This window comes from Caloenas nicobarica, chromosome 1, assembly GCF_036013445.1.
Source record: "Caloenas nicobarica isolate bCalNic1 chromosome 1, bCalNic1.hap1, whole genome shotgun sequence".
NCBI classification, from domain to species: domain Eukaryota; kingdom Metazoa; phylum Chordata; class Aves; order Columbiformes; family Columbidae; genus Caloenas; species Caloenas nicobarica.
Window position 1 is genome coordinate 209,014,009 of NC_088245.1, and position 72,089 is coordinate 209,086,097.

At 40.8% G+C, this 72,089-nt stretch overlaps 2 protein-coding genes across 2 annotated transcripts in view; one reads left to right on the plus strand and one right to left on the minus strand.

Annotated features, from left to right (window-relative positions):
* Window positions 1–2,748: 2,748 nt before the first annotated feature.
* On the minus strand, window positions 2,749–45,613 carry SYTL2 (synaptotagmin like 2). The gene is made up of 19 exons (XM_065627351.1): window positions 45,442–45,613; window positions 33,365–33,513; window positions 30,628–30,760; window positions 24,906–24,978; window positions 24,221–24,320; window positions 22,294–23,175; window positions 21,476–21,547; window positions 15,858–15,959; window positions 14,870–14,923; window positions 13,569–13,616; window positions 12,351–12,445; window positions 10,036–10,155; window positions 8,870–9,039; window positions 8,184–8,286; window positions 7,900–8,070; window positions 6,755–6,833; window positions 5,790–5,889; window positions 5,089–5,294; window positions 2,749–3,909 (listed from the first exon to the last, which is right to left on the minus strand). The coding sequence occupies exons 1-19, from the start codon at window positions 45,540–45,542 to the stop codon at window positions 3,764–3,766; spliced, it is 2,904 nt and encodes a 967-aa protein (XP_065483423.1). The 5' UTR covers window positions 45,543–45,613; the 3' UTR covers window positions 2,749–3,763.
* A 25,201-nt stretch (window positions 45,614–70,814) lies between these two features.
* CCDC83 (coiled-coil domain containing 83) overlaps window positions 70,815–72,089 on the plus strand; it is an 18,382-nt gene continuing 17,107 nt past the window's right edge. Inside the window, exon 1 of the mRNA XM_065658498.1 lies at window positions 70,815–70,900. Within this exon, the coding sequence (XP_065514570.1) occupies window positions 70,815–70,900 (86 nt within the window). The remainder of the gene's footprint in view (window positions 70,901–72,089) is intronic.

Below are 72,089 nucleotides of genomic sequence, written 5' to 3' on the forward strand. Positions count from 1 at the left end.
GGGTTTCTGTCTCGTGGAGATAAGAAGCTGGATCCAGTCAGCCCAGGGCTCATGTCTTCGTCTGGCAGTGTGGCTGAAAGAGCCGGGAGGCTTTTTTAACAAACACACACTGCTGACACTCCTGAAGCACCCAGATTTGGGAAAGGAAAGAGGATTTCCACAAGTCTGACGAATGCCTCTGTCTTGGCTTGTGCCAGAGGAGATCCTAAGGGCAGGCTCTGACCTTCTCAGAACATGCTGAAGGTCCACTTACCAAATCTGGGTATTTATTCCTGCTGAATAAAGTTGCAAGTTGTTTAGGGCAAGGGCAGTTAATGAAAATAGGATAGAAAAGGAAAAAAATTAATGCAGCTAGAAGGAAAAAGTTGGTGCATGTGTTTTTGACTCCACTGGAATAGGACACGAAGCAAAGAGGAGCGAGCGATGTGGGCAAAGGATATGAAGCGGACAAGGCAAGTACTGGATCTTTCAAAATGGGTAAAATCAGAGGGATGTGAGTCCATAGAATCATAGAATGGAAAAGGATTTCATAGAATAGTTGCCGCAGCAGGTCAGGTTTGCAGCCTTCCTTGTAGAAATGGGAGGTAGAAACAGGAATGGGAGATTGCAGAACACAGAATATGAGAGCTGGGATTTCAAAGCACCTGGTTTGTCGGAAGTAAAAATGGTGTTATTTGGAACACATACAGGCACATATGCATTTATGCGTACCCAAAAAAACCCACCCAATCTGGGCTAAAGCCAAAGATGAGCTGGTAAAGTGAAAGAAAAAAAAAAAAGCGGGGAAGCCTTGTGTTTCTCCCCTTTATTTCTCTTTATGTATAAAGACATTCTAGGAGCATGGCTGCTTCGTCATAACAGTGAACCGGAATTAAGAATCAAAGTATAGCTATTAATTTATCAAACTGCCCCTTAGTAACTAACTACACATGTTTAAAGTTGGTTATAGATGACTAAAACCTTTCCTTTTGCACAGCAAAGAAACTACTTTCTTGAAACTTATTGCCCTAATCAGCTTCATACACTTGCCTTTCTCTATCAACGTATTATCGATCTGGAACATACTACTGTAGAGAGGAATGACTATGAATTTTCTGGAAAGCTGTATTTATTATGTGAACCACATTCAAAGGAATATCAAAAAAATACCAATAATTTTTTAAAAAAGTACATTTTGCATGACTTCAGTTAGATATTTTCAGTTCAGAATTCCTGCTGGTTTACATGATTAGATGTAGCCATTACCTTTCAAGCACCTTTTAATAAATCAACACAATATCCTTTAGCAGGAGCTGAAATTGCACTGTTTCTACTCTACAATTAAATCCTACAGTATGCATGGGGTAATCAAAGTACTTTTTCCCCTAATAAAGCAGGTTGGTTTGTCATCTTCCCTTCTGAAGTTCATCCCACCAGGACAGCTTTGACTTTTATTGGGTATGACAACAGTAAAACAGTAAAAAGATAAAGATTTTCAGCAGAGCTTTAGCAGCTGTGTTTAAGTTAAAGATCTACAGCTTGGTTTAGACTCCCTGGCAGACTAACAATAAGAAAAATAACTTTAAAATATCTGGTGTTAAGTGCTACTATACTTCTCAAAGGCAGCGCTGTGAGTGCCTCTGCTGGCCTCCTGTAAATATGGAAGCACAAGGACGACTCCCTTTGTCTGTAGTGACAACTGTCCTTATAGTTTATGATAGTTTACCTATAATAGTGTCCAGGTATTAAAAAGGTATTAAAAATTAGGAAGGAGTACTGAATTTTTGTGCTAAAGGGCCCCTATTGTTACTTGGCTCAGTTTCTTGGTTAAGCTAGATGAGTACATAATACCGCTGTGTCATATTAGTTAATCACACTAATTACAAGCGCAGCGCACAAGCAAATGCTCATGTTCAGGTAGCTTTTTGAAATTGAAACGGAGTTTTGATCTGTTTAGTGCAGCGGTAAGCAGTGTCTCTTGAGATAATGACAAAATGCTGTGTCTGGCTGTAGGGTGGTTCAAGAGCAGTGAGACACATGATGTTCTACTTGACCAAAAGACAAGGAGATCGACATTGTCACAAAACATTTTGATGGTAGGCAAGTTTAACTACCAAAATTTCATACAGTATAGAACACAGCAGATTAGATGACACTTGCCTGCAAACCCTTTTAGGAGTGGCTATTTAAGAATACCCTGCCATATAACTACAAATCGCTTGTTCTGAAGCGGAGTACACACGTTGTTCCCTAGTCATACAAGAACAATGTTCTGTATATATCTGGCAAAGTGCAATCTGTACCAGCTGCCAGTCTCATCCAGAACACCCTAAGCAATAAGATACCCTGACTGACAACTCCTTTTGGCTTTTGTAAACTCCACAGACTGCCTGGGTGATGAGAGAAAAAGCAGGTTCCCCGGCAGTTTGAATAGCAGCGTCCGTTCCTTTTTCCATTCACAGTGTGTAATAAATACCAAGTAGCATTTAAATTTCTGTGCTTAAATGAAGCAACTGAGTTGGAGCTGTGAAGAGCCCCCTTCTCCTGTCTATTCTACCTGAGGTGCAAGATTTCACCAGCTTTTAGACCTACACGGTTGGAGCAAACACATGTGCCATGATTTTCAGAAACATTTTCGGTCTGCATTTTGTTATATTGATGAATTGGTAACATAAACCACTGGGTTTTAATAAACATTGAATTCCTATTTAGCTTTAATAGACTGCTTTTATTTAAAAAAAAAGTAATACACTTTGTATTTTATGCATTTATCTTTCTGTAGTAGCGTGCATTTCTGCAAGTGCCACATTCCAGTCCTGTTCCCTGTGCTGCAAAGCTAAACCAAGGCCAGAATCCCAGCATTCTCCTAATGGTGGCGCTGAATCACAGAGAAATTACTTTTTGCAAATAAACCAAGCTAATAGATACAGGTGAGTACACTTTACAGAATAAATACCCAACAAACATATTTGCCATCACTAAAATTGGCAGGTTTAGATCCTTTAGAGTAGCATTTGAATAAAAAAAAAAAAGGTAAAAGTTAGACCTCTATGCTGCCAGCATTTAAGAGTAAGGTTTGTGTACTAGCAAGACTATTAATGCTTATATTAGTAAACTTTGGATAACCCTGATTCTTTATAGTACATTGGAACTAACAGTCCTCTGCCCCTTGCAGAATACAACACCGACAGTACCGCTTCTTGAATGCTGCATTCATCATAGAAGTGACTTTCATATCCTAGAAAAGTACAAGTACAGATAACGGAACTTTAAAAAAAAAAAAATAATCTTCATGTTCATCTTCCTCACTGAAGAGATCTGACATGGCCTAATGAGGATACAGACACGTATTAATGAGCATGAACAAAATGCAACCTTATTAATAACACTTCATGTGCAATCCTAGAAGTGTACAGAAAGAGTTGATTTTATTTTTTTCCTGGTAATTTAGATTATTTAAGGCATCAGCAACACTTCAGCAACACAAGCATCCAGGTGTCATAGCTACCTCTACCACTGAATTCTCTAAGTGCCTCCTTTCTTGAAGTCTTTCTCAGTGAATAAGAATAAAAGAATCCCTTAAATTTACATAATAGTCTGCAGGCAGAAGTTTAATTTGAAATACAAAGTGAAATACGGAGTGACACTTGACAACACAAAACCAGAACAGCAATGGAGCAGAGACTGTACAAAAAGCTACTGTGTTCCTCTTCCAAGTTTCACCCCCACACCTTTAATTTCATTCCCAAGGTTTCTTTTTGACACTAGCAATTAAAAAGCCACCTTATTTCGTCAATTTTGCAACCATTAGCATCCTGAGAGGTAGCGTGTCTTCTATCCATGTGTTTGGCGAGTTCATCATCTTCTCCCAAAGGGCAGTTTCATCAGAAGTAGAATCCATCCAGTCTACTGTAGTTCCATAGCTTTTACCTAGAAAAATGACAATTTTAAGAGAAACATCGATCACTTAATATGCTGCAGAGTTGACAGTAGATAACCACATTTGCCTGTCTTCTAAACCAGCTTCACCTCCTCAGGTGGCTGACCTAATACTTTGAAGATCCCGTTCTACATTTTTACACTTGAACAATTCTATCAAATACGATTACCAACAGATTCACATGGAAGCTTTGTCATCTTCCTCCACACATTTTTTCCTTGTTATCCTTTTTTTCACAGTCCCAAGGAGAAAGATGTACAGGTGATTAACATCCAAGAGAGTTTAAGAATAAAACAGGACACTGATTTTGTACTGAAATACAACTTTGGGTACTCTAAAATTCAAACTGAGATCTACTATCCTAATTTGTATTTTAGATTATTCTGGTGAACCCTGCAAGAAGTTAAATTTGGAAAAGTAATTTTTTTTCTTCTTGTATTTGCTTGAAAAGACTCCAAACACATCTTCCAGGGGTGGAGTCACCACCCCTGGAGGTGTTTAAAAGGTGTTTAGACGAGGTTCTTAGGGACATGGTTTAGTGGTAAAGTTAGGTTAGGTTATGGTTGGACTCGATGATCCTGAGGGTCTCTTCCAACTGAAGTGATTCTATGATTCCCCTCAGACCAGAGAGGACAATGAAAGAGACAAATATAATGATAAGGAAAACATACAGTTCTTCTATCTGCACATCTTATATTGTCTTTATGCTAAAAACTTGTTTGCATTTTTAAGTTTTCCTATCCAATGTCTTCAAATCTTACTATGCGTTCCTGACCTATGCTTTTATCTCCACCCAGTACCATCTTTACACCACGTACCTAGTTTTTTTGCATGTGTAAGTCTGTAAGATGTTATCAAGATTTTGGGTGCAGGAATAGCATATTCTTGTACGTGAAATGGTAGCAGATACAATGTACAGGCAGACAAGGGTTTATTTCTAATATTTTACCTTGTCAGTCATCCTAACCCACCTAACACTACTGTTATTTACATGGCAGGATCTGTGCTGAAGAATAGGTAAGTTACTGAATAAAACCCTTCAGTAAATGAATAACTGAAAGGCTGTTCAGTGATCTTTACAGAAAGAGAAGAAATGCAAAGGAAGGGGGGGGGGAAAATGAAAGACCGTATTTTGTAAATTAAGGATTAGTGTGTTAATTATCCAGTACCTGTTCCAAGGCCTATCCTGAGACCTCCCAGAAAGTGGTTGGCCAGTTTGTTGTGGTCCCAGACTGTGAGTTCTACGCAGGCTTCTCTCAAATCTTCTGGTCTAAAGCCATCGTAGACCATGGTGTGGTTGAATACCGGATTTGTGGTTTTTGCCACTGTTCTTGTTTTCTGGCGACTTTTTCTGCTTGTATCTGGAAGAATGGTACTTCGGAAAGAGAAAGCGTTGTCAGTTTGCACTAGCACAGCATCACCTGCATTAAAGATACTGAATAGACAAAAAACTACTGATTACACCATCCTTTCAATGTTAGAATGTGACTGAAGATGCTTTAGTATCATAGAGATGAAGTCAAAGGTCATATTCTCAGTCCCAAGAAATACTGGCAGCGTGTACCCACCCTTGTGCTTCAGAGGATGGAGGGGAAGGGGAAGTCAGGTGGGGACAAGGCACAAAAGAGTTTATTTGCTGTATTGTCACTAATGACGCCGAAACCTTTTTGTTGCCGCTAGAGATTTCCCAACCATCTTACTATTCTCGTCTCTTTACGTTTTTAGTCTGTTTGTGGAAAGGGAGAAGGAAGAAATACAACCATGCTTCTCACTTCTGTCTCCTGCCATGATTTGCTAAGCTAAACCATGCTCTTGCAGACAGTAGCATTTTAAGGCCACTGCGTGTGATAACTTCAACCACAGTTCTTACCACTTAACAAAAGAGTTGAGCCTGTTGCCTCTCAGGAGGGGAAGGTCACGGCATTCCTTTACCCAGATGTGGACCTCACCAGTAGATAGAGCCTTCTTTCCTGTAAAAATAAACGGAACAATGCATCTGATTAAGCCTTGTAGATCCCTTCCAAAGGTAATTTCTATGATGCAGCAGTTCCTGCCCATTTCCAGAGGTGATATTCAGCCTAGACTCTCATTATCTCACATCTTAATTCGACATCCCTCTTGATGCTGAAATCTTTATCCTATCAAAGTACCGCAAGATCACATCGTGTCTGGATTCCTACAGTGACTTTTGTTCTGTTACAGCTAAACAAATAGGTGCTACTGGTCTGCTCTTTCCAAGCCTCCTAGATAAAGAGATCAGCTTATCTTCAGTCTATGTGATGTTTGCATTTATTGCCACTTGTACCTTCAAATAAGCTCTTTTGTGCTCTTAATATATTTGATTCTTATTGACTGACTGGACTGAAGACCTGACCTGGCTTCACTGTCAGAGCAGCCAGTTATCAGTTGCCAGACAAGATTAAACCAACAGATCATACTGCTATAAATTGCTGCATTCTCAATACTTATTGCTGTTTTCTACTTTGCTTGAATTTAGTGTGTTGACACTGTCTATTTAGCATGTCACAGTACCTGCCTGATGATTTATAATCCCTAAAAATGCTGGTGAGAAAACAGAATTTTGTTATACATACAGACTGCATTACAAATCCAAGATTATAATAATGAGGTCATTTCTTCTGTAGTAACATTAAGAACAACAACAAGAGATCCTAAAGTGATCTTTGGATCTTAAACAGACTTAATCCTCTAGGGGAAAAAAAAAAATCTACTGTTATGTTAAACCAAGGTGTCTGCATTGGCTGAAAAACATTAAACAACCTTTTTGTTTAAAAAAAAAAAAAAAGAGAAACAAACCAAAGCAGCAACACATACCTCCAACAGGGCGTGGGACATACTGGAGAGCTAGTTTCATCTCCCCTCTGTTTTCTAGTTCAAGAGCCATTGTTGAAGTCTAAAATTTAAGAAGGAAAAAAAGAAAAACAAACCACACCAAACACCAAACTCAAACCTTGCAGTTCATGCACAGAGTTTTATGATGCAAAGTTTTCCACTTCTACATGAAGCAACTTTTTTTTTTCTTGTTTCCCTATCCATTAGTCTTCCCTCACTTTACAGGACATGAGATTTTAGGGCAAATTTAACCACTTGACAGAACCTCAGATATAAAGCTCTTACACTAAAGCAGAAAATAAGACCCAGGAGAGGCCAAAATGCTTTGAGGGGGTGTCTTTTCCACTCTTGCGCACTTAAAACTAGAACATAGGCTCTTTCAAACAGGAAACTTACTCTTTGTGCAACAGAAAGTGTACTTTAATAAACTCTTTTCTGGTGGAATGTTTTGATCAAAAATCAGCCTCAACAAGATTCATCTTGCAAAAAGGCACAAGAATATGTCACTTCTTCATAGAGAGTCATGGACCATCCATAGATGGAACCTGGCACCTGTTAACATTTGGTTACATTTATTTATCCAGAGCAGTTTTTAAATCGCTTGAATTATCCTACCATGGTATTCTGGTTTTGTTCTACAAATCACAAATCTTTGGAATGAGCTCATTTTGGAATCAACTACTGAAGTAACCTCAAGGGAAAAAAAAAAAAAAGCAAGCTTAGATTTTGGTTGAAACCCATTAGCAAGAGGCATCCAAACACTGAAGTCATCTTTATATCTGACATTAAAATGTTGCTGCACTTACTCCATATTCTCAGTAGGTTTACATCATTCAGGGAACATTTGTCTTCAGGTATCTGTCGCAGCAAGATGACATGAGTGAAAAATACCTTGAAATTCCTACTCTTTGGACTATGAGAAAGTTTTCCCTACTATAAGAGCGAGCTACCTAGTAGACTAATAGAAGCCTCAGAACTGTATGTTCCATTTACCACTAAAGAGGTAGTTATGATTATAATCAACACAAAAACCACAGAACGCACAAGACCAGGCCTAAATAAATGACTTGGATTTGCACTTACACAGCGGAAAATACAAACCAGCTAATCTGCCCTTGGCAACTTACCCTTGGCTTGAGTGGAAACCAGTTGATCTGCTTGTTGGATTTATCGTTCCAGTCCCAGGTTCCTAAATCCAGCTCCACTTCACCAAGGAAGCTGTTCCTCCCAAAGGTGTCGTTATGCCAGACAGAGATATTAAGGCTTTGGTTCTTTAGGAGACTCTTCTCAATTTTATACTGCCAGGAGGAAGAAATGAGGAAAAGAATAAAGTTAAAACAATCGTAAAAGTTACGGTTCCTTATACTTCATGTGTACAGTATTTCACTTCTGGAAATAGTTTGATAAATACCCGCAGTATTTCGTTATAGACTGGATTAAAAGTTTTCTTTTTCACAGAGGTCTTCCGTTTGCCCAGCTTGTATTTCTCTGGAAGCAGGTAGGTCTTTACATACCTAAAATTTAAACAGGCTGGTAAGAAGAGCAAGGAAACACTCCTTCCAACTTCCCTTACAAAATACACAAGTATTTGCTTATAAAATAAAAGAAATCCACTTAACTAGCCATTATGTTTTTCAGCTCATTATATTTAAGAGCAGTAATGGTAAAGTATAATAATAGTTCCCAAAGTGGGACATTAACCTCCTTCTACTGGGGTGAAATCTGTCGAAGTGTCTCCTCAACACATACAAATACAGAATATTTAACTATAGTATGCCTAGATATCATATTTATAGGCTCTAATCCTATTGAAACCTTATCAAAGCAGGATTTACCATCTGGAAAGTTGAATTTTAAAAGAGAATTTCATATTCTTAAAAGTTTGAGCCTCCCATGTTAATATACATACCAATTTATAGTGGCAATTCTACATCCAGTTCAGAGTGGAAAACCACGTAAAGCATGTTATAGCCTCTTCATTTATTTATTGGGTTGTTTACTCCAACAGGTTACAGAGATTGGAAAAAACCATCAGTTTTCATTTTCACATTAAAAGAAAAACTTCCATTAGGAACTAAATATATTCCCTGTACTTACGGGTCTGAACGCTGTCGCTTTACATCTGCCACTGCCAAGTCTCTACATTGGCAAATAAAAACGTGGAGCTCGTTCAGCTGTTCTACGTAATCAATAGCAAACTGAATGTTCCCCTTCACATCGACATTGCCAAAGTCTGCACTATAGATGCTCATTAAGCTTCCACTCACCTGTATCACACAATAAGAGAAAAATTGGTGTGATTTTTGCATTTCACCAGATGAGGGTAAAAGTTATGTTTGGAATTCAGACAACTAAAAAGAAAAAAAAAATCAACTGTGTCCTTTTAGATGTAATGTCCATTGCATTATTATTAAACAAGGTTCTCAGCAAGCAGATTAGCAAAATAAAGTTATTTGTAAATCAACGGTGTTAGGCCAAGTTTTCTACAAAAAACTGGAATGTCTTTATTGCATTGAGATGGAAGAAATGAGATGACAGGATGCTGTAGATCCGGATATTGCACGTAATCAGATCTTTGAAATTTTACTTCTATATCTCTTCAGCTGATCTTCCTTGCAGAAAGCAGAGCCTAAGAGCTTAGGAGAACAGGCCTTCTGAAAATACCAACAAAAAAAATCAGCGATAAAGCCTGCGGTTGAATTAGGTGCCTAAACAAAACATACTTGAAAAATCAAACCCTTCGCAGGTAGAAAGAGAAGGATGTACACATTTTATTTTTAATCTCAATACCTTTCCCAAAAAAATTCTCCTTTTCCCAATAAGTCTGCATAAATTAATGACTCTTGGTTAGCTAGTTCACTGACTTAATTATGCACCTCACATACAAATACTCTTTCTTTCACTTATTTCTCCCCCACCCCCTTTCTCCTTTTCTAAATATTTGTTCTATATAAATCAATCCCTACTTTCAGCTACAAATGTGAGCTCCTAGGGTAAAACACATCTCTTTGTTCAGCATTTACACAGAATGCTGCACAGTGGAGTCCCGAACAGACTCCAATATATTCTTAGAAAATGAGAAAAGTAAAACCAATTTTATTTGATTTGTTTTGTTAGGCAATTCCATGCAAAGGTTCACATAACAGAGACAGAAAGGAGGAGACAGAGATGCCAAGGGAGGAAAGGTAAGAGGTATATTGAAACAATACCAAAGAGATTAGCGAAAGCAAAGTGCCATTAAAACAAGGCTTTGGTTTACATACAGAGGACAAGGAGGCCATGCCAGAAGAGCCACTAAGATTGGTTAGAGAGCTGGGACTCTTCTTGATCCTGCGAAGGGAAGAACTGCTTTCTGATGCTGTATCTGTGTCTCTGTCATCGCTCTACGAAAACATCACAGAAAAACTCTGCGTAGGTTCTTTATAGTCACAAGGAACATCAAACAACAACAAACAGAATTTTAATGCAGATTGGGACTCAGTGAATACCTGAATTTAAATCCCCTTGTAGTGCAACATGAGTAATTAATATTTCTTAAATTAGGCCATGAACTTAAAAAAAAAAGTTGAAAGGGAATTTTTCTGATAGAAAGCCTACACTGAAATTTTTTTAAAGCAGTAATGCAACCAGGTTTTTTTGTTTGGTTTTAAATCTCAGATAGCAATGAAAAAGTACAAAGTTAGCTTTATTGGGGCAATTAACACCTTTCTTGCAAGAGCAAAAGCAGTTTTGGTTTACTTGGTCGTTATCAGGTTATGTGCTTACAGCCCCATTCCATCCTCACTGTACTAAAGAATCGATGCTTTATTTCCCACGTGTGCTTTGGCATCTTCTTCTGCGAAGCTGTCAGAGAAACCATCACCTCCCTGGTGTGTTCCACCGCGAACAATTCACACAGCTTCCCCCTTCCTTTCTGTGGTTTTGAACTGCTGTCACAGATCTGCTACTAACAGATGCAAAACCAGTAAACAACAATTTCTACACATATTAAGAAAACAAATATTTATAGAAATAAATATCTAGCTTATAAGCATTTTGAAGAAGTCTTTATAAAGATCCATTGATTGTAGCTTCCCTGGCTATGTCTATAGTGCCAGGATTGTTCTCCAATTCAGAAGCCAAAGGTAGGGGCTGACTAATGTCCATCCTACCTGGGGCAAAGCTCCTTGAGAGAAAAACTGGTTTGGGAGAGAGATATTTGGGACTGTCCAAAATAAATCTAGGGAGTGAAGTAGCCACTAAGTAGTGTGAAAAATCAGTCCTGCTACATGGACTCTTTGAAAGACAGTAATATCCCCAGCCCTCTTGTAGAGGAAGGCGATAAAGTTCCCTAAGACCATTTTTGCTGCTCTCCACACAACATGTCAGCAGGAGAGACACAGGATTGAACCCATTCTGCTTTCAACCCTCTCCTTAATCTACTCAAAGCTTGCTCCCTGGACAGGAACAGTCAGAGCTCTTCTCGGGGAGGTTTGTGGAATGTCTGGAAGTTGAGAGACAAAGATTAAGCACAGAGGTGACTGTGTGCCTCCAGAACACACTACGTGTGTTGGTTTGGTTTTTGTGGGGTTCCGTTTGTTTTTTTAAAGTGAATTCCAAATGTTAAATAAGAATATTGTCACTATTCACAAGTAGAGAACCCTTAATTTTTTAGGCTGTTATCTCTTTTAAGCAGAAGGAAAAGACACGGATACTCTTAAGATATAGATTTCTTTGTATTTCTTCTTTAATTAGAAAGTATGTTATTATCAGAATTCATGATTCTAAAAATAATTCCAGCACTGAGCTAACACATAGAAATGAGTGTTAATACCACCATGACTACATGGTGTCTACAATGCTTATTTCTAGCCTGTTATTTCTACCAGATTTATGTTATCTCTTCATTAATTTTGTGCTTTGTATTGGCTAGATGGTACATCAGTGATGACAAACTCCAGGGCAGAACCAGCACATGATATACATACGTACTGTTTTTACAGATATACATTCTGTGAGCTTGATAACTCAAGACAGTATTAAGACTAACCATAATTTTAAATATAAATTTGCAGGGGGAGAATGAACAGATTTAGGTGCTGATGATTTCTTAGAATATAAATATGAACCATCCCCAAACACTTTCTACTGTGACCAGACTGACCACAGTAGATCTACTGTGATCACAGACTGATCCTTTGGCTTTCAAGCATTCATCAGACTGTTTCATTCAGAACGCACAGGAATAAGCTTTTTAATTGGCTGAAGGTAAAAAAGACCTGTTAGTTTAAGGACAGAGATTGCCTTTGGGAATAACAGCGAGCATTCACTGTGCTTCCATCTCCTAGATAAAACACATGCTCTGTATGTTGAGCTGTACAGTAAGAATAAACCTCTAGTTACTGGCCTAAAGCTTTTGAAAGGTTAATTAGCCACAGGTTGTTTGGGATCATCTGCTGATTGTTACAGCAAAAGCTCAGCTCCATGCCATAGTCCGATAGTGAACTGACTTGGCAGACTGTGGAAAGCACTGCTTGGCAAATGCAAAATCAAAAGTAATCACAAGTTTTGGTTACAATATTTCAGAGAGTGAACTTGCCTCTTCCTGTAGGAACGATGGTACCGACTTGCTCAGTCCTTTGAGTTTTTCAGGGTTGGAAAACAGCTTCTCGGGCTGCGAAGGCACTGTGGAAACTGAAGAGCAGCAATTCAAAAGGTTTCAAAAATAAGTTTGCGCATCGAAACAGTGAGATTCCGTAGAGGACGTGGTTAGAAACAAACAGCTTCAGATGAAACACATGCACATGCACAACCAGTTTACAACTTGGATGCAATATTTGCCCTCCGCTCCCCCTCACCTAGGACTCAGAGGAGTTTTCATTAGGAAGGATGATCTACTTTTGCATCTCCTATAATGCCAACCAAAGAACTTTGCCTGGCCGGAGCAGAAACATTTACATTGCTTGACGAGATGTACAAGCCTGGGTGCTGCAAGCAAATCCTGATCAAACGTGATCAAGAAAACATATCTTCAGTTTACCTTTCAGATTTTCTTCCTGGAACAAGGATAAATCCACCCATGCACTAACCATACCGCCACTGACATTAGAATTCTTGGTAAGTCATTTGAGTTCTTGATAAGCCAAGCTCTGTTCTTTTATTTACTCAGATTAATGACAATAAGAACATTTGTGTAAATCAAGCAATTTTTAGACATGAACAAGGAAGTTCCAAATATTCCTAGTTATTTCTAAGATTCATATCTCATTAATGATGCAGTTTTTTGCAGCACATCTCTTCAACTTTTGTATAGCTCTACCGAACTTCATTTCCATGTTCTTTCACTGCACAAAACTTCATTGCACAAGCTAGCCTTGCAAAAATCCAGTTTGCGGTAAGCCCACAATTCTCAGAATTTTCCATCCTCTAACCCCACTTATATTTAATAATGCACTAAAGCTCTGTATCTTTGGATGGGATACACACTGTGAAATGCACCAACGCTGAATATCGTATCACAAAGAATTATTTAGCAGCAAACAGGCGGAGGGGCACATATCTACTGCGTAAAAAGAAACACTGCGCACACGATGGGATTGTTTACAAGGTGTGAGTCAAGCTTTTGCTGTTGAAGCTCAAAAAGTTCTCAACCTAGTTATTTCCAGTATGCAGGTAGATGCAGTTTCCTCATTGAGCAAGTATCTAGTCCAGATGTATCACTTGTTAGTTGTTAAATAAAGAAGAGGTTTTAATGTATTAGTTTAAATATCAGTGGAGAAGACTCTCCATGGTCTGCTGGAAGAATCCTGTTACTCACTTCCTGCTGCATTTTTACTCCTCTCTTGATGCTGATCAGGTTTCGGACCTGCTCAGTATTGACAAGAGTCATTCAGTAGCACAAACAGCTTTGCAATGTTATTATTACCATTAATATATATTATATGTGGGAAGTTTTTGGCTTCCCCAGGCCCCATATGTTTCTATTTTTTGCCTCACTGCCCTCCTTTGAGGAGCTGGATCATAACAAAGATAACATGAGTGTACAAACTAAGCAAAGCAAAAATCATGAATAGTATTTTCAAGAAAACTTGCCTTATTCTGTCTGTACAGCTATTAGTTTGACTCTTTGGCATTTCTCCAAACTTCACTCTTAATAAACGTAGCTCAAAAAATCACCACCCTTTTCAGATAAGTGTCTACACATTCCATATCTAAAATATATCACGCTTTCAGAGGTCTCCATTTGAAAGCAAAGTTCAGCACCGTACTTAAGCCTTGTTAATTTACTGGACATTGCGTGCATACTATTACGCTACGATCACCTTATGTACACTATAGGCCACTAGCATGCAAAATGCTCTTAAGCATCTAAAACATGACAATAAATGCAACTGTGCACAGTTATTTTTAAAAACTGCGGTGCCTCAATGCAGTGAAGAAAGAATTGTGTGTTATATTCCACCATATTCTATGTTATTTGATGGTTTTCTATTGTGTTCATCTTGACATGTTCTTGGGGCAGGAATGCTTTTATTTTGCTTAGATTTGGGATTTCTAAAGGCACAGAAAAATTTAACAGCAAGGCATGTGTAATGCACTAATGGATTGACGATATATCAGCAGTAGCTGATCTAGTAGTTCATTTGTTGCTTGGAGCAATTCTGCTTTGCTGAATGGAGACAGGGCTTGTAAGAGTTGTCGCTTTTCAACCGATGTATTCTGAACAGTGTTTTGCATGAGCAAAAGTCATCTTGCATCTTATAATGCAACAGATGAACAAGTAAATTCAATATCTACTTAGGCCAACTCTTTCAACTGAGCTAATGTTCAAAGCTCTCAATTATTTCAGTAACTGTTTCACAGGCTGAACGACCAAAGGCCAAAATAACACACTGATAGGTGGCACAGAGTTTCTACAGATATAGCAGGACATAACATGAATATATTCCTTAAGAATAAAACAACACAACAAAAAATCTGCAAAAGCATTTCAGTGATGCTGAAATTAATCAAGTCTAAAAACACAATATAATTCTTGGTTTCAGAACTCCTTCACGAGCAAACAGAGACTATTGAAAAAAAACAACGAGCTTCCATGCAGACACAAAAGATATTTACCATCTTCAGCACTAAGAGCTAATTCTTCCTTTGGATTATTTACTTTTCCTTTATCTGTCCAGGAAAAAAAGTAACACACAGTTAGAAATTTTGCTGTTCAGTACGATAAAATGGATGGCAGTGGTAATCAAAGAATTAAGAGTAACGAGGGCAAAAAAATCCCCAAACAAACCAGCAGAGCCACGGGAATGGTTAAATTCAAGAGATGCTTTGTCCTTCACACACTGCTTGAAGCCTACATCCCAGCAGCAGTCTGGTGCTGACACAGTTTCTATCGCTGCGCTGTTGCGGTGTTAGTGCAAGCCTAAAACCTAGAACTAGTCCGAAGCAAGCCATAGCGCCAGTCATATTAGAAGAGTAATTTGCCAGCTACAGCCAACATCTTTCAAAATCTACACCTCCACACTGCTACAAACACAAGGTCAGTTTATGTCTTCCTCATTAGACATGTGATAATTATGAAAACAGTGAGGGACTGGGTGGAGACAGGAATAATCATTAAAAAAAATAATCATCATCTTAGGAGGCTACAGAGGGAAGTCAAGAATGAATTCCAAGCACAATCTTATCTCACTGTATTCTCTTGCAGTTGGTTTGGTATATTAACTGCTAGAGTACACAGGTGAAACACTATAAAACTAATAGGAATTTTTCGTGCTTCCACTGTCAGTTGTTGCTCATTACTGATTTGGGTAGTTGCCAATACTTTCACTATTAAAAACTATCCAAGAAACAGTTCATCACTGATTACCACAGTGCATTTTTGGAAGATGTCTGCTTCATAGACCCGTGTTGTTTGAAAATCAACACAAAGAGCTGAAAACTAAACCATAGGAGGAAAGAATTCAGTTTGACAGTACAAACTCCATACTGCTTATAAAGAAGCAAAGACAAAAACACTATTTGGCAAAGCTGTATGGAAGAACAGCGTGAGGACGTTTAAGCCGAACTGGGGGTCATGGGAGACACACACAAGCTTTGTGCTCACTTGAGGTGGCTGATGGAATGTCCTCTAGACTTTTGGAAGGCATTTTCCTATCTGCACTCCTTTTCAAAGCCATCAAAACAGGGTTTAATTCTTCTTCTGAACCTGTTACAAGACAAAACACATGAACACTGCACACACAGACATGCTATTTTAAGTCACTAAAAAACCAAATACCGATTTCCCACGAGAATCTATTTTGACCTTTAACAAAGACAGTGAACATTCAAAAAAAATACAAAATAAACAAAATAAATGTCTAATTTTAAGTATCCATTCACTCTAACTCTCTCAGCCATCAGTAGAGACAGGCAGGTTGGTTGATTTCCCCTGTGTAGGTATCACTGTCTGTACTGACTAATAAGGGGACTTGGGGCAAGTATTGTCTTAATTGTCCAAGAACAACATGGGATAAACTCAGACCATTTTGTAACCATCTTGTTATGAACCAGCATAAAACAGGTAATAGCTTTGGCTTTTCTTTCTGTGTAAATTTGTCCACTGTGTTTTCTCCCCAGTGAAATTCACTTCGTTTCAATACTTGAGCAACAACCACTTCCGACTTTCATCGCCATCAGCAGAGCAACCAGGCCTTATAGGCAGCAACACTGTAATTATGGGTAAAACCAAATTCGGTTTCATTTTTCCTCATATGTCTTGAGTTTTCACTGACTTCTGTTGGAATCTCACTTTCAAAATAGGCTCAAGACTTAAGTTAGCAGGTGCTGGAAACCCCAGACATTTCTCAGAATCTCCTGGTGAAGAAAACATTCCCAGTCTCTCAGGAGCAAATTAAAAAGGTTAAATTATCTCCTCTACCTTAAGCTCTTCAATAACTGTCATACACTGTACATTGACTAGAGCTGCCATTCAACCAAATAATGAGAATCCTGGTAACCAGACCACTTCATTTATATGGCCACTTCCTAGTGCAACAGGCAGCAACACTAAATTAAATAGCTCAGAGTATTGTTATTGTCTTTATAATCAGCCATTTCACTCCTAAGAATTTAACTTTGAAGACTAACTGGTCAAACTAAAAAATGAACTCAGTCAGCCATTGATTTTTTCCTTTTTTAAATCCAGGATATTAAAAAAAAATTACCAGGTTTGGGATGTTACAATGTTATTAATTTGAAGGCGATATCACCGGGGAGGAAGAAAAGGTTAAATCACGAAGACTGATGCGATTGATCCATGCTGCTAAATTCCCCTTACCAAAAAGGCTTACCCAAGTATAGCACGTGTTTGTCAAATGCTTTCCAATTAAAGGACTTAATTAGTTCTTCCCATCCTTCACAAACTAATATCCAAAGGATTCAATTAAGAAATAAGTATCACACAGACTTTTGGTTAACATATTTTAAGTTGGCTACCAAAAAAATTGTAGCCATATTTAAAAACCCAGCACCATGAATTTTAGAAATCAAACGGCTCACAGATTGAACTTCCGGTTCCAGAGAGGGAATCAGAGTTTTCATCTGAAAACCTGGATCCCAAATTGGAGCCATCCCCTTTCTCTTCATTATTATCCTCATGCTGCTGAAACGTTAGGCAGAGTTGAGCTGCTTCTGGCTGGGGGGAATTGCTCCCATCTTTAAGTGTGCTCGCTCTTCTGAATTTCAACAGTGCTTTAAATTCTGAATTATTTCCAGAGTCATCCAAGGATGTGCTTTCATCTCTCCTTCCTTTTTCATTTAGCTTCAATGGCTTGATCACAATCGTATTGGTGCCTCCTTCCAAGAGAGAGAGATCATCTGGAGCTGTGTTTCTCTTTTCTACTTTATTATTAGCTCCATTTCTTTTAGGAAAATCAGAACCTTCAGTGTCACTTACTGCAGGATTGTTTATTGAAGCTTTGATATTTTGTTCTGGAGCTCCCCCTTTGATAGTTGTCTTCATCTCTGTATGGTAGCTACTGAAAACACTATATGGCTGTGACATTGTCATAAGTAGAGTCTCTTTTTGTGATGGAAAGATAAGATCCCCAAACTTTTCTTGTTTATGTGAATCTTTGGATATTGGAGATGAAATTTCAGATGCTTCTCGAAGAAGGTTTTCTAAAGAGCTACTGAATTCACCAAATTTTGCAATATTTGAAACAGAAGTTTTTTCTATTGTTTCTTGTATTTCTTGAGGATGATCCCTCTCTTGTTGGCCTGCAGCATGCACACTTTGACTAGTCTGTATTTTACCTTGCATTTTCTTATCCATATTTTTCAGTATAGAAGCTGTTGTTTCAGAGACCTCTTTCAGAAGCTTCTGCAAATTAACATCAAACACTCCACATTCAGCCTTGGACACTGCACATCTTTCTATGGTCTCTCTGATTTCCTGTGGTGAGTCTCCATCGTGCTCAGAGGTCATGCTTTTAATTTCCACCTCAGCAGTTCTCTGTACTGTGTTAATGGCATGTTTTGGTTTCAGAGGTGGTGTTTCAGAGGCCTCCTTCAGCAGCTTCTCCAAAGCAGAACTCAAACCACTGAGCTTGGATGGGGCAACAGACTTTTCTATGGTCTCACCAATTTCCTGTGGTGAGTCTCCATCGTGTTCATAGGTCACGCTTTTAACTTCCGTCTCAGCAGTTCTCTGTACTGTGCTGTCAGTCTGTTTTGGTTTAGGTGGTGATGTTTCAGAGGCCTCCTCCAGCAGTTTCTCCAAAGCAGAACTCAAGCCAATGACCTTGGATGGGGCAACAGACTTTTCTATGGTCTCTGTGATTTCCGGCAGCAACTCTTCATCAAGCTCATAGGTCGTACCTTTAATTTCCATCTCCGCAGTTCTCTGTACTGTGCTGTCAACATGCTTTACTTTAGGAGGTGGCATTTCAGAGGCCTCCTTCAGCAGCTTCTCCAAAGCAAAACTCAAGCCACTGACCTTGGATGGGGCAACAGACTTTTCTATGGTCTCTCTGATTTCCTGTGGTGAGTCTTCATCGTGTCCATAGGTCACACTTTTAATGTCCACCTCAGCAGTTCTCTGTATTGTGTTAAAGGCACATTCTGGTTTTGGAGGTGATGTTTCAGAGGCCTCCTCCAGCAGCTTCTCCAAAGCAGAACTCAAGCCAATAACCTTAGATGGGGCAACAGACTTTTCTATGGTCTCTGTGACTTCCTGCAGCAACTCTTCATCATGCTCATAGGTCGTGCCTTTAATTTCCATCTCAGCAGTTCTCTGTACTGTGTTAAAGGCACGTTTTGGTTTCGGAGGTGGTGTTTCAGAGGCCTCCTTCAGCAGCTTCTCCAAAGCAGAACTCAAGCCACTGACCTTGGATGGGGCAACAGACTTTTCTATGATCTCACCTATTTCCTGCAGAAACTCTCCATTGTTCTCATAGGTCATGCCTTTAATTTCCATCTCAGGAGCTTTCTGTACTGTGTTGAAGGCACGTTTTGGTTTCGGAGGTGGCATTTCAGAGGTCTCCTTCAGCAGCTTCTCTAAAGCAGAACTCAGGCCACTGACCTTGGGTGGGGCAACAGACCTTTCTGTGGTCTCTTCAGGCTGACCGATATCTTCTTGGTGTGTTGATTCTACACTACAATTACTTTGTGATATACTATTTTTGTCACTGGATGTTTTCATTCCCACCCTTCTATATTCAGAAGGTTGAGATGCAAAGGTCTCTCTGAGCCGGTTCTGCAAACCAGCTTGAGGCCTCTGAGAACCCTCAAGTGTATCGTCCTTGTCTACTATATGATGTCGTAGACGGAAAGGTTTAAATTCCCTAAACAGTTCCCTGAGGCTTTTTCTGTTTTCATGCTCATCTTTTGATGGCACATTCACTTTTCCTGTACTTTTGCTTATTTCTTCTTTTTGATCAGCAGCAGAAGCATCATGGCTCTGTTCTACTGTTTTTTCAGAGACGTTGCACTGATTTGAATGAGAAGCTGTCCCTTCCAAAGTGTTTTCTTTTAGGTTCAAGCTAGACAGTGTCTCAAAGGTTTCCTCTTTTAACTTCTTTAGACCCAATTTAAATACATCAAGCTCAGCTTTAGGTAGAACCACCTTATCCACAGTTTCTGCAACTTCCTCTTTAAGAAGACTGATATCTAACGGAGCAGCCTTGTTCTCCACTTTTTCTATAGCTAAACATACCCAATCATCTACTGCTGTCTCCTTTAAGGCATCTTTATCACCAGGTGACTGGAGTAACTGCAAGGAAACATGTTGTTCTTTTGATAAAACAATACCTTTTTCTGCACATTCTTTAACTTCTTGCTCTGGAAGACCCATCTTCTCCTGGGGTTTTGTGATAACTGGTTTTCTGTCCAGCAGGACAGAATCTGTATTTTTTGTGTGTATCACATCGAGGCCTTTCAGGGTAGGAGATCCTAGAGGCAGTTCACATACCACAGAATCTAGTTTCTGGTTTTTTTCTGCCTCTGATGTTTGGGTTTGTTTTTGAATTAACTCTTGCTTGTTCGCATTATCTCTGCCTTTTTTATCTTCCTTTGATTTTCTTTCATAGGTTCTTGAACTAGTATTATTTGGCAAAGAAACACCTCCCCTATCAATGCTACTCTGTAATTTAACTCCAGTATCCCAGAAGTTTCTCAGACTCTGGAACTGTGAAGGATCTGAAATTTGATTCTTGGACTTCTCATTCATTTTTTCTTTTAAAGACAAAACCTGGAAGCTGGGCTTCTGCTGGGAACAAGCGGTAAGTTTTCCTTTAGGTGTTTCCTTTTCATCTTTGTCTTCGATTTTGGGAGAAGCTGAAGTGGCACCAACCCTTGGCTGCAAGTTGCTGGCTTTTGGCAATTCTGCATATTCCTGAACTTCACCATCAGATGGAAGTGTTCTTTCTGGCTTTTCAACGGCATGGCCTGCTCCAAACTCAAAAGAGTTTTGATGTTCATTTCTTGAAGCCTGGCTTGCACTTCTTAACATATTCTTGCTTTGATCATCCGATCCATTAGGTAGGTATACTGCAGCTGGGTTTATTTTCTCACTTTCTCTGAGACCCTTCAATACTCCACTACCTGATGCATTTGTTTTGACACTGACTTCTTTCTCTCTATGACTGGGGATAGTTTTGTCCCCTTCCCAGAATGCTCTGATCTCCCTTAGTCTTCTTTTTTCTTGCATTGCCTTCTCTGATTTTTTCTGAGCTAGTAGCTTGTGTCCCTGATGTTCCACAAGATTTGATTTTTTATTTTGTTGCTTGATTTCTTGACCACTTTCTTTTTCTTCAACTCTAATACAATCAAATTCAGTTAGCGATTTCTCATGTTTCTCTTCACTCTCTTCCTCTTTCTTAGGTTTCATCCTCTCTCTTATCAGTTGCGTATCTTCTGAAATAAATGATGTAGATGAAATGCTGTTCTGTTGTTTAATCTTTCCAAACAGTAACTCTTCCTTAACTTCTGTTTTTCCATCCAGGCCAGGCCCACCGTGTTCTGTAGGAAGAGATGCTGTTCTGGTTGAGAAGCCCACTTCTGTGGGTTCCCTGCCTTGGGATCTAGCTGGTACATGGTTCTTATCTTCAGTACTAGAACTTCTTTTCAACCAATCTAAAACTTTTGATACAGATTCATTGGCCACTTTCACGAGTTCATCAGCATGTTTGTCAGGGTTGAAAGTGGTTTTAGCATCTTGCTCCTCAACAAGATCAGGCTTACCTTGTTGAAGACTTGTAGGATTGGTATTTGACACCTCATGTGTTTCTGTCTTAACAGAAAGCTGATGTTGATCTACAACACAAATGAACTTATCAGAGTTAGGAATCAGACACACAACTCTACAAATGTTTGACCTATCTCAAAAAACAAAACAAAACAATACTGAGAGATTTTTTAACTGTTAGCATGGAAAAGAGTGCTCTGCCCTTGTGTTTTTGGAAAGAACCATACTGCAGGCAATGAACTGAAAAACAAATTCCTGCACTGAGATATCCTCCTGGAAGATTAGTCATATTACTTTATTACTTTTAGGGTGCCAGCAGATAAGATTGGTTATCCCCATTCTAAAGGAAATGGCTACATTGAAAGGGGACACGTGGGAAGGACAACCAGCATAGTTGTATACAGTTTCACGAGCAAATCCCCAAGTCACAGTTGTGTTACTACCAATGACAGCCAACAGCTGTACACACAAAATTCTTCAGTTCCCATGCAGAAAGATCTACCAGGCCTCATGACAGGAATTTCATCCAAATGCCATCACTTCGCCTTCACCATCCACAATAAAGGTGCCTATCCAGGCTCTGATCCGATTGTTAATTCTTAAAAACACTAACAAAAGATCATCTAAAAAATACTGACTACATTTGAGCATTAAAATACAAAAAAGTGATTTTGAATTTAGTTCTGCAGTATGTAGCACGTTCCTATTATCTCTTTTTCCTAGCTGTTAATTCTTAGATACAAGTGATTTGGACATTAATGAAGACATGCTATATGTTATTGCATTCTGTTCTTCACTCCTATTAGTCTCTTACCAGTAAAGTTTTTGTGTGACTTTGATTCCTGGCTCAAGAACTTGTTGGCTTTATTTTCACGTGTCTCATCAACACTCAGTTTATTATTGCTATTTGGGACGATATTGCTGAAGGTCTTTCGTGGAGTTACAAGTTTCTTAGGAGTAACTGTCTTCGTCTGCAAGGTTTCATCTGCCAGGAGGACTGACCTATGAGTGTCACAAGGACTGGACGCCGATGTATCACCTGGTAAGCCATCTATCAGTTTTACTTGTAAAGCTGATGAATGGGTTCCCAAAGACTTTAAAGCAGAAATTTGCTTATTCCCCAATGAATCTGTTCTAATAGCACCATTTCCACTACTCTTTATTTCGTCAGATTCTAACAAATCAAACTCTCCTTTTTCTCTGCCGTGGTGTAGCTGTGGGCTTTGCAGAGGTTCTCCTTTACCTGTGCTAGACGAGAACCTCACTTGTTTTAGTTTTTCCAGTGAAATTTGTGTGGAGTCTTCTGCTTCTTCCGTAAGAGAGTTCTTCTCAGCTTCTCCTTCAAAAATAGTTGCAGTAGGAAGACCATTCTTCTTCTGAACATCTAACATCTGACTAACACGAACTTCCGAGTCAGTGGAACTTGAACTTGAACTGCGTTTCAGAATGCCCCTGGGCGGTGTTCCAACGCCATTAATCCTCTCGGTCCGTTCGGCTGGTTTTGGAACAAGATCTTGTCTTTGCAACACAGGATCTGTTGCTTTGTGAATTAATTTTCTAGCTTTTGGGACAGGACGCTTCACTGGCCCCTTCTGTGATTCATCAGCAGGTTCTGCAGAAGGCTTCTTATGTTTCTCTGTTTCATCATTTACTGAGTTTGGTTTAGGTTGGCTCTCTTTTGAGGGTGACAAAATTTCTGTAAGACATATACAGAGGACAAATCATGAGTTTACATGACATTCATCTGCATAAACAGAGGGGCATGACAGTGCAGATCTAGAATGCAGTGATTATATTGGTTTACTAAAAACACCTGCAGTAAAACACAGGAGGAAATTCAGCGTGGGTGTTTATCTCACTTGTATGTAACTGGAAATTTTAACAGATGAAAATCCTGCAGTTATTTCTTATTCTACAAACATTAACTATTTGATGATTCCAAAGATAGGGAGCACACCAAATTTTTGATCAGCGTTATTCCTGCAAGGGACAAACTTTGCAGGGAAGGACAGCTTTTGAATACGCGAACACCTCTTCAGGTTCAGAACATAAACAGCAACTTACAGAAAAGGAAACAGGCTATTTCCACATTCATATTTTACAGAGTAAAATGCAGAAATGATGTCCCAGTAGGAAAATGTTGGTTGGTTTGTTTGTTTTATTCCTAATGTGCAAGTCTTCCTTTTTCCTGCTAGCAAGCTTCATAACAGAGACAGGAGAGTAATCTGCACATATGAGCCTGTAAATCACAACTTCAAATGCCTGCATAGTGATGTATCACCACTCAGCTACTTGCCTGCACAGAATACTGCAGGAAAGGGAGGATTCAAAAATAAACAGAACCGGGAGAACAAAAGAAACAAACCAAGATCGAAGAGAGTTAACCTTCTTCTGTTGAGCCCACTGCAGCAATGACTGGAAGGTCATAAAGACATGTGCCAAAATCAAGGAAATGTCTCTGTTCTCTTAACAGCCATTCAGGACAAACAGCCCTCTCAGAAGGAGTGCTGACTAGAATTGTGAGTAAAAGAAAGGAAGCAAAACCTATTTAGTCACATAAACAGCCATTTCCTGACTATATTCACATGTTTTATATGGGGTTTGAAACAAACTAGTTGATAACTCGAAGTAGTTAAGATAAAACAGGCTTTGATATCTTACAAAAAGAAGCAATGAAAGTAAAAATAAATTCCATAAAAGTCACCAAGAAATTCAGAGTCATGCTAAATAAGTATATTTACCCTTATTTGATAGCTGAGGTAGAATGGCTGGCCTGTTTTCTGCTTCCCCACTGTTCAAGTTATCCCCTGAAGCAGTGAAGTTAAACGGATTTCTCCTTTGCTAAAAAAGGAATGAACATAATAATTGCAGTTGAATCTTCCTATCAGTACAGGCTTGACAAAATAAGATAACGTGTAGTGATTTCCTCTGCCTCACTACTCAGTCAGCAGAGAATCTGAGAGCGTGCCTGTTAAATTGGATACATGACAAAAAACTAAATAATAAGAACAAGGGAACTATCAGAAGTGCAAGTGATAAGCCTGGTCTTGTTCTTTTTGATGTCACCAACAGGAGAGATAAGCCGCCACTTAAAGACACTTGAAAATCCCAAGTTGTTGCAAGTTAAATAGTTTTATCTCTGCGTCTGTGACTTTAGAGTATTGGAACACAGCAATACCATTTTTTTTTTTAGTGGCTGAAGACACTGGAAACAGCGTCAAGCAGAGACAGCCACTGGTTATAGCTGTAACAGCACTATAGCACTCAAATCTTAGTGGTTTCCATTATCTCTTTCCAAAAAAAAAAAACCAACCTATTTTTTTCCAACTTCTTATTTTTCTTCCTCAAATCTCTAACTATCTTTACCACTGAAGCAAAGCACAAAACGGAAAAGATAACTCCTGCTACATTCAAAAGCAGTCGTACCTTTAGTGGTGAGGCTGCTGCCTTCATCGCTCTTTCCTCTGGTTTGTCTAACGCAGAGATTATTGGCTTAGAACTGCAAAGAAAAAACATATAACAACTTCAGCAAACAGGGCGTTACTTTAATCCTTTTTGAAAAAGCAAGCCAAAGATTTGGTTATTCATACTTAAATGTAACCTCTTGGCACCTAAAGTTTTCTATTTAGCCTGCTTTCATCAGCTTCTTTCCATAACAAGGGGATATTCTTGCTGCTTTGTTCCCTTGCAAAAATTTCTTTGCCTGTTAAAGAATTCAATACAACTTCTACGTGGCACAACAGAAACTGTATTTTTTAATATCTTTTAGATGTTTGAGCAAGCTTTATATAAATGTACCCACTCTCCAAACAATATCAGTGTTGCTGTGTCCATCCTTGTCCTACATTTATCCTTCTAGGACTGAAACCAAAGTGGAGGAAAGTGCCAAAATCTGCTAAAAATAGAGTTTTGCAAAGTGTCCAAGTGAGAAAAATCAGAGGAACCCCATCACCGTTATAGTAAAGATGTGACATGCCACAGATGACAACACATCCCCACAGAGGTACAGCTTATTAACTATTCTCTTTCAATTAAGATCTATAAAATCTGTGGCTTGATAGCATAAGTAAGTTATTACTTGTGATCCTGACTAAGTATAGCCCAAGTAAGGAGAAATTAAAACAGCTAGAAGAGACAGCTCCTACATTACATCAAGAAATATTTCATCTATTTGCAGAATGATGCAAGAGGTTTGTTTTTGTTTTGTTTTTCTCCAAAGCAGATTTTTATAATTTAAGTTCATCTAAATATCTTAGGTGTGAAAATAATTTGGTTTTTGAAGATGGAAGTTAGATGTGGATTTAAATATGGTCTTCATATAACAACCACACTTAGTATTTTAACTTTATATAGAAAACACTGGCATTGATTAACTTTCATGCTTATGATTTTGGGGATGGGAGAAACAGAACAAGACAGGAAAAATGAATATTCTTCAGGTAGAAAATATGACCTCAGGCTAGGAAGGAAAGCAACCCCTGTGGTTTTTCCAATATAGATGTAGAAGGATACTCCAATACTGAATATTTCTTAGGTCAATGACCTTTGGCATGGGTGAAAAGACTTTCAGATATTGATGGGTAAGTAGCAGAGCCAGGAGACAATGCGTTTGAGGGCAGATGTGGTACCTCAGGACAAGAAAACAGCTCCCAGCTTCACCAAGTGCCAGGTTCAAACAGGAGCTGCCTCCTCATCCAAAGATCTTTCCAAATGCACAGGGATACAAACTTCAGGTGTGTGCTGAGCTTGTAATGGAAACCATCTCATGGGTGAAAAAATAATCTGTCCTAATATTTCAACACTAACTGCAGCAGCCTCTTATATGTACATACCAGGTATACGAGATAATTGTTTTGATTCTTCTCTGATCCTAAATAGGAAGAAATAATTTTCTAGTTCTCAAAGAGCTCGATATTGCAACTTTCAATTTATTTTAAAAATATCATTCCACATAAGTTTCTTTTCTTTGTTTGGTTGGTTTTTAAAAAAAGTATTAGAACTAAGGTTAAGTTTGAAAATGCATATACTTAGAGAAACTTTGTTCTGCTGAATTGGAGTTTGTGTTCTTGCTTTTATAAGTTCTTGAGTTTGTGGGATTTATTTTATGAGCATCTGCATGCTCCTACACTTTGTGTCTCATCTACCCAACAAGGCAACCATGATTTTTATTTTTTTAAAGGTCTAGGTCAAGAATTCTTCAACCCTTCCCTCATTCTAAACAAGGAAAATACTGGTATATATCCTCGGCTGCAAGAAGCTGATAAGACATTCTTCAGTTTTTACAGGTCGGGAGGTAACAAAAAAACACACCCAGGCAGGATTCTGTAACTAATTTTTACAACAAAGGGTCTGAAAATGTGAGTTGACCCTCAACCCTTACAGATGGGAAAACTGAACAGTTCCCAGATACGCTGCATTCACAAGACTAATCTAAGAGTGTCGTGAAAGAACCACAACGAAGGCCCAAACACCACCCAGACTGGACAGGAACCAAGAGGCAACAAGGCGAAGGCAGAAGCAAAGCTGGAGAAAGGGGTGATAGATTTGCAGGCGCTGTCAATACAGGCTACTCAGAAACAGCCTCCCATTCCAAAAAATAAGCTTTCCTGGGCTCATCTTGGAGGGTAGAGAATCTGGTGTGAGTTAAGCCAGTGTGATGTAATGGTACTTCATAAAGATGTCCTTATCTAGGTATCCCAGCAGTCTTGTTATTCCAGAAAAGTTACAAGGATTTTAAGAATTACAGCTTTCGTGCAAATTTTCACCTTGCAGAGCTCTGCGACCCACACTTGTCACCTGTTCAATGTAGGTTAAGAGCATTTTCTAGCCTAGGGAAGGAAACAACTTAAAATCTCAACTTGAAACTGAAAACCCCTGACATTGCCCTTTTTTGAGACTCAGCATATAGACAGATGGTGTCACTGAATAGAGGTAATATTGACAGTCTGAGTCACCCTATGAAAACTCATTCTGTGCAAAGTTACACCTTTGAAAACACTTCTCACACCTGGCCTGTAAAGCCTATGGTATGCAAGAAAAGTACCATGGTGATATAACACCCAGAAAAAAAAAAATGTTCATAGCTTCCTTACTGAATGTAGGTATCTAGGATGTGGGGATAAAGATCACTATGCTAATTTTAAGAACATAGTTGTGGGCTGATTTCTGTTCCATTTAATATAGCAGTACCCTGACTCAACAGCAGTTGAAGTGGCCCCAGGGCTTGATTTGACCCTCAGCAGTTTACAAACACAGATCTACCAGAAGTGAACTTTCTGCCCATTCAGTAAGAATTGTTTTGGTTTAAGAATAGGATCTCCGGAACAAAAAAGGTCTAGGTAATTTGTTATCGCCTATCTTCTGGTCCCAATCCTGTAGCTATTCAATTTATGCAAAGCCTGCAAGCCAGTGCTGGCCTGAAGCCCACTCTTAGAGGAAGAAAAAAACCAAACCACCACCTAAACCCCAAAACTCCTACAAACCTACCCCTGAAGTAGCACTTTAAAATGTTTTAAAAGTCCAAGTACCTGAACGACATGTAGCGTTTGGACATCAGAAGCTGAAAACTCACTGTATACAAGCCCAAACTCCAGAACTCTTTTTCATCCTCCTAGTTCTAGCCATGTTGAGACTGTTACATGCAAGGGGAAGAGTCAATGGAGATCAATTCCTTGCACCTCTGCTATGCTAACAACCAAATAAAATGTTTGTAGTGTCTACCAACTGGTAGGGTTATTGCTTTCCCAGGGTTTCCCCTCAATTCCTGCTACCACCAGAGACAGGCACAGCTGTATCAGATCAGTGTCTTTCAAAGCCCAGAATCAAGAGAACAGAAAGGAGTATTTTAGAAACAAATGGCACCTCCTGCAATTCCCACATGCAATGCTGTGTAGGACTAGTCTCAGTCACAGTGAAATAATCCTACACTGAAATCGTAAGCAATGATTTGCCCCTAGTCCTGCCACGTTTGCTTGCTTCAGATTTTCACATTTTAGAAGCCAAGAATCGGAGATATCTAATCAAATATTTATGCAACGTAAATGCAAGTGTCCAGCCTGCATATTATAGATCACTTCCTAAAACCCACTTCCAACTGCCTCATAAATCTTGGACTGTGTGCGCTTGCTTTAGGGGGAAGATCGTGGACTACTAGTGAGAGTATAAGCACACATGAACAAGACATACAGGCTGATTAATTTCTGGCACAATTTGGAGCAAATGGCAGGAGAGGGTCCTGGACAATAATCACTAAGCTTTGCATGGATGTGACCTGAAATAAGTCATCAATCACCTCAAGTTAAAGACCAGAGCCAAGTTGGCCATATTCTGAACAACGGTCTACATGTTCTTAACCCTTGTTATGTTTTATATTTTTGAAGAGGCTGCCCTGGCAGTTTATGAAATGTATCAATCTCTATCAGTCACACACAATTTGTGTAATGGTTAGAATAACATTATAAGGCTGTACTTCTTTTAAATTATCATCTTCTTTTCCTAATGTGCAAAATATTCTAAAAGATATACTAATCAGCAGCATGTCTTGTGCTATTTATAAAGAAGTAATTCCATAACAATCCCCTGAAGGTAAAAGCCACCTGTAAGAAAAAACTACATTCAGTAACAACTCTGTCAGCATTATCAGCCAAATTGGGCAGGGGGAGCTAGGCTCTTTCTTGTGAAAAGTGACCTTTAACATCCTTGCTGTACAACTTCATTTTTTGGGAAGTCTATAACAAAACAGTTTGACTTTTTCAGCACAATTTCAGATGTGGGTAAGACAAACACCCCCCTGAGTTCACTGATAACTATACGTAAACGATAAAAAAGACCAGTAATGCAAGCCAGAGTTGTTAAGACTTACACCAACCTTTGGTGCCGTTCATCATGAACTTGCATGCCCAGTTTGCAGCCCATGAAAGTGAAAGATTCAGCTGCTACTAGATATCGTACAAATGCACAGTAGGAGGCAAGCCTTGCTGCAAAGGAAAAACAGAGGACGTACAGAGAAGGACTTAGAAGACAGGCAAGAAATGAAAGGTTAGAGAGCTGATCAATGGCACAACCAGAAGTAAAACAGTCAAGTAGGAAGTCTGGCTCTCTGCTCACTCTGTCCACTGAAAGCACAAACAATAGCTGTCTGTGTTACACCCTGGTTCTTGTTTCCTCAAGAGTGTTGAGGAGTCTGGCTGTTTAAAGACGTTTCCACCTGCTGTCACCCTCGCTAAGAGATCACCTCTTGCCTTCTCAAATACAGGCTTTTGATAGCTCCTCACACAGCCAATGAACTACTACACGTAGGTATTTTAAAGAGAAAACACGTCTCTTTCTCTCAACTCAATACATTTCAAAGCAAAATGGAGATGTTTGGGATGTTTACAGACTTGAGATAGAGTGATTTAATACAGAAAGAGTCCAGAAACTACTTATCATCCAGCTTTCCTGCAACGACTGCAGCCATTCAGGTGGACCCAAGCTGATTGTCCTGCCTTACTCTGAATGGAAGCCTCTCCCTTCCAGAAAGACATGTATTTTTCTTGGTAGAATCTGACTTATTTTCTGCAAGTATCCAAAGATACTGCAATTCTTTCCACCTGAAATACAGTTGGTCTCCTTAAAATGTCTCAGAGGTCTTAAACTATGCACCTAAAGATCTGGAAAATTCTAAAAAGAAATTTATCAGGCTCTGATTCTTGATATGATCCAAGTTTAAAATTCAGGTTGAATCAACGATCTGGTCTCATTGAGTGATTGCGTGAAGAGATGCAGAGGTTATTGTCCCTGTTACTAACTATGGAGGACTGATTGTGGCCAGCCATTCCAATCAGAAAATCCTGGTCTCACTGCTGGGAGCCAGACTAAGTTGTGACATGAGAACATGTGTGGGACCATTCCATACACCATTGCCAACTTTCTCCTTGTAGAGGTGAGCTGAAGATGTTCTGCATTCGAATGCAGAACCATGAACAATGCATGACTATGATTTGTCACCTTTTCACATGCATGGATTCCTCGGGTGATTCCTCGGGTGATTCTGAGGAAACATTTGATGATCTTTGAAATAAGAGGAAAGTACAATATTTTGGATGGAACTTCGAGCTCGTAAGTTTCACCAGTCCTGATAGTAACTGTGATTAAACAGACAGCTTACCTTGAACTAGATTTTAGTTGTTCTTCTTGATATTCCTTAATGCCGTGTAGTTCTGGTGGCACAAAGACTTCTTTGTTAATGTTGCTCACCCAGCTGTTCTTTGCTTTGTTAGATTTGTTCTGACTCACTTCAGCTGAAACATGAAACAAGAATATTGTTGTGTCCCATATGTTCAAACCGGATTTCTTAAGAAGTATTTGCTTTCAGTCCTACAGCTATTTCAGAAGTCACTATACTTGAATTATGTACAGAAGCGGATCTGGTGCCTTCTGAAGAACGATTTTTGTCAATACTAATGGAAATGTCACATACTGCTCTGAGTCCTTCACTCTTCTACTCCAGCTACTTCTGCTCTAGACCTTAAAGAGATCCTAAATAGAGAAGTTTGAAGTTTTTTACAACAACCCTAGTAAAGCCTGATCCTGTAGTTCTTGCAGCTGGATAAATATTGACAATTCAACCTTTGTGGCCTGAGGAAATATAAACAATTAAACCATAGGAAACTGAAAACATGTTGCAGTTCAGTTAATCAAGTCAATTATTATTTTCCTACAGCAGTAAATTGGAAGTTGGTCATAACTGTCATTTAAGCAGGTGAGCAATCCTTTATGGGTAGAATTACCACAAGTTAAGTAGTATATGTATAAAAATACAACCACAAAATCAAGCGCCACTCATTCAGCAAATGCAAATACATTTGCATTTCTTTTTAGGGTGAGACAGAATCCTATTCTGATAACCCCTTTCAGAGTCAATGTTAGTTAACATTACTTCAGCTACTGCTTTTTGTACTTCTCCAACAGTTCAGAAATGAAGAATTCCTTAATGTGTAAAAATAAATAAGATTTGTATTCTCACTTTTGTTATCCATGATTGCAAGCAAAAAGATCTTGATATCTAATAAGTCATTGAAACCAAGCAATTGCACATAGTTCTGAATGTACCAGCATGCCCCTTCGTTGAAGTAATAAAGGAAAGTTAATTATTCCCAGTCTTAAGATAATATGGCTTTAAGTACTTTCCTTTAGACTATATGTTACTGTAAAATTTAAGTAGAATTTTACAACTTAAAAACCCCAAACCATCACACAGTAACCTCAAACTGACTAAACTGCCATTGTCCAAACTCATCTCTGGCAATACAGGAATTGAGAAGGTTGCAGGATTAGACACAGGAAAACAAGGCTAAATTGTAGTTACAAAACCTACAGAAAGTAGCAAGCTGTAGCCCATTCAGAGTATTGACAGAAGTACCTTACTTGCTTCACTATCGCACAGTAAAATCCCTTATTAGAACTTAAAAGCATAAAGATTGCAAATTTCAGACAATCTGTGAGAATAATATGTCTTGCCCTTCTAAATCAAAAGGATTTAGTAGAACTAGAGGAGGTTAAGAAGGGATGGGGGTCAATTTCTTTAAGAAAAAGAAAAATCACTTTCTGCATGAAGAAAAATAAAATAGGCCGGGACTTTTCAGATTAAAAAGTCAGGTGCTGAGTGATTTATCATAGAATGTATAATAGAAGTCTATAAAAACCTATATACTATATGCTTATGTGAATATAGATCAACTGTTCACCTTGTCTCCCAGGGATGACGTTAATGGTGATCAGTTCAAAATCAGAAAAGGAAAAGGGCACTTCTTATGTGAAAAACCTTCATTTTAAAATGCCTTGAGACAGAACACGGGGAATGTTAGAGGCATGGCTTTAAAGAACTTCTTGAACAAATTAACGTGAGAAAAAATAATCCAGAAATGCCGCCTCTGTTTCAAAACCTCTGAGGTGCAATTGGCTGCAGGCTGGTCTGGCCTTGGAGCCTCCACGCCCTGCCAGGCACACTCAGGGTGCTGGGAGATGAGATTTTTAGTCTGGCTCAGTAGATCGGCTCTTATGTTCTGCTCTTTTATTTCTCTCCAAACGAAACACTGGATTTACTACTGATATTAAACACAACGCATTATCTTCCCACATTCTGCTTTTTTTAAACAAGTTTCAGAAGATAATATTATCAAGTGAGCACCAAGCTTCTCAACACAACTCAATTTACACACGATATACTCCTACCTATTTGTACCACTAAATTAATGTCTGCAAGTGTTACCCAGCACATGGACACAGTTAGCTTTAAGTAACGTCTCTAACAGATCATTTGAGTGCACCCACCATGATGTGGGAGATGGTGGGTGCATTCAGAAATACCATGGTCACAGGATACCAGTTCTAGCTGCCAGAGCTCCCAGCACAGATACTTCAGTAGTTACAACCTCTAGCTCATGGTGCCCACCATTTCAAATCAACTTGAAGTACCTTTGGTGTCCTTACAACTAAAAAAAAAATATAAATTAAGCCTCAGAGGTCTCAAACTGAGCGCACAAAATTTTGGAAATCCATAGTAAGGAGCAATTTCTCCTCAATCTCTGTTTCTTTGCACGTTCCAGGGTAGCTCACAGACCCTCAAAAATGGAAATAAGAATGCAATCCAGGAGTGCAGGGGCTTTTAGTCCTACACATAAACACAAGCCAGTCCCTCTTGTTAGGATCATCACCCAGAATTCACACTTTAATACACTGGTGGAAAGGAAAGCTTACGCTGCAAACTACACTGGAAATCTCTCTTTTCCATCATTTTCTGCTAGCAGAGATACCAATATTCTTGTATTTCACAGACAACAGTGTCTCAGGTTTGCTAAGTAAGAGCCAGCCTTTCCAAAATAAAATATAAACCAAATGCTTACCGAGAATGGCAGGCTTCCGTCGCATGGAGGCTCTAATAATATCTGCTCCATGTATCTTATCTTTGTGCCTCTTTGACTTTGCTTCATAAAACCACTGTCCGCTCATATTCTTTAGCTGAATATCATCTTTGACTTTTTCTGGTAAATGCCTGTGGAGGGGGAAAAAATAAAATAAAATTTTAAAAAAAGAGATACACACACAGTCTACTTACCTGTGTGAATAGAATGAAAGTCAGAGGAAAGGCGTGTGAGTGTTTGTTTGGGGGATTTTTGTTGGGTTTTTGTGTGTGTGGTTTTTTTTGTTGTTGTTGGTTGGTTCTTTATAGAAAGACAGTTCTTGTTTTTTAAACACCATTTCAGCATGTTATTTCTGTCTTCCGACCTGCTACTCTCCTTATTTAATTATGAAGGATGACAACGAGCTGGAGAGGGAAGAGCCTCAGCTTCACTACCCTGAGAGCACCAGTTAAAGTAACGCTTAACAAACCAATATGCTTTGCTCTGATAAACTTGCAGGCAGACACAGCCCTGGAGAAGTCTCCAGTATCTGCAGATCTTGACTTCTTGCCTCCAGTTTTCCAAGGTTATAGACTGAGATAAGCTAGCAGGGCAGTATAAGAGATCTGTGCTAAAATTAAGTTCACGGCTGTTTTGGGGCTGAGAAGGCGCCTTTTCAGGCTGTTCATATGGCACTGCTTTTACACACACGTTCCAAAATTGCACTGGAAAGATGACGCCATTTTTTTCCATAGGTTACACAAAAATCCTTATATGAATACAAAGAGTTACAAAGGAAAACAGCATCACATGGAAGAAACAATAAAACAAGTTTGTGCGGTTTAATAATTACATGTATCCATCACACGAACTGCAGCCATTTTAAATACTGTGAAGCAAATTCTTAATAATTTTATTTCAGGCTTCAGGGCCACCCTGATTTTATGAAGCATACTTTAACAGAACGAAGAGTTGCTATGTGAAATTTGAGAGGTTGTTTTCTTTGCTCGTTAGACATAAAATACATAAGGCATATGCTTTTACATGGCCTGGAGACTAACCCACCTGCAGACCAGGAAAGTTACTGCACAGATTTAGAGAGTATTTAAACAAAAAAGTCAAGTCGGGCTTCACTTACCTCCTCCATTTATGTCCTTTCATTTACCAAATGAAGCTAATAACAAGAACCCAAATGAGAAATCAAAACAAGTCAAGTTACTCAGAGACTTTTAGACTAAACACAGTCCACGTTGCTGTGGGATGCTGCCGCAGGCCTGATGGCAAATCATAGAATGGTTTGGGTTGGAAGGGACCTTTAAAGATCATCTAGTCCAATCCCAAGGAGGTTCATGCCAGTTTTATATTGCTCATGACTTTAAGAGAAGGAAGTTCTAGTGCAATCAAGTAGTTACGATGACAGTCCTTTTATTATAGGCTGCACATTTGGCTGGCGAGTACAGACAATCATTTACAGCAGAGACAGGACACTGAACCAGTCCCAATTCCCACAGGGGTCATTTTCACCCATCACTCAGCTTCTCCTTCATCCTCACATGGCCAGAAATGAAAAAGCTTATTTGAATGCATCAGCTATGTTAGAATTTGAATACCTAAACTTCTTTTTGAAAGTACTGTCAACAGTCAGTCCCTCCCAGGTGTGTGAACAACTCCTTTGTCTCAAATGAGCTACACACAGTTGAGGCTGCCAGGAGTTGAGGTCACCGCTGCCATTTTTAGTGCCAAGATTCAACAGTCCATAGCATTACTGGGCAATTTACAATTTGGCCCTCTCTCTTGCTTATAACTGTGCTTCTCTAAGAGCCAAAATAGACACTTATGTGCTGCAGGTCTTCCTAGCTGGAACAGGAACACAGCAGTAACTTCCCTCTGTCCTCAAGCAAATACATGACTCAGGTCTGAGCCAACTCCTCATTGCTCAGCCAGTTTATGAACACAGCCAGCAGGAATAGTGGAAATACAGCACACAAGAACTTTTTAAACACAGATGATTGCTTCTCCCTTTCACCTTCTTTTCTCATGTGTTGTTTGTCTTCTCAGAACAGATGCTCCTTAGGGCTAGGGACTGGCTTTTCAGCTATTTGCACAGCCCGCAGGGCAGCAGAGCTCTGACCTTGGCTGGTGCTTCGGGGCAGTATGACAACACATGCCAAGGGAGGTTCTCTAGCAGGAAGGCACTGAGTCACAGGACAAGTATTCAAGGCCCTCACCTTGTTTGATTCAACCCTTTTACCCCAGACGCTGCTCACGCCTTTCCGCTTTGTGCTCAACCACTGAAACTGGGCTGCAGTAGGAGACCTTTACCAGTCAGCTCGGATGAAAGTCGCTGTAGAAGTGGACAGGATCCCAGGGCTCTCAGCCATGTCAGCTTAATTACCTGCTTGTTGGGCTCTCAGTTCTGCAACTAATTAACATAAGCAGGACAGAGGCGTGGATTGGTCGTGGCTCTAGATTCTCATTAAATGTCACACATGGCCAATGCCACTGTCATTTTGGCTGGAAGTGAACATCGGGCACCTCGCTCCCACCCCTGCCTTGCTGCCTATGGAAGTTGGTGTAGCTCAACTCCACCAGCTCAACGGGCTTTCTACACTTCGGGAAACAATTACACTTGCTAACAAAGGTATAAACGTGCTCTCTATTTCCTCAGTATTTCCTTTACAAATGACCCGTTTAGTGATTGGGCTTGTATGGCAAGAAGTGACAGAAGCTCACAGCAGCCAACTTAAAAACTAATTCTTTTGCCTTCTCATCTTGACAGCACTTGACCTTCGTTATCTTGGCTTACTCGTCTCTTCAAGAGAAGTATTAAGCCTCTCAGTCCCATCTTTTGAGGAACTAAGAGCAACTAAAATATTAGAGCTATTCCCAGGCATTCACCAGCCACAAATAAAGCAACAGATTTCCATGATCAGAAAGAAAATTAGTTCTAGGTCTTGGCCAGGAAAAAAGCTTTTAAGAAGCCTGTGTTCACCAACACATCATAGACTTGTTGCAAAAGCGGCTGCTGAGGTTACAGCTGGGATTCTTTGCAATGCAACTTGAATTCTCAAGCTCTGCTGTGAGCAGCCCTTAGCAGTAATATTCAACTGCTCGCACTCCATGGGCCTGTTTCACAGCTAGGCATTAGATTTAGATTGTGGTTTACCTTGAAAGGAGTTGTGAAGAAATCAGGCTGCAGCCACGGTTTTCCACTGCTACGTACACCTCCCACCACAGCACAACAGGATTAGAAGCCAACAGTTGATTCCAAGCCAGCTTCCCAGTCAACAGAAAGAGAATAACCAAGTTGTCATCACATTATTTCCCTCTTGGTGACCAAAAAACCAGTAGGCATCTAGATTAAGATTCAGATTGCAAGCTCAGTTCCCAGGTTTGCAATTAGGAGAAAATTCAATATCAGCTTTACATATGATGTAAGCCTGTGTTCTGGAGTCCCTCAGTGGTCTGTTGAAATGCCAGCTGGTCTATGTTGCAGCTTTCAGAGTGAAACAGCCTGAAGTTATAACACAACTAGTGCCTGTTTCTTCCATAGGAATATTAAACTCAAGAAAATGAAGGCACATTGTTACAAGGAATTCACTCTAAAATCTTTTTTTTAAAATAAGCCCAAGTTCCCCCATTACTTACTATGATTTTTCCACTATGCCTAGGTGAAACATTTTTGATGGCAAGATGACAAGTTTTTCATCCCATTAGGGCATTAAGTACATGTGAAATTACATTGAACGAGCGTACAAAGCAATTGTCAGGCACTCTGCAGGCAAACAGAAAATCTACACGTGTATTAACTGAGTTGTTTCTCCCCACCTCCAGAATATCTGATAGAGGGCTAAACCACGAGGTACCACTGTAAGGCAGGAAATCAGCTCTGATATAATCAGAGCCTGTCAGCAAATCCAGAATGCTTTATCTTATGCTTTGTAGGCCAGCGTGATAGCGCATTGCATTTTAGGGCAAGGTGATAATGACTTCTGTTTCTTTTTTTGAAACGCTATCTAGCAATACATACCTGTATCTAAAACTGTTCAACTACACCTCCTCGGTGTCTCTTAATTCCTTTCCCTGTACCCCCCCTTATTCATAGCCCACATTACAAACCACCACAGAATTTGCAAGATGTAACGACTGACATCTTAATAACTTCTTTTATTGCCTTATTCCTGAATCGATAGCTCCAACTGAGCTTTTCAAACAGGAGAGTCTGTGTGGTGTCAGCACATTCTGGGACTTCTTGTGACAAACCAAGAAGCGTTTAAATCTGGGTCTATATTTGGCTTGAAAAGATGCATTACCATCTCACACCCCCTATTCTGAACATACGAAAATGCACCCCAGTGACTGGTGGCAAAATAAATGTTTTTCAAAGCCTGATACCACCACCTTCACTACAAATTCACTTCTAAAACCTCCCTGCTGCAAATGAAATACCAAACGAGTGAAGAAGGTGGAAGCAGAGAGGCTTTTGAGGAATTTATCCTTAATTCTATTTGCTGTAAGCATAACAACAAACCCTAAACCAACAAAATATGACAAAGGATTTAGGCTCTAGGTTACCTTCTGAACGCAAACACCTTCCAAAACTTTTTGTAATATCACTCATGCAAGAACAGGAGTAAAAAAAATATTAGACCAGGCATTGTAAGTGTCAGACTTGCTGATTAGATTTTTTCTTCTTGTTTGAGAATGGGAAACAGCCATAAAAGGTTTACAAGGCAAAAGAAGTAATCATTTAAACATTCCACTCTCCATAAGCGCGCCTCTTTGGTCTCCACATATCTAGATAAGGCTTAGGAAAAAAAAAAAAAAAAAAAAAAAAATCTGTTCTGGCATTTGTTAGACAACTACACCCAAAATATTTGTAATGGGCAGTCCCCAATTGAGAATATGCATACATATGACTTTCAAAATAAATAATTTAATATTTGATCGGTTTAACCAATAAAGCAATAAACTTTTCAACTGGTTGAGGGCCATACTAGGAAGAATAAAGGAAACCAATGGGGTTATGCTACCTTTCTCCATCCTTGTCGTCATGATACTTCATCACCAACACCTCTAATTCTTGCCTTTGGAGTCTCTTTGGATAGCAAGGTTTGGGGCGGGTAGAAGTAGGTAGAGACATGAGAAACAGGCAGTCTAGTTCTAGTTCACATTCTTTCATTTTATGCCTGTTCAGAAGCCTGGGTATGCTAGGTCTACTAACAATACTCTGATTAATTAATCTCAGCTAGAGTCTTGCTTTTGGATCCTCAGAGAACAAACTGGGCTGTAGTCAGCACAAGTCTTGATGGCTACCAAGACAAACTGACATTTATTCTGAAGTCAGAAGGGAAAACGGACACATCCAGGCCTGGAGCATTAAAATGAAAGAGTTACATGCTCATGGGTGTGAGACAAGTCAATTGATTTTGGAGAGGAAGAAGTGACAGCAGGCAGCTCTCTTGCTATTGAAACACGGTCTCCACCAGAATCTGGAACCAAAACCGTGACCCCAGCTTCTGTGCTGAGCAAGTGCCTGTGAAACACACTGACCAGCTTAATGCTACTATACATCCTTTCTCTCCTATACGATGGCCACATATGTGTCATCAGACTGGCATGTTGTCCCCATAGTTCATTTAAACCATATATAAATTCTGCACTGAAGCCAGAGTCCTTCATTTTTATATGCTTTTGTACTATGTGACCTGCAGTTAGACTTATTCTCCTAGTAGTAGCTGTGCTGTCAAGTTTGAAATAAGCTACATTTTACAAGTAATCCATTATAAATCATGTAATTAGATACTCCCTATGCAGACACATAGAATATGTACATTTATTTCGGCATTTCTTACTGTACAGAAGCTTAATTTTATTCCATTCAGGAAATCTGTAGCAAGACTTTTGAGTTTACAGAGTACAGGATGTAGGAGTCTTTCAAGGTCTGTCAGCCTTCAGTTTCTATTAGCTTCCACTTGTCTCATTTCTCTTACAGCCTTCTACTGTTTAGTTTGTCTCCCAGTTTCTCCCTCCCTTTTCATGCACTATCCAAGTAAACCTGCCATGGAAAGAAAAAAAAATACCAAACAAACAAATCCACCACAAGGAGGGCACAGCTATCCTGTGACAACACATCTGTGGTATTAGAGTCAGCCTGGAGAGCAGTAGAGGACAACCTGAGCCTGGGGAGGAGAGGTTGCTAGAATGTATGTGCATCTGCTCACAGGTTCTGCTCAAACACAGCATTCCCAGTACTTTATAGGCTTTAAAAGTAGGCGTATAAAGCTTAAAAACAGCCCTGATCAAACAGCAACCCACAGGACACAGACTGTAAGAGAGCAGAAGAGCGTGCACCATAGCTTTCCTCAAACTATCAGCAAGGGCATATCTAATAAATTTATGCTGTGCTAAATAAATTGCATTTTAGGATTTCAGGTGAGCTACAAATCAAGACTAGTCTACTCTGAAGACAAAGGCTTCAGTTTGGCACTCAATAACACAGCACAGTCCCAGGTACCAACGTGATAAATTTTGTGAAGACAGTTTTTGTGCTGTAGTGAAGACCATACTTACTGAGGAGTACTCAATCTAGAGGTTAAAAAAGCCTTATTAGTATCCACTTTTTCGCTTAAGCACACTCTTCTACCACACAAAATGAGCTCCATCCACCCTGCTGTATTAGCTCTTCCAAACAAGCATCATCCAGTCAAAAAAATCCACCTTCTACTAGTAGAGAAGTTAGCAATCGATACTGGGAAGAAAAGGTATCAGCCTAATTCCCAGTATAGTCCAACGCCATGTTCATTACTAAGGCCAGCAATTAAGGTCTTAATTCCAGTTATCTCACCAGATTAAGATGAGAACAGTCCTGCTTTTCTTACTGGCTCTTCACAAAGTGGGCTGAAACCAAGGTCCTTCACTGTTACATTGGTATTGTGAACCTGGCAGAAACCATAGGGGATGCAGAAAAACTTTCTGGAGGATATATACTCACTTATTTTTTTGTCTGTCCAGTGACAAACAAAGACTTAAGCAAAAAAGGAGTTCACTCAGAATAGGGTGGTCATTTTGGGGGAGAAGGGTTGGTGTTTGTTTTAAATAAATCTCTGGAGCTTAACAACCAACCTCCCCACCAAACCCACAATAATTCTTATATCAGTTGGCTTTGTTAAAAAGGATAAATACTGGCACACATGTTTTGTTAGGGAATAAAACTGCTCTGTTTCCTGAACAGTCACTGTATTTGTTAAGTCACATTTGGTGCTAAGCAATGTCTGTAAAGGGGAATTATTCCAGAAGACACAAGCCTATCCCCTTTTCCACCTAGACAGGTGTACCTTACACCCCAAAGAGAAACATCTCATCTCAAGGTATTTAGGTTCTTACATACCTGAGAAATCAGCAGCTGTGAGTGCCACCTGATACTTTGATTATTGCAAAATGGCTCAGAAATCCTGCCCCATTAGCACATTAAACCAAGCATTTAAGAAAAAAAATATGCCATTTTCAAGCTGCTAAAGCTAAAAGAAAGAGGTTATTTGAAAAGAGGTTGTTGCTGAATTGACATGCTGGACCTCCTCTGTCTTTGGCAATGGGAAATGCCTCTGAGCTGCTTTCATCTCACGCAACCGCTACCCAAAGCCAAGCAAAGGAAGGAAGGAATGGGCAACAGGTAAGCACTGTCTTATCCTCCAGCTCCTTTGGGGGAGTCCCCCAGGTTGTTCCCGGTGTGATGGAGCTACTTCTCCTTCAGCAGACCTGCCCGACTAGAAAGAAATCAGTCAGCTATGGGCACAAGGAAAAAGTTTACAGGATGTCCCTGACCCGGCTGAAGACAATCTCCCAAGGACACACTCTCACATATACACTTTGACCATTGGCACGTTATACTTACTAACAATTAAGCCTGTTAAAAGTTAATCAGAAGTCCCCAGTACGACCACTAGACACAGGTGTATCATTTCAGAACTAGTTATAAAAATAGCATGAGTTTCAATTAATAACAATTAATTTCTATTTCTCCTATATGTCTGAGCAGTGTGCGAGCACAGATGCTCTGTTTGACAAGAGGAGATACCAATATCTCACCATTTGAATTTTCAGTGAAAGAGTTCAAGTTACTTAATTCTCAGTCTCTTGCAAGTAATCCATCTACAGAGTTTTTTATCACTAAGGGTAGAATTAATTTCAGATTAAAAAGCCTTGCTCACATTGTAAGCAAACTTATCATTGACACAAATGTATGACCTAAAAATACAATTAAATATGCTGCAAAGCAAGTTCAGGTTTTTTTCTAATGTGTTTTCAAAGTCAGCTTCACAAGAATTGTAGGCTTTATCTTCTTATTCGTCATACTTGCTTATTACTAGACTAATTTGAATCCACCAAGGCTTACGGATAACATCAGTACCCTGAGAAGAACCTTAGAATCACTAGCGGGGATGCTCTGACAGGATCTTAACATATCCTTGCCTCTACATTTAGGGAGTCATTGTTATTTGTGGCATCCCTTGCCCAAGCAAGCTTTCAGTAAAAATTCAGTGTGGCTCAGAAGGGACGATGACCAACCTAAGAGACCTCAGACACACTAACACCATTCTGTTTACTGACCAGGCCCGACTGCAGAGCACATACATATATACCATGCTCTTGCCTTGCCTGTAAACCGCATCTCTTCCACATTATTTTTCCATTCATTTACAGATGCCCAAACTTTTATCATGAAATAGTGCAAATAATATATATTAAGAAGTTTATAAGAAAAAGGGGTGGAGAACTGGTAAAATGAACATTTTTGCAGAGATTTAGCTTTAGAAAGAGTCCCTAGGTATTTGTATGTTAGTGAAAAAGAGTGATATTTCAGAATTATGAAGTTATAATTGGTGCCTAGTTAGCTAACTATGCAGACACTACCCAGCTGCCACAGTCATCTGAGTGGATACTGACGACACACCTGGAAAATTTCTAGAACCTTTGGAAAAAATACACTGGAGGCAGAGTGGGAAAAATGGGTAACTTTTCAGAAACGAGAAGGTTAGCTTTGACAGTACCTATAAGACAGCATCTTTAAACTCTTCTGTCTTCAATCAGCCCTTTAAACTTGAATCGGCACCCATGTTCAAAACCACACAATCGTAGAATCACTTTGGTTGGAAGAGACCCTCAGGACCATCGAGTCCAACCATAACCTAACTAGCACTAAACCATGTCCCAAAGACCACCAAGAACCTGAAGTGAACCCTCAAAATGGTTACATCTAACAGAAAAGTATTTTATTAAGATTTTAAGAATGTATTTTGGAGACAATCATTGAATGTCGTTTTCACATTACAATGGTAAGTCCAGTTTCCCCAATGCCAATATTCAGCTCACTCCAAAACCTTAAATATATCTCATCCTAAGAAACAATCAAGCAAACAACATTTTCCTTCTAACAGTCTACAATGTAAGGAAAACTGCCTTGAAAAGCGACTGAAGAGGTTATCTATTAAAACTGACCAGAATAAAAAAAACCCATCTGCACTGGGGTTTCAACAGCCACACACAGAACGTTATTAGAAAGGTGAAGTGTATGTAGCACCCAGCAGAACCAGCCCCCTTGAAGCTTTCTCTATTTTTGCAACACCAATACATGTATTAAAGCGGTTTGGCACACGGTGCCACCACCCAGCACACAAACACAGAATTTCCCTATCGCTTACCCTCTTTCATTTTACACAACGAGCAAACAATCCCCAGCACAGCCCACAAGAGCAATGCCAGGAGGTTCTGTGGGGAAGGGCCGAGAGTCACAGCAGGGAACCCTGGCGCAAAGGCGACCGCAACAGTTTTGTGCTTCAGACGCACTGGTGCCAAGGGCCGGCCGCTCCACCACACAACAGTCACCCAGCCACAACCCAGGACTTCAGATATATTTCTGTTCCGTGTTACCATCTCCAGAAAGGGCCTAAAACTGTGTTAATTCTGAATTACGCAACTGTAAAAAGAGTTAGGGGCTACGCTGAAGCTGCTGCCTGGGAATTCAGTTATGTGCAAGATTCCTGGACAGGAATGAGGACAACCAAATAAATAAGTCGGCAATATGCTGAAAAATAACTTTTAGTCTTGACAAGCTGTCACTCAGCCCTTCAATTTTATGCTGTTTTTCCTCTCCTCAGCAATATTGCCATTCAGTGGCTGGCAGCAGCTCCTGGGGTAATGAAGCAAAAAGAGGTATTTCTTGCCCTAGGAATAAAAAAAGAATGCAATGTCTTGATTTTCTTGCATCACACCCTCTTGTCATCTGAGATTCCTTCATCACCCTTTTATCCATAAGAAGAAGATTTCAACATCCTTTTTCCTTTGGGACAGAGCTCAGCAGAGGTCAAAGCAGCAGCAGGCATGCTGTTCCCAAAACGATGCTGTTCCAAAAAATACTAGCACAGTTTTAATACAGATAACCAATATTAGGAGCTGTTAGCAGAGAAGGGACTTTATTGCGTGATTTGTAAAATTCCACTAAGATGTTGCTCAAAGAGGATTTTGCCATGTTACCAGTTTGTCCCAGAACATGGCACAGATTATTAGAACAACCCTCAAACCTCAGAATTTCTTCGACAGGGAAAAGATCACATTAAAAGACTTCTGTTATATACATACACAAATAACACTTTGTCAAGGTGTGATGTTTGTATGATGACATTTGATCCCAGCTCTTGGAATCTTCCAGGTGTGCAAAGCTGCAGAATTCAAACCAAAATATTGCATCTCCTTGGCTGAAGGTAGTGTTGTAATATATATTATACAAAAAGCAGGCTCTATGTGCCACATCTATGCAGAAAAATCAGTTCCATATGTAAGCTTTCAGCTTTTCAGAAGTTATAATATTCAGAAACCAGAACAGACATTTTATTGTAGAAACAAACATGCTGATTACAGGTTGCTACAACATGCAGTGCCTTGCATTTTCCACCACACCCTCTTGAACTGGAGTTGCGAATGGCAAAAGTGAAGTTATACAGACAAAAATACTTGTCGACAGTCCTTTCAGACCACTACTGAGAGTGGCTTTTTTGATTGTTCCAGGAAGGGTTCCTTTCCCCAGATACTGTTTTCAAACTCACATCTACAATTACTTTCCCTGAGTTCTTTCAGACCTGGCACTGATTCAAAGATGAAAGCAAGTGTTTTCATACCTACAGCAAAGAAAATGCCCGTTTTGTTACAGCAGAGTCAGTTTTCTGCTTTTTGAAGTAGGAGACAAAACTATATGGTGAAAACAACTCCTCAAGTTGCATAAAAAAAAGCCTGACTACTAAAATCCTCATTCTTGAGCAGGTCGCTGCCTGTATTAGCTGAAATCACTATTCAACTGCTATTTGTACTTGTTTAAATGGCTCTGTTGAAGTTAAGTCATCTGGGCAACACTGCTTTCCACACGTACACCTCTGTTCATGGCAGTTACCCCAGGAGTTGCTCTAGGAAAATCTCCCAGCACACAAAACACTCCAGAATAACAATACATCCCTCCATTTGTGACACCACAAAGAAAAGAGGGAGCAATTTTCTGCTTTAGCCACAGATTGCAAGGACTTCTCTTGGCAATGGAGCAGTATTGGTACCTCCTCTGGACCACATCTCCAATGCTCCATGTATTTCATCAGACACGTTGCTGACTGCGTCTATACTGACTCTTTCGTTTGTTTGGGACACTAGTGCTCTTTTTGAAACAAATCCCCCCACTTATTACACATTAGTTCATTTTGCAGAGGTTTTGATACTTGCAGACTGAACCCTTTTCTGAGGAAACCAAGCCAGATGTACGTCAAGCCAGGTGCGCACCGAGTGTGCTTGGCCCCTTGGGGAATTGTGAGGATCCAAATCAACTGTTAGTCTTTTGGCTAGTAATGAATAGTTTGTGTGGTAGATACCTTTCATCCAGACACTAGGCTAAATCTAGTCCAGAGTAAAAAACTCTATATATACTGTGGAATGCGGGGCCTTCAGCAACAACTGTTTTTATCTACTCCTGTGCTCTGAGTAATTCAGCATACAAACAGGGTAGGTCTTCCCAGGACAACCCAGGGCACTGTATCTCTTACCTGACTCTCTCCTCTTCAGCTCTTTTGAGCTCTGCATCCCTTTGCAGCACCTTCATTATTGCCTCTTGCTCCTCCTCTGTTAGGAAGCTCAGGTCGATCATCTTGTTGTGTGTGGAGGGGTTGGTAAAGTGTCCAGGAAGATCTTAAATCCTGCTGAGGAGAATAGTCTTGTAGTTTACTTTAAAGGTATAGAAATATTTTTTCAGCGGACACTGAGCAAGATGGACCAGGTCACAGTCAGTGGTCTAAAGAGCCCCAATATTGCTTTCTTGCAGTAGAGTATGTGCATGCTTCCCTAGATGAAAGATTTTTTGGAAAGTGTTGCATTCCCGCTTGCCATCACAATTATGTCTTCTCAGCTTGTCCTCTCAGCTCTGCTTCCTAGAATAACAGTTCATTGACCCAGTATTTCCAGCATTTAAGGACAAACAAAATATCCCCTAAAAAAGAGACAAGGAAGAACAAGCTGTAATATGAGGGATCAGGGAAGTAGATTATGTATGCATTTTTAATTAAAAGAAACAAGTCTTTCAGTGTAATTAAACTACTTTGTGAAGTTCAAATGGTCACTTCAAGTCAGACTTGTTTTACAGGCCTCTTGTTCAAGTTGGCCATGAAAATATATTCCTTTCCAATACGACAACTCACACCCTAAAAAAGAATCCAGTGTCATTCAAATGATACATTTTAAAATAAGTGCATTTTAATTTGTCCTTTAAGTCAGCAGAACAGTTTGGAGGAGAGGGAAAGGGGGGTAGCGGGGGGCGGGGAGAAATCATGAACACGTAGCACATTCATTCATTTAAAATTTTAAAAAAGTGTAGTCACAAGTATTGACATTATATTTAAGAGAACACAAGAAGTCTGTGTCTATGACTATCACATACAGATAGACAAGAGCAAGATCTCTCTGAAGAAAAATTCACTGCTGCTTGCAGCCCAGATTCACAGCAACGCTGCAGAGTGAAGCAGCTCAACCTGCATCTCCAGTGTTCGCCTTCTGCCAGTGTAGACTTGGATCACATCCATGAACTCTCTTCTCATGGGCTAGAAGCTGGATTTTGTGTATTTAAAGAAAGATTCCCTAAACTCCAGGAACAGAAGACTTAATGGAGGAAAAAAAAAAGCACAACCACTTGGGCTAACAGTCACAAGCTCGCCATTCTGGTTTACTTTTCATTAGCGCATTTCTAGGACAGCATCTTGGGCAAGTCACCAACCAAACAGAGCAAAAGAATCATCTCATGAGGGCAGCCCATTGAACTTTTGGACCCTACTCCACTCCTACCAACCTGTGCCTTGCCCTCCACACCCATCTTCCCACTCCAAGTCTTCAAAGACTCCTTTCCCCTTCCAGGAGATCAGAAAGGCAGCAGTCACCACAAGCCCTGGAGGAAAAGCCCCAAGGAAGCAGTCAGAACCCTACCAAATGTAACATGTTGCAGCAGTGAGATGGGAGGAGGCTGGGAATGTGCTAAAGGAATTTGTGTGCTGCCGTTCAAGACTTAGGGAGCATGTTCTCAAATTGGTGCAATGCCTCTTTCTGCAGGATTTAGTCTTCTGTTTCTAACAAAAATGTGTATCACTCATAAAAGCTTCTCACATGCTCTTCAGAACGAAAAGTAGCAGATCATGAGTATATTTCCTCAGAATCCCCCCAAATGGAAATTCTGCAACAGACTTCTGACCAAAATACTCTTTCCCCCAAACCACACAACACTCCTGAGAGAGTTGGGGTTATTCAGCCTGGAGAAGAGAAGGCTCCATGGAGACCTTATTGCAGCCTTTCCGTACTTAAAAGGGGCCAATAAGAAAGATGGGGACAGACTTTTCAGCAGGGCCTGTTGTGGCAGGGCAAGGGGTGATGGTTTTAAACTAAAGGAGGGGAGATTCAGGCCAGACATGAGGAAGAAATTATTTACAATGAGGGTGGTAAAACCCAAGTTGCCCAGAGAGGTGGTGGATGCTCCATCCCTGGAGACATCCCAGGCCAGGCTGGATGGGGCTCTGAGCAACCTGATCTGGGTGAAGATGTCTCTGCTCATGGCAGGGGAGGGGTTGGACTGGATGAGCTTTGAAGGTTCCTTCCAACCCAAACTATTCTATGATTCCTCACTAAAGGGTCAGGTACCAGGCTGGCAAAGTCAAGTTCCTCACAGTAAACCTTTTAAACATTCTAGAAGCTTCTGCAAGCTGCTGGATGGAGTCAGAACCGCTATGCATTTCTGACTAGTTACCTTGAGGTCAAGAGGAAGGGAACCATATGAGTCATTTCCCTTTCCTTTGTACCAACCCCCACTTTGGGAAAGAAAGTCAGGGTATCTATGGTCACCATGGCCTGCAAAACAATTTAATTTACAAGATATAGCTGTAACTTTTACTCACAACATTTTACCACCAACACTGCATGATTATGTCAGGAATATGATCCCATGTAGGCCAAACCACTGTCCTACTGGACATATGGAATAAATGTGAAATAATTTCCATGTAACCATCTTGAGTATGTGGAATTAGAAGTCATGCGGTAACACGAACCTTACTGCTTTATCCAAACCAAACTGTATTTAGAAGCACTAATTTAAAATACTGTTTTGTCTCTGTTTTATAAGCCATAGTTCTAGAGGACTATTCACTTACAAGGCAACCTCAACTGTCAAAGACAAAAACCTCTTATTAAAAAAAAAAAAATCTTCAGAGGAAAAAAAGAGGTGGGGGGATGCAGGTGAGGAGTCAGTGCTACATCTAGACTAGAGTTTCATAGTGCTTCAGAGTTGCAGCACCATGGATGTAATGAAGTCAGAGAAAAAGAAATAAATATCTCGGATGTAACATAAGCCTCAGAAGCATCCCTAGTGACAAACTGCTGAGAGACAGAAGAGAGGCAGATATTGTTATTGGGCAGGTCTCTGTTAGGCAGCTGCCATCACAACCCTTTAGGTCCACGTGTGCCTGCCTCAGGCCCTTGCAGTCTGGTGCTGCCATCATATTGATCTAACAGGACGAAAATCATGCAACGGGTCATTGTGCTTGCTCCCCTGGCCACAGAGTTCAACTAGGAGATTAAAACAAGATAATTGGTATTGGCCTTACTCAAAGGGAAACTTCACCTCTAAAGGTAACAGCACTTCTTACAGATGTGGAAGGCAGCTGCAGTGAGGTTAATGATTATGCCCTCTGCTTAAAAAAACAAAAACAAAAAACCACACACACAACAAAAAACACAAAAAAGGCCAAACAAAAAAAAAAAAACACAACCAACCAAACAAAAAAACCCACACAAAACCCAACCACCTTCTGCATGTGGTTATGCTTGGCTGCCATATTTATTTTCTCCGTGACTGTCATTGTGATTTTGTTCCATGAGGTTGATATAACAGTATCTCAAGCAACCTGCCATCTGTAACTTCCTTTATATTTAGAAAAATGACAGTTTAACAATTAGGCAGAAGTAAAAAGTGCTTACTATAGAGCCACCAACAAACAATAATTCTACATTTGTTGACGATCTACAACAGCACTCCCTCAGCTTATGAGCAGGTATGGATATCCGTTTTAAATACCATGTGCACAGAAGCTTATGTTGCAGCCACAAAACCTGGACAGCTCTGAACTGGAATTATCAAGGATTTCTTCATGTAAATCAGGCAAGTTTCTTGCCTCAGGTCAACCAAGTCTTAAGAAAGCATTGCAGGAATGACATCTTACCATGTCTTTGTGTTTAAAGAAGGCTGAGAGAAGAAGTGTTATACTGTCTATTAGATTAACTTAAAAATCTAAAAGAAATAGTTGGACCACATTTACAAAACAAGGTGCAGGCTTCACTGATGTGTCACAGTATACAAATTAAGAAAACTAGTGGAAGCAGAACTTCAGTCCTCCCCAAACAACAGTTTGCAAGGGATGAACACCCACACATGCTGTGGGAGCTCACAGCAAGCTGGGCTGCTACTAAAACTTCCCAGGTACCACCATTCCGTAGAGCACTTTCTGCAACTAAGGTTGCAATCCCACTATGTTTTCACTCAATGCAAGATACCACCTATCCTGGCAGGCTCTTAACCCTTTTTTTTCCTCCAGGTAGGTATCACACAATATGGTTCCACAGTTCACCAAGCTGTGCTTTGCTAAATTAAGCCAGACATAGTATGTATGTTAAACTGCAGCACATTCTCTTCCCAGCTCTTCAGAGGAGAATCCTACAAGAATTCTGTTCTACTGATCCATTTCTACACATCCTGTAATCAGATGTACATGGTATCGTATTAGTTGGTTTGGCTCCCACACAAAGTTAGGATTTAAAGCTTCCCCAGTCCTGAGTAGAGCAGCTGAGACCCTTTAGGTTCCTTTGTAAAGCTAACAACGTGACACTTCAGTTAGGGCATGTCTGAGTGCCTGAAAAACCGGCCCCTGATCTCACTAGATAAGCAGTTGAAAGAACTAGCAATGATCAGTTGGGTTTCCCCCTCCCCTTTAATGCGTATCTTCCGCATAGAGCAAATTGTATCACATTTCACTATGACAACAAGTCTATAGCCACTGGAACTACACCAGCCACAAACTGAAACCAGAGCAGTTTTTAGTCTCTGCACAAACAAGAAAACTTCTGTGTGCGGTGGACTTGGCCAACCTCATGAGACCAACTGATACAAGTGAACGGAAAGGCTAGCTTGATGCAAGACATTGTAAGCGCTGATTGCAAGCACAGACAGTAAAGACTGCTGGCTTAGAGTACAGCATCTGTTCTAAGACCTAAGGCTTTAAATAAAAATTTTTAAAAAAAACAACACAAAACACACAATACCTCCCTCAACTTCACGTCGCTCACTACTATCACCCCAAGCTCAATGCTTTTGATGTCTTTTTTGACAGTTTTTCCTCTTAAAAGCCCCTATACATGCCAAAAAAAGAACTTAAGAGGTCTCAGCAGTTTGTTCAGTGCCACTGCAAGTTCAATAGGAAGTTTTCCTTTGGCAGGAAAGCTTTCAGTCCTAGGTTTCAAACAAGACTGAAAGATCCATATCACACTGATTAAGTCATGGAAATCGAGAGAAATGCCATGTTGACTAATTTCTGGAGAAAGGCTGTCATGTGCTATAGACCAACATTTGTGAGTCTTGGGATATTTGGCATGATTTTTTTCTTAAACCTTAAATTAATGGGAAACCATACAAAATGTTCCCTTTCATAAATTATTCCTAATCTCTGTAATAAACAGGAATCTGAAATTATGTTTTATGTAACTCATGCATGAAAACTTCTATGTTTTGGCAATAAAAGAAACAGAAAGAAGACCCAAAATGAAGTTTCCCACACACACTTTTAAGCCACTCACAACTTCCAAACGCTATAGGCCAGGCATTCATTCAAAAATTTTATAATATAAAATTGCTCAAAACCTATCAGGCAGTTATACACCTCAATTCCTTTAAGTAAGGCTTTACATTTTTCCAGAACACAAGTCATAACAGAAAGACAACCCTGTCCAGAACCTTGTTACCCTACAGAGAGCTCTGTTCACCTCTCCACTGCTTTCTCCCAAGTACAAAAGGTGAAGGTTAATTCAAATACCGCACTCCAAACATTGTGATATATAACATTGAGAAGAACTACAATCATAGTTTAGACTTCAAAGTTTTTGCTCACTGTATACAGAGGGGATGCGATGAGGCAGAGACAAGAAGAGGCTGGAGTAGTTTGCCATGGCCGACATTAAGTTCATCAACAGGATCAGAAAACAAACAGCAAAACCCCAGAGTCAGCTCTTCCAACCAAATCAACATTTCTTTTTGCATGCAGAAATCTCATAGTGCCCTAAATTTACATTGCAAAATTACTTTTCAAGTGTTCCTTGTACAGTAGACCTAAAGCTGCTAGAGCTCTGCTCCAGAAAATCTGTCTTGCAGCCAGTGCTTCTAACAAGATGAAGAAGGTGACAACCAATCACAGAATCACAGAATGGTTGGGGTTGGAAGGGACCTCTGGAGATCATCCAGTCCAACCCATCTGCTAAAGCAGGGTCACCAGAGCAGATCACACAGGAATGTGTCCAGGTGGATTTGAATGTCTCCAGAGAAGGAGACTCCACAACCTCTCTGGACAGCCTGTTCCAGGGCTCTGGCACCTCAAAGGAAAGAAGTTTCTCCTCATATTCAGATGGAACCTTCTATGTTGCTTTTGCACCCCTATTTGTGCCAAATCCTTCAGCTGAACAATCACCCTGCAGGCGCGGTTGATCGGTGACTCACCTCTATACATCTTCATCCGATACAGCATCCAGTTACAAGTAACCTGCTGGCTCTTGCAAATGAGAGGGTTTGGTTTTATGCATTTGAAAGCTACAGGTTTTCCTAACTTTACTTCTTCACCGCTACAACATATCAGCGCTAGAAACCAGAATGAGTCAGAAAGCAATAAGAATCTGAGAAAGACAGATAAATAGAATTGTATAATATAACGATTCACATCTGCAGAGAAACTCATTCTGTGAAGAGAAGTAACTAAGTTCGGCCTACATCCATGCTCAGGAAAATAATAACCCTTTATTTTGAAGCAAGGAAGCCAAGAAGAACATTAGGAGCAGTAAGAGCTTTGCAGAATTGGCCCCTACCACCCTGGGAGGTGACATTAGGCAGGAATGGCATCTCTGACTATGATGCCTACAAGCTACAGCTTTGCAACAAAAACAAATCATCGCCCTCCTGAACAAATTTTATTCTCCACTGACATTTATTCAGCACAGTCACAGGTAATTCAGCACCATCCTAGGCTCAGAGAATATAATTTTTCTATAAATATATGACACAAATCCCAGGAAGGGAGAACGGCTCGTTAAGGTAAATACTACTGTTGGCACAAGCACTAGTAGTTTAAGGCAGTCATTAACATATTTGTGCAGAAGATTAGAGGACTAAGAATTTCAGTTTGAGTAGTGGAGAAAGAAAAGCTATTAACTTTCAAGAGGGACTCAAGTCATCATTGCAGAGTTTTAAACAGGGTTGCCTGCAACGGTAAGGGCCTGAACTTAAAGCAAACACAAGAAGACCTGTTGTTATTTTAATTCTCAAAAGGGCAGAATGGAAGAGATCACCCAGTGAGATATGTGTATCTGTAACCAACCCAGCTGCTCTTTCAAGAGGTGTTATCAGACATTTTCAAAATGATAACAGCTAAGTGTACATGGCATATCATATTTCCAACAGTCCCAGAGATTAACTTAGAAATCAATATTTGCCAACATGTATGTTTAGTCAGTGGGAGGTAAAGAAGTTCTTATCTAGCTATTAGTTGTGGAGAGTGTTGGTGGAACACGGACCTTTGCAGAAAAGGGGGACATCTATAAAGCAACATTGCTCTTACGAACACAGCAATGCTTCATTTTATTCCAGTAATAAATCTACGTGTTCTCCTGTGTAATATTCATGACAATACAGTTAAGTGAGAGTCTACTTATGTGCAATTATAGAACCAGACAATGGCTCAAAACAGTCACAATGGGGAAAAAAAAAATAAAATATGATATGAAACAAGCCTTGCTCACACTTTACTCTTCCTCAACAGTACAAGATGATCCCTGTTGGTTTTAATGGCCAAAATAGCTGCAATCTTAAAAAATTCTTACTGGCAGCCTTATATAACGATCTTCAGTCAGCTGGAAGAGGAAAAACTGCAGCAAGAGTAATGCAAGCACTTGAGAAAAATTCCACTTTTCTCCAGGAATATCTGCTTTGCTGGTCCACATGGCTCCACCTGCGATTTAATTTTATTCTTGTTTGGTAAGAATTCAAGATCTCCATCGTTTTGAAGACTATACTGGCAATTGTTCTGTTCTACATAGAATTTAATCTGAACAAGGGAGCAAAATCTTAGTAAGAGAGAGAAGATAAAAGTTAACAACTGAAAATTGGAACAGAGAAAGAGTAATTTGCTTTGCTTGTAGCGTAATCCCTCTAATCACATATGGCAGCTTGCCATTTCTTTCATAGGGCTTGGATATTGGCAGCAGCACCTAAGAACGTCAATCTCTGTACCTATATGGTATGCAATAGTTAGGCAGTGGTTTCATGAGGATGCAGTCTCTGGAATAAGTGGTTTGTAAACTAAAAACTCAGAGAAACACACCAAAATTTTTCTTTTCTCTGTGATCACTGTCAGACTAACTATACAGGCCATGCCATAAGTATAAAACTACTCAGAAAAAAAAAAAACATTGAAGCAGCTTCAAAATTACAGAGATTCAAGCAAGTTAACATCAGTAACATCTGCATATCTCATTATAAATTCTGAGGTTCTTCAAATCTAGTTGTATTTCCTTGCAAATCAGACCATTGGCACTTTGGTGTGGTTTAATCCCAGTAGGCACATTGTTCAAATTAATAATAGTTCATTTGCTAGAACTTCATTCTTCTAGTTGCTAATTCTTTTCATCAAGAGTTACAACACTCAGGGTGACTTGAACTATAATAACAAAGGCAGCTCAATCCTCTAGATCTCTGAAGGCAGAGCACTATTTTGTAACAATTATTCCTGGCTCCCTTTACAGAGGGCCTAGACTCCCTCCAAAAGCAGAAATGTGGGGGGCTTACAAGACTCAAACTCCCATTGTCTACTCATTCTTCATGTCAGCATTGGCATTAGACCCACACAGGGTGCAGTTTAAGAGAGTGTTTTTATGTCGTGTTTGAAAACAGATTTAATGATAACACTAAAATGTTTAAGAGAGATTGGAAGAACACCGATTACTTGGTGGGAAGTTCTCTCCTGACTGTACATATGCTTATCTGACACACTTCTGCATTTAATGATTAGCTCTTTCTGAATATTTTTGCAACATAATTACAAGACATTTAAATCCTAGCAAGGAAGTGCCACAAGAAACAGACAAAAGATTGCCCCTTTGCCCCCAAACCTGAAACTTATAATGCAAGTAATTGATTAATTCCTTAAAAAGGTTTTGTGGAGATGTCGATGGCTTCCTTTCATTTTATGGGAAAGAAGAGCTCACTCTCCTTTTCTGGAGACTTGCCATCTTAAATGTACAGATTCAGTATGGAAGATAAAAGTGAGACGGGTTCAATAGCACTTCCATTCCCTTCTCACAAGCTTTTATTGCAGAGTTGAAAACATGCCTGCTCTTCCTCTCACCCCCAGTGTCTATATGTGCATATAACCAGGAGCTGCTGAATCCCTTTCTTTCTCTTCCCTTGCCCCATTCTTAAAAAAAAAAAAAACAAACACAAAACACACACCATAAATTTTCTAGTTTAAGGTCTGGCATTCCCTGCACTAGGCCAACAAGCATTGTTTCTTGATGCAAGTCAAACAAGAACATCCATTATATACTAGGAAGTACTCAAAAAAAAAAAAAGTGGCAAAACAAACCAAAAATGATTAAAAAAGATAAAGTTGAAGAATTCGCCCAGGCAGACCATGCTGTGAGTATATTTCTCCCTCATTCAGCTTAGATTTTCCTTCACTTAGGTACCTGCACATATGAAAAATCTGAAAGGAACTTTCCCCCAAAAAAATACTGGAACAATAAGGAGTCTCTGCCTGGTTTCTAATTTTCCGTGCACTACTGGAATTTCAAAAAGGCAACTAACCCTGTATTCCCCTCCTCTTCGCTTAAAAAAAAAAAAAAAATCCCAGATTCCGTGAACAGTTCTAGCCCCCAGTAAATCATAACTAGGGATGTATTTTGTTTTCTTCCTAGTCATATGCTCACAAAGTCTTCATTGTACTTGTATGATGTTTTCTACATTAATTGCCTTGATATGCATGGTTGAAAAGTAATGCTGTGAAATTGATAAAAATCCCTGTTGTTAAATGAAGACTATACAGGCAATTGTTCTGTTCTACACAGAATTTAATCTGAACAAGGGAGCAAAATATTAGTAAGAGAAAGAAGATAAAAGTTAACAACTGAAAATTGGAAGAGAAAAAGAGTAATTTGCTTTGCTTGTAGCCTAATCCCTCTAATCATATATGGCAGCTTGCCATGGCTTGGGCAAATTTTATAGTAGCCTTAAGCAAATCAATGTTGCCAATGTAAAGGGGCTGATAACTTCAGATATTGGAGACTTCAGGGGAACCATCCTACCTCTATCCTGCTTCCTCACTGTTTAGCAAGTACATGGCTACTTTTTAACTAGGACTCTGTTCTGGAACTTGTACCACTCAAGAATGGAAGTGGGCAAAGCAATGTGACTAATTAACAAGAATTTCCTACCAGTGGCTACTGGGAAGTGACACATTTCCTTCATCTTGGTTAGATAATATTTTCTTATAAAAGCAAAGAACACTGAGCTGCAGTTTACACAGCACAGTCCCAACTCTGCTAACACAGGCTTTCTAACAAGAGGAGTTTACTAAGGGCCTAGCAGCATGGATGCAAGGAAATTCATGTTACAAACAGCAAACATGGATTTGCATTCAAATGCTTAGTTAGACTAATGCTCACTCTGTTGAGCTGACAGCGAGATATTTTGTAGAGCAGTTTCAGTTTTGGACACTAATTGGAAGACTCTTAAATATATAGTTGCTTAAGAAACTTTGAAAAAGTTTCATTTCAAAACCTGTCCACGTGACTTCTCCGACTATTTTTATCCCATTGTTATGGGAATCCCTTAGTCAGCATCTGTTACGTCCCTGTGAGTTTGAGTCCCTACTCTCACTCATTTGAGTCAAGGTGATGAGCAAGTTAAGCAAGGACAGCCGCTATCGCTGACAGACTGATTTTTCTCCACTATGTTTGGAAATGAGGGACATCTGGGTTAACAGATTGCCCCTTTTCTGCATCACTTTGACCTCTCTAAAGCACTGTCACTGCCAACTGCTCAGGTCACTGGTGGTCACACATTTTCTCTGCAGATGGGTGCACAGTACAGCTTTGTGGTACAGGTTGAGCACAGAACTGCCAAATCATGAGGGCAACATTTTACGTCACCTTTGTCCCCCTCAAGGGAGGCTGCTGATTTCAGCTTCAGTAGAGCAGCTTTGCCTGTAGGCCAACACAAAACTGAGATCATGCAGAATACTGCAAAAGACACTCCAGCACTCTCAGACACGATTAACTGTATCAACAGGTAGCTGTGGGAAACAAAATCATCCCTTACCCACTTAAATCACTCTAATTTGTCACTGCAGCCCCCCTACTTTTCAGCCACCAACCTTGTTAGTGTAACTACATCTCTATCTAACTGATTACTGATGTGCACAAAGAACCAATGAACAAAAGCCATTTGGCTGTCCTTTCTTACAAGATGACTGACTAACCACTGACCTTAGACACCGGTGAAAAATTTTAAGGTTAAAATTACCCACTTAATAATCAATGTAATCTGAAGGCTACCAAGAAAGCTTGCATCAGTTAATCCCATCCTTGTTACACTGAGTCACACACCTACCTGAAACCAGGGCCTTACACAGAATCCAGTTACCAGCAGAAATCAGGTGCCACAGGAAAAAGAATGTTCTTTAAGAGTCCTGCAGTCATAGAAACAATAAGCAAGCTAAAGAGAGAGGTGGGAGAAAAAGCACTTTGGGGAAGTTTCCAGATAAGTTAAAAATCAAAGTGCTTAAAAAAAAAAAATAGCCCGCAGTCTGCAGGCAGAATAGTCAGAATCAGGTCTCATCTCGGTCATGAAAATTAACTTAACCTTTTCAATGAAGTTTTTATTTCAGGGTTATTGTTGTGGTGGTGTTTTTTGGTTGTTTGTTTTTTAATAGATACATTTTAAAAAAGCTTACTACAGCTCCCTATTAAGAGGAAAATCCCTCATTGTGCATAATGATGTTTCAGTGGATAGCCCCATAATATGAATATTTCTTCTGATAGCAAGTTCATTCTGGCTAAGTTCAAACCAGCAAGCAGCAACGTCAGTCCTCCTTAATAGTGATATTAAATTGCAAGAATAACAGGAAGTTTATCAGCCATGAAAACTTCACTCATGAGATTGTTTGCACTGCTGGGCTGGGCTACATCACACAAAACCCAGTTTTTTTCCCTGACTGGTACCAGTTTCACTGAATACTTATGGCCAGATGCAAACAGAGCACTGAGCACACCTTCCTTTTGGGTGCCCATGATGCAAGGAGCCTGCGAGGACATGGTGAGAGCTAAACCCAGTTGCGACATGTAAGTAAGGAGCAGGGAACAGTTTCTGTAGCAGGCTACAGCTGTTCTGGATGAGGCGTGCTGTCAAATCCCACTGCACAAGTAGTATTTGCCCTATAAATGCTGCTGAATAGCACAGGTTTGGGGAAAAGAGGGCAGAAGATTGTGATTGAAATGTTTCTCAGACACAAGTAGCAAAGTCAGGAGTTCAGAGTTTGTGAGGTTGGGGTTTGGAGTATCGTGCCTGTCCCTGAACAGGTATTTAGTTTTGCAGGAGTGGCTCATTCTTTCAGAGCATAGTTATGCAAGGTGTTAGCTCTGTCCTGCCCAATGACTACAGCACATACCCAGGAACGGCCAAAACCAGAGCCCCCAAAACACCTAACCCAGAAGGATTAGCAAGATATACCACAGTCTCTAAAGGTTTCACTTGGTTCACTTTTAACCCTTCCTAGGGCTGCACTACCAAGGATTAAGCCACCCATCTCACAGAATAACTATTAGTTTAAACTGACATCACAACCTTGCAAGCAGAAACAAGAACACAGGTCTGTTTTCTCTCAGTCAGGCCAGGTCTCTTAATCTCCAGACAAGTACTCTCATCACTATGAACCAAGACAAATCTAATGACATTTCCACTAATGTAAATTATCCCAGGCTTGAAAAAAAATCAAACAAAACCAATCCACAACTCAAATAGTTACCTACTCATCCAATACCCAGGTGGAATACAAATGACCTGCAAGTTCAGCATAGTTAAAAAAAAAAAAAAAGAAAAGCATAACAATTTTGTGTGGACAGGACCAGAATAGAAGGTCAAGGGCTCACTACTTCTGGTTGTTAGATTTCTGCCTGCAGCTCAGACACATACCTTCTGCTTACGGTGCCTCAAGTGCAATAACACAGGATTTTTGGACCTCACCCTTAATTCTTCACAGCTGATGTTCTAAAAAATGCTATTTTTGAATCGCAGAAGCCATTTAAATTCAGTAGAGAAGCAAAGCACGGGGGTAGGTTTTTGACATCTAGAAAGCTGATGGTCTATTTGCAACCCAGGAATTCTTGAATATACTGATCTACTTCGGAAGCTCTAGTTACATGGTTGAGATTGCATAGTCTAACTGTAGTTTATCCAGCCTGTAGAGAAGTAAATCACTGTCAGTTTATCAGTCAGAATCAGACTGATAGTAACACTGGGCAGGCAATTTCATATGGAACTTACCGATACTCAGTTTGATGCTTTCGTAGAATGAAAACATCTGGCAATGATTCTAGGATATTGTTCTGCTACTTAGTCTGCAAATAAGCATGTCCTTTATTCTTGCCTTTATTTTTATTTCTATATACACATGCATTTTTATATACAGAAACAGAAATGCAGAATCTCCTTGGCTAGGAGAGACAAAAAATTTACTTTTAGAAGACTTATAATAGAGAGGAAAAGACGTACAGCAAGATGAAGGAAAAAATTGTGAAGATGTTCATTAATTTGTTGTATTCACGCAGGATACTGAGTTGAATTCAGGTCAAAAATAGTCTGGCATTATAATCCAGATAAAGAGCTATAACATAAGAAAAGGGGAGAAGGACTATTTTCTTCCTCCTCACACGTACATTATATCTCTTCCTGTTGCTGCTCTCAGTGCAATAAATACAGTCAAGTTACATATAGCAGGGAAAACTTATACAATGAATTAAGAATCTAGCGCAGCCAGTTGCTGTACCCAGGTGAATTGGAATGACTCCCTGCCACGAGAATGAAGCATGAATAAATCTGCTAAGATCACCTGTCACGATCACCTGTCACTCACTTTACACCCAAATAAGCTAAAGAACTGGAGACTGCTAATACAGCAAATGCAACATCACTGGCTTGACATACCATAAAGCAAAGTGTTCTGGCACCAGAAAACCAAACTAAGGAGCCTCCTTAAATTGACTTATGAGCAACCTAAATAAGATGACTTTAAATGCAACAGGTGATGGACTTTGAACAGCAGAAGGTTACCTACAGCTTTTAGCAGTTATCTGTTAGTCACACGTCCTGGATGAAGAATGCTTGCTGTGCAGAGAAACAAATTGTTTACTATGGTGCAAAACAAGTCACTATTGAATGAAGACTAAGTTCCACAGGACAGAACCGTCGGTTCTAATTAAAGAAAAATGAAATTAGGTTTCCCTGCAAATAATGTTTTCTTAGTAGGTTTTTGTTTGAAGTCTGTTCTCTTCATCACCAGGAAAGCTGATTCCTTTAATGTCATGAACACATAAAACATCATACAGGGTAGAAAACAAGTAATTCCTTTGGCTTCATCCCACTGTTTAAGTTGCTGGTTAAGCTTTGTTTTCTAGATGCAACAGTTAAAACATCACCTTCTGTGCAAGCATCAAAGGTTTTCTCCAAGTACTAAATTGGAGCAGTACTTCCACCTGGGAATCTGGCAAGTGTCTCCTGCAGAATAACATTATGTGGAGCAAACTCCAGTATCTGTCCATAGTCTTTACCCAGTGCTTGGGAGAAAAGACGAATTCACCTTTCTGTCATTAATTTGGGGGGGGCAATAGAGTGTTGTTTACTCTGGCCTTTGTCAGCATGGGTAAACAAGGATATAAATATCTATTTAACTGAATGTAGGAGCCTGACAGTAAAACTGATAACACATCATTCTGGGCTGCAAGAGGTGCTGGAAGGAAATTTCTTGAACAAGAGACAGGTCCATTGACAGCTCTGGAAAATTCAGGAACGTGCTTTGCAGCCAAAGCAGAGACCTGCTGCACCCATAAGGTAGATGCAGAGTAAGCAAGATGCTTATTATTTCCTTGCCTTAAACCCAGGCACAAGCACACTAAAATATGGTCATTGGTAACAGCACATAAGCATTTTCTAACATTGTAACATTACCAGTAGTATTTTATTACATAGCTATGCATATTTACATAAATAACACAAGTGCAATTGGACAGAGACTTGCAGTATACTTGCCTAAACAGTGCATAGGAAAACATGTGCAAATAGTAAATTTGCAAGAGAAGAGCAAAGAACATAGAGTGGGCAGGAAAAATGAAACCAAAATAAATCTGCAGAACAAAGAGGAGATATTTATTTTGAAAGATTATTCTGGTTCCCGGAAAGATGCCTAGCAAAACTAGGGTAGAGTGGTACTCCCAAAAATAACGTGTAATACAACAAAAGGCGAATGAGATCACCCCCTTTTCTTTCAAGGAGACAGCAAGGTGCATAAAACAATACCAATAAGCAAAGAAAGATGGTAATTTATGAAAATCACAAAATGCACACTTTTGATTCCAGTTTCTCTCGCTAGAGAGCTCTCAAGCACTTCACCTCGGCAACTGAGACCATTGAGAACTGTAGTCATAGGCACTAACTATAGGACATGAGCTCCATGGCATTGTACAGTCACAGGTTTACCACCACTTACAGATGTGATTGTTGAGAACTGTTTGGAAAATGCAGTGATAACGACTGATGGTAATTAAGAACTAACGAATGGAAATCTGTATTGTTGGTGTATATCACTTTAGCAAAGCGGTTTGATTCATCAGTCTTTTAAACACTCCTTCACAGAGAGCTCCAATGTAAACACACAAATATTCTGTTGCAACACTTTGATTGCTTCTTTTATCCAAGAAAATCAAGTTTCTTTTCAGAGCATCCTGTCAAGCATGTTTTAAGTCCCCTCCCTTTACACTTTTGGGAAAGTTCAGAAATACTTGTCTTGCCACTTGACAGTCTCTGCTCAGATTTAAGTCACAATGGCGACCCCACAAACAGACCTTAGGAAAGACACAACCGAGTGCATCAGACTTTAGGGCAAATTCCGCAAGTTACTCCAGAGATGGCGTGAAAGATACAGTTATTTTAGTGCTTCAAAATGAAAGGGTTATTTACATGAAGGTTACTAACATCTCTCAACTTAGATCTAAGTGCCCTCTTTAAATAAAGAGAGTGATTTTATTAAAGCAGGCCTTGCCAGAGCTATGGGGCAGGTAAGTTTGTACAGTTACTCAGCTCTCACCAGAGCTCCCTGCAGCAGAACAGACATGTCCCAGCGCACAGACCCCCAGAAATGGGTTCTGAGGAAAGTCCCTGACAAGTGGTGCTTCCCTCCGCCTAAAACCAGTGGCTGGGCTGGGGGGACACCTGTGAGCTGCCTCCCACCTCAGGAGAACAGAGAATGTCAGGGACTGGAAGGGACCTCAAAAGATCATCCAGCCCAACCCCCCCGCCGGAGCAGGAACACCCAGGTGAGGTTACACAGGAAGGTGTCCAGGCGGGTTGGAATGTCTGCAGAGAAGGAGACTCCACAACCCCCCTGGGCAGCCTGTTCCAGTGTCTGTCACCCTCACTGAGAAGAAGTTTCTTCTCATATTTAAGTGGAACCTCTTGTGTTCCAGCTTGAACCCATTACCCCTTGTCTTACTGTTGGTTGTCACCGAGAAGAGCCTGGCTCCACCCTCGTGACACCCACCCTTTATATATTTATAAACATTGATGAGGTCACCCCTCAGTCTCCTCTTCTCCAACCTCCAGAGCCCCAGCTCCCTCAGCCTTTCCTCACACGGGAGATGCTCCACTCCCTTCAGCATCTTCGTTGCCCTGCGCTGGACCCTCTCCAGCAGTTCCCTGTCCTTCTGGAACTGAGGGGCCCTGCCCGCAGCAAAACCCCCCGAGCTCGGAGCAGCCCGGCTGCCCAAAGCTTGCAGCCAGGACTCCTCACCTGCCAGCCGACCCAGTTCCAGCACGGCGGGTAGGGGTGGCTTATACGCCTCTTTTTTGTCTCCGTGCAAAACAGCCCCGCTCCCCGAAACCTCTCAGGGCGGCGCCACTTCTCCTGCCGCCTCAGCGGTCCGGGGGCAGCGCGGCACCCCCGCCGCCTCAGTCCTGTCAGTCAGCCCCACAGTATCGACCGCCTCAGCCCCGCGGGACCCCGCGGCTCCCCCAGCCCTCCCCTCCGGTCAGAGACAGCGTCAAGTTACCTCCTCCCGGCCGGCAGCCGCTGCCCCGCGCCTCCTCCCCGCTCGGCTGAGGGGAAGGGAGGAGGCGGCGCGGGGCGAGGCAGCTCCTCCCGCCGCCGCCGCTGGGCCAATGGCCGCGCCGCGTCCCTCAGGGCGGGCCGGTCCCCTCAGGGCGGGCCGGTTCCCGGAGCCGCGCTCGGGTTCGTGTCACCTGTGGCACCGAGAGGGACTCCCGAGGGACCGGGGCGGAGCGGTGAGGCTCGGGGGGAGGGTTTGGGAGGGCGGTTTGAGGCAGGGGCTCGTGGAGGCGGGCTGGCTCCGCAGCGGAAAGTGGCTGTGTCACATAAAGTCCACGCAGGGACTAGCAGCGTGACTTGGCTAGCTGCCTTGAGATAAAATTCCGAGTATTTCACTTCACCTGGTGGCAGCCAAAGAGGTGCGAGCATACGCCCCTGTTTGCAGTAAAGATACAGGCAGCAATAATGGAGGTTTTGGTCCTCTGCTTGTCCAGGAAGCCGCTGTAAGTGCTTTTCTGTTTAATTAGTGGCACAAAAATACACATCCTGCCATTCCGTAGGATGTCTCAACGTGTCTCGATCAGCAGCCAAGGCACCAAGGTGAGTTCTGAGCCCAGGTTCCTTCCAGGAGCAGGGTGACAGCACAGTCTCCCTGTCACCCGGGGAGCTGGCACTGTGGTATTTTCATGTTATACATGTGTTTCACACAGCACTTGCATTGTATTTTAATTCCGTTTCAGGGCAGCTGGAGGATTTCAGTCTTTGAAGTGCCTGGGAGCGGGGCCTGTGCCTTGTGGGCAGCCCGTGGGCGCTTGCTTCGGTCTCACTTAGAACAGAATCATAGAATCATTTTGGTTGGAAGAGACCCTCAGGATCATCGGGGCCAACCATAACCTAACTCTGGCACTAAACCATGTCCCTAAGAACCTCATCTAAACACCTTTTAAACCCCTCCAGGGAAGGTGACTCCACCACTGCCCTGGGCAGCCTGTTCCAATGCCTGACGACCCTTTCCATGATGAAATTTTTCCTAATATCCAATCTAAACCTCTCCTGGCACAACTTGAGGTCATTTCCTCTTGTCCTGTCACTTGCTGCTTGGGAGAAGAGACCAACACCCTCCATGCTACAACCTCCTTTCAGGCAGTTGTAGACAGAGATAAGGTCTCCTCTCAGCCTCCTTTTCTCCAGGCTGAACAGCCCCAGGTCCCTCAGCTGCTCCCCATCACACTTGTGCTCCAGACCCTTCACCAGCTTCGTCGCTACACCCCAAATCCTAGGTCACCAGCACTGGCTTCCTGCTAAATATAAGTTCTTACGTTTCACCTTCTACTTGAACTCGGATATGGTGAAACAATTTAATGCTTTCTAGAGGAAAATTCTATACACAGAATTGGTATAAAGGTTTGGTAAATTATGTGTCTTTTTAATTTAATGTATTTTATATGTGGCTCTTCCTTCCCGATGGCAAAATCAGGGACTAGATCATGCTTTATGCACTATCCAATAACATTCTGGCTTAGTAAGGCTTTAATAAGGCTTCCATTCAGTTGACAGGGATCACAGTGAATTGGAGACCTTGTGAAAGCTTAAAACTCAGTTTCTCCCTGTAATAATTTGTTTTTGTGGAGCATGGAGTGGCTGTTTTTCACATTAATTGAGCCTGAACACTCTCAAGGAGGCAACAAGATGATCAAACCTAGTGATGGGAGGATGGACCCTACCAACCCTCCTCTTGGTCTTCCCCATACATAATCACAGAGTTGTTAAGTTCTCAGAACAATTAAAAGGTATAAGCATGTTTTTAATTGCAGTGCAATACAATGTGTTATGATATATTTAGAGAAAAAAACCTTACAGGTATCTTTATGCAGTGATATTGCTATGAGTTTCAAAAGATGGATCACCTTTCTTCCTTCACCCTCTCATTCAGCATGTCTTTCTCTCCAGCTATTATCCAAAACAGAGAAGTCATCCCATTTTCTCCCATTAATGGAAAAATGAATTAGTATTTTGCTGTGGTTACAGAATGGCAGGTATTAGTTGAAGAGATAGTAACTTCCCAAAGAGCAAATCCACCTGGGGCTGCTTTCCTTCCTCCAGCTTCATCCAGAAAGAACCTCAGCCTCTTTTGAACACTCAGCTGATCCCTAAAGTGAACTAACACGAATCACCACTAACTCATGTGCCATTGGTTTCATTGCTGTAGCAGTATTTCCCTTCAACCACATGTATGTTATGTATATTGCATATATTGTATATATTAGTTCCTGATGCAAAGGGTCAAACGTCACACCCATTTACAAGTGCAAGAAAAAAGATCTGGGGAACTACTGAGCAGTCAGCCTAATCTCAGGCGCCAGGAAGATCATGGAGTGGATCTTCTTGACACCCATGTTTGGAGGGCCGAAGAAGAGCTGAAAGCCTGATCCTGGCAACAACTTTAACCTGCAAAATAGGGACTCAAACTTATCTTAACATTTTCTCCTTCTGGATATTAGACAACTTTCTAAAAGACGTAAGCATTGTCTGCCCATGCAAAGAGAAAAAGGCAAAAGTTGCCCATAGTCAATTTTAAGGAGTGTTACTTTTTGTCATAGTGGGATTTAAATATGTTTAAGTTGAAGATCTTGTGCAACAAAGTACAAAGGTCAAGGCTGTGTTTATCTTTGCCAGCTGACTTAAGACGCTGTTCTTTCTTTTCTCTGCCTTCTATTCAATCTCTGTCTTATGTGTCAGCTGGCTACTGTGTCCTAATAGCATCATTCAATCCATAATATAGGAGAAGGAAATGAAAAGTCACTAGTTTTTTTATGATTTGGGCTTTTTTTGTTTGTTTCTTTCTTTGCTTTCTCATCTGAGCAGTTATGTGGGGCTACTGATTGAACATAAACAGCATCTTCCTACTGTCTTCAATAAATATGCGTTGCAAATTAGGATCTCTGCCTGTGGGAACAAAAGTGGTTTGTCCTTACTTTAATGAATATGTCTTAATTACAGAAACTGCTTTACTGTGTCAAACAAGCCTTGTCACAGGATAACATAAGCTCCCACAGGACCAGCCAAAATTTTGAACAAAGAAGGCAAATGTGAATTTTGCCTGAGAATGAGGACAGTGGCATTTATGATAGTGATTCACAATTTATTTCTGTGGCAGAGTATGGCTCTCGGGGTTTCATGGCTCAGGCACTGATGTCCTATGAAGAAGAGTGACGTACGGAGCCCATTCAAACCAGTGGAGGTCCACTGGCCAGGAAGAAGGAAGCAGAAGTAGTTCAGGATCAGCCTCTAGCTCTCCTTTCCATCTTATGCCCTGTCCCCTCTGCTGGGACTTGGCTTTTTGCACAACACTGGTGTGCTGGGCAAAGGGGGTTACAGGCGGCCGTGTGTGGCTGCCTGTTGCTGGGGCACAGGACTTTGCTCCATCTCAGTGGTGGCTTAGGGAGCTTGCTCCCGACAAAGCAGCTCTGCAGTCACGATTGCAGTGTGGAACTGGAGCTACCACTGCGGGGCTTGGACATGTTCTTTTTCCTGAAGATAGCTGTGATTTTACTTCACGATTTCAAGCCTGCCACTATAGCTATCCCTCGGGTGAAACTCAGGCCATCACATGAGCTTCACCACGCGGAAATCCCTCTCAGGACTTAAATTACCTCTGTGCTGCTGTTAACATTTGGTTTTCTCATTTCCTAAGTCCTGTTCGGCTGGGAAGGTCCCAGCTGACTGGAGTTTAGCAAATATGATACGCATCTACAAGAAGGGCTGGAAGGAGAATCCGGGGAACTACAGGCATGTCAGTCTGACCTCGGGGCCAGGGAAGGTTACGGAGCAGATCACCCTGAGTGCCATCATGTGGCACATGCAGGACAACCAGGTGATCAGGCCCAGTCAGCATGGGTTTATGAATGGCAGGTCCTGCTTGACCAACCTGATCTCACTACAGGAAAGACCTTGGGGTGCTGGAGCGAGTTTGGAGAATGGCAACGAGGCTGGTGAGGGGGCTGGAGCACAAGTGTGATGGGAGCGGCTGAGGGACCTGGGGCTGTTCAGCCTGGAGAACAGGAGCTGAGGGGAGACCTTCTCGCTCTCTACCTGAGGGGAGGTTGTAGCATGGACGGGGTTGGTCTCTTCTCCCAAGTAGCAAGTGATAGGACAAGAGGAAAGGGCCTCAAGTTGCGCCAGGGGAGGTTTAGATTGGATATTAGGAAAAATTTCTTCCCAGAAAGGGTTGTCGGGCATTGGAACAGGCTGCCCAGGGCAGCGGTGGAGTCACCATCCCTGGAGGAGATGTGTAGTGTGGCACTTAAGGACGTGACCCAGCGTGGACTTGGCAGTGCCAGGTTAAGAGTTCTCAGTTATTCTACGATTCTAAGCTGGGGCGCCAGTACCGGAGTCACAACGCAGATACTGCACCTCACTGTTTCTACCGCGGGGGCTGGAAAGGTTTTGCCTCACGCCCCTCAGCGGCGGCTCCCCACGCCGCGCGCTTTTCGCGGGCTTTTCCCCGGCGGCAGCTCCCGCCTGCCGCCACCAGAGGGCGCCGCTGCCCCTCGGAACGCGGGGAGGGGCGGGGCCTCCCGTTGCCTTGGCGACCGGCAGCCGTTGGCGCCGCGGCGGGTGCGACCGGCTGAGCGCCGGCCGCGGGCGGGCCGGGAGCCGGCGACAGGCCGGGGGCTGCGGACGGGCCGGGGAGGCTGCGGCGGAGTAGAAACTGTGCGTGGGTGCGGGCAGGGGTGCGGGGGGTGACTCGGTGTTTGGGGGAATGCGGTAGTGAGCAGTTAGGCCTTGAGGGCACGGCGTGACCAGGGTGACCAGGGCCATGAGGGGGAGTTACCTCACAGCTCAGCCGTGGTGGGGGACAGTGTGGAGGGGCTTGGGCACAGAGTGGCGGTGCCAGTGGGTCTGGTGGCTGCGGACAGGGCGGCTCTAGGCACTGTGAGGGAAATGTCTGGTGGTGAAGGGGGTGGCAGGGAGTATGTGCAAGGGACATGCGGGAAGGGACTGAGGGCAAAGGGAATTGTTCACCTGCTTTGGAGGTTGGGAAGGGGTTGCGGTGTGGCTGCAGAGTGCTGAGGTAATTATTGGTGGGGGCTGAGGGAGCAGAGGCTGCTGATAATGCAGATGCTTGAAGCAGAGGGGTGATAGTGTGAGTGCCGGTGCTGGTGTGGATGGCACTGGTGACAGCAGGTGGAGGAAGGTTGTTCCTCCCCCTCTACTCTGCCCTGGTGAGGCCGCATCTGCAGTACTGGGTCCAGTTCTGGGCTCCCCAGTTTAAGAAGGACAAGGAATTACTGCAGGGAGTCCAGCAGTGGGCTACGAAGATGACGAGGGGTCTGGAGCATCTTTCTTACGAGGAGAAACTGAGAGAGCTGGGGCTGTTCAGCCTGGAGAAGAGAAGCTGAGAGGGGATCTTATCAATGTTTCTAAAAATCTCAAGAGTGGATGTCAAGAGGATGGGACCAGACTCCTTTCAGTGGTGCCCAGCAATAGGATGACGGGCAACAGGCACAGACTGAAGCACAGGCGGTTCCAACTGAATATGAGGAAAAACTTCTTTCCTTTGAGGTGCCAGAGCCCTGGAACAGGCTGCCCAGAGAGGTTGTGGAGTCTCCTCTGGAGACATTCAAACCCACCTGGACACATTCCTGTGCGATCTGCTCTGGTGACCCTGCTTTAGCAGGTGGGTTGGACTGGATGATCTCCAGAGGTCCCTTCCAACCCCAACCGTTCTATGTAATGACAGTGTATTTATTGGTTGAGAAAGTGCTGGCAGCGATAGTGGAGGTCTGTCAAGAGTTATGCCTCATGATTTATCTTTTTAGGAGAAGAAATCTTGCCCTCTGCAAATGTTTTCCGACTGGTTTGAAATCTGCAGTCAAGTCTCTATGTTACCTTCTTTCTCCTGTGTGTGTGTATTTTCTATAGTTTGCAAAATCCAGCAAATGCGTTATTGTAGTATGGTTTTTTACCTTGTTGTAGAGCTTGGAGGCTTTCTTGTTGCTCTCTGCACAGGAAGACTTTAATGAATATATCACTGGAGCTTACATGGGTTTGGAGTTCCAAAAAACTCCCAAAACCTTTCAAAGTACTGTTGCACAAAATGTTCCATTTTTAAGCAGGGGATTTCATTATCCATTTAGTGCAAGGGACAGAAATAATAATTAAAAAAAAAATAGGAATTGCTGCAGTGATCTTCCATTTCTGAGGAAAATCAGTAAAATAAATGCTCAAGTGAGTGGAATTAATAACATCCCAGTTAATTCTGCACTGAAGAAGGATGGCAGATTATTTTTTACACTTAAAAAAGATCTATTCTGCACTTGTTAATTTGGGCTGGAAATTTCAAGGGGTTGTAGGGGAGCTAAGTATGTAACTTCTTGTCTCAGTGGGATTTTTTCTTAATTCACATGGTCATTTCTTTAAAACTCAGTCTTACAACAATCACTTGTTTAGGATTTTTTAAAGTTTCATGAAAAATAGTGTGTTTGATAAACTGAAGCTTAACTTGAATTGGTATCTGCAAGAGTTGTGTGTGAATATTAAGGACTTCATGTGGCTTCAGACTCAAGTGGATGCTCAGGTACAAAAGGATTTCTTTCTTGGATGGTAAACACCAGTAAAGTTTAGTGCAGTCATGTGGTGACACTGTGACTTGGGTATGATTGTAATGAAGTTCCACAGTAGAAATATTTTACTAATGTGTAGCAACTATTAAAACTTTGATCTTCAAAAGTTTAATACATTGCTGGTGGGAGCCAGAATTTTCCAGGCTTCCATGAATGCAATTAGCTGTATCTGTGACATAAATAATCAGGTGGCGCAAAGACGGTGACTGACAGCTCTAGATAATTGTCCCTACGAGTGTGAACTTTTCTCCAGAAACAGAATAGACAAGATCTTCACAAGCAGGTTTCCAAAAGAGTGGGAGTAAAATTCTTCTGGAAAAAAACATTATGAAAAAGATATTCCAAGGTCTAAGGAGCTGTGTAGGGACATAGACTCCAAGGTGTGTTTAGCCTTTCTTTCACTTACCTTGCAGAGCTGCCCCACAGTGAGCATTCCTTTTACATGCCTTTCTGCAATGTACAGCACACTGCCTCAGCACCCTCACTTGTTTAATCAGCATTAATTACCCCTTGTTTAGGGTAGAAAGTTATTTTGTATACAGAAAACTGACATTGCTTCAGGGAATGGCGAGTGCAGTGAAAAGGCTTGTGCCGGCATATGGATTAGAGGGCATCTGTCAATAGTTGGTTTCACTTCATTTTTAACTTGATTTTACATCACTTTGGCAGGCTTGCTGCATGGCTTTCCGCTGGTTTGTGGTTTTGTTTGCTTGGCTTTGTTTTGTTTTCTGTTTCCTTGTGCTCCTTTTAATGGGAAAAGTATCCAGCCTCCTGTATTAGGTCACAGAGCAAGTTAGTATCAGTTTTAGCTATTAGAGTGATAATTGTTAGAATGCAGAACTTGGATTCAGAGAAGCAGTTTAATATGAAAGCAGGCTATATAAATGTTTCTACTCATTCAGTAATAAAACCTCCTACATCACATGAACTAATCTGGTTTTGGCATTTGATTATGTGACGGTTAAAAGTGAGGAATCTTCATAAGTGCCCTTTTCTTGTGATGTTTTATTTAATGTAATATACGCTACCAGTTCCATTACAGAACCATTCATTGTCAGTTGAATTCTGAGGTTGGTAGCTGTGACAACATGCCCAGGGAATACTGCTGACATGCATATCCCTTCAGAGAGTGGTTTTGTTCTAGCTCTGACAATGAAAACTGATATCAGGGTTGCAGTGAAAGGCAAATATTCATAGTGCTAGGAGAACAGAAGGAGAGGGAAAGAGATGCATATTAACAAGTGGACTCGATAAAACAAGCCTGATAAAGAAACAAAGGACTGGAAAAGAAACAACTGCTTGTTTTATTTGTAAGAATGTAAAATGAAGCCCACAGCAAGGGATGCAATAAGTGACTAGTGATAGAGGCCACTGCTCACAAATGTATTGTTACTCAGGACAACGCTTCAGGATGTCCCAAAACCACAGGCCTTAGTGGTGCCCTGGGCAGGATTATTGTTGTCAACAAAACATCTTGTTTTGTGTATTTCAGAACTGGTAAGAACTTGTCACAAATGACAAAGGGTGGTAAACATATGACATTTTGTAAATCATTCATTTCTTTTTTGTTGTTGTTTCTTTTCTGCTTGACCTTTCCTCCCTTTAGATCTAACTTCTAGCCCAAGTACACCAGTAAGCATGGAAGAGAATAAGAAAGAAGAGAAACCAGAAGAGCAGCTTACAGAACCTGAATCAGCTTTCCCAGAAGTCTTACTAGAATATCAGTGGGTTTAATATATTTAACTTTTCACTCATGTAGAATATGTGCATGGATAAAGCGGATAACAAAGACAATTTATCCAATTCAGAGCCTGAGCTGATTGACTGTGGCAGCTATGTACTCTTTTTAAATGTTCTTGTTCTGGGTTTTTAAGGCCATTTTGGAAATACATAGTTTTTTAAACTATATCTACAATAAAATATTTAAATAGGTCCAAAATAATTTTATGCTATTAGGTTATAACTTGGGAAAAATAGTTTTATTAAGAACAAAAAAACTCCACATTTTTGGTCTGTTAGTGGCAAGCTTTTGATCTGTGAAGTTGCCACATCACATTTGACTGTACTTTGTAGGATTCTTTGGTGTTCACAGAAGTCTGTAGGTACTAGGAAGAACCTAAAGGCCTAAACGTAAAGTTTGCTCCCTTGGTGCAGCTGAGAGGAGAGCACAAAGGAAAGTGTATTATTTCTAAAATAATAGAGGGATAACTTGAAGGTCTCTTAAAATCAAGCAGAGAAAAATAAGAGCTAAGAGGGGAATATCTGAAGTAGTTACAAAATAGTCCAGTTTATTTGCTCTCCAGCTTCTTGAGTAGACAAGTGAAAGGAGAAAAATTGAGCTCTGTAACTTTTATCAGAGAGACAGAAATTGAAGGGGAAAAACCTCAACAGCATCCAATATTCAACAATTATCAGCATTTAGGGAACAAGTAGTAGTGCTTTGGTGCAGAAACAAAAAGCGGGTTAAGCAACCTGAAGAACAAGCACATACAGTTCTAACGGCACCTATAGGAGTTCACAGGGTTTATGAGAGATTTTGTGTTCATTTTACAGAGAACAAAGTACAAGTTTCCATAGTGAAACAGACCAGATTCAGCTGAATCATATCACAAATAAATGCAATGCAAAAAGTCAACAAACAAACCCATCTATTTTGCTAAGAAATAAGCAAACTGTATTACTAGGCTGAGGTAAAAACAACAAACAAACAAACAAACACCACCCAAACAAACAAACCCACAAACAAACAAAAAACCCCACAAAACCAATCAACAAAACAAAACTTTCTGGTAAAAAAAATATTGGTAGGCATATTCAAATATCCAAGTGAATGAGTCATTAGTATGAAGTCTTCTGCTGAAATGTGCACTGTACTGACACAGGATATTTAGTTTCTACAGCAATAGTAGGGAT

Coding starts and splice junctions, on each gene's coding strand:
- SYTL2 (XM_065627351.1), bottom strand. CDS start 45,542: ATGATCGACCTGAGCTTCCTAACAGAGGAGGAGCAAGAGGCAATAATG. Junction 8,071..8,183: donor TCTATAACGAAATACTGCGG/GTATTTATCAAA, acceptor TCCTCCTGGCAG/TATAAAATTGAGAAGAGTCT. Junction 6,834..7,899: donor GGTTTCCACTCAAGCCAAGG/GTAAGTTGCCAA, acceptor CTTAAATTTTAG/ACTTCAACAATGGCTCTTGA.